The 72089-nt window shown below is 38.7% G+C and overlaps 1 protein-coding gene across 7 annotated transcripts; it reads right to left on the bottom strand.

Moving 5' to 3' along the window:
* Positions 1–36237: 36237 nt before the first annotated feature.
* LOC127074066 (subtilisin-like protease SBT5.3) lies at positions 36238–47635 on the bottom strand. 7 transcript variants are annotated; one of them, XM_051015340.1, is made up of 11 exons: positions 47440–47625; positions 47239–47348; positions 47050–47147; positions 46781–46942; positions 46578–46692; positions 45977–46499; positions 45835–45890; positions 45512–45757; positions 45307–45421; positions 44995–45208; positions 36238–36881 (listed from the first exon to the last, which is right to left on the bottom strand). In XM_051015340.1, exons 1-11 carry the CDS (start codon positions 47527–47529, stop codon positions 36331–36333), a joined length of 2280 nt encoding a protein of 759 aa, XP_050871297.1. In that variant the 5' UTR covers positions 47530–47625; the 3' UTR covers positions 36238–36330. The 7 variants fall into 7 exon arrangements, with proteins under 7 accessions (XP_050871297.1, XP_050871296.1, XP_050871295.1 ...); XM_051015339.1 differs by lacking the exons at positions 44995–45208; positions 45307–45421; positions 45512–45757; positions 45835–45890 and adding exons at positions 36957–37170; positions 37269–37383; positions 37461–37706; positions 37786–37883 and having other exon boundaries at positions 47440–47610; XM_051015338.1 differs by lacking the exons at positions 44995–45208; positions 45307–45421; positions 45512–45757; positions 45835–45890; positions 45977–46499 and adding exons at positions 36957–37170; positions 37269–37383; positions 37461–37706; positions 37786–37883; positions 37970–38495 and having other exon boundaries at positions 47440–47604.
* Between the last annotated feature and the right edge of the window lie 24454 nt (positions 47636–72089).

The following is a 72089-nucleotide window of genomic DNA, read 5'->3' as shown; positions in this document are numbered from 1 at the left end:
ATAAATAACGCGCAGTGGCGGCTCTGTGTTGTGTTTTTATTTGAGCTTCGCCGTTGTTTTTTTCGCGGATGCGACACAGCTCCGGTCGTCTTCTCCGGCGAGACGCGCGGTGGCGCCGCCGTGAGTTTTTCCAGAAATACAAAATACCTACACCAATCGAATCGTCTTCCAACGAGGAATCCAAATATGATATTGATTCAACCTAATTCCTTCTAGATTTTTCAGATCGAAGAGAAACATTTTTGAGATCCAAACTTATATTCATCATATCATGCTCAATACTCAACCAAATTCAATTCTAAACACATACTCGTGCTCTACACATCAAGACCTACAGTTCTATATCATGAAATCAGCAAAAGGAGAGATCGAATTTTGAGTCACCTTGAAGTGCAACTCTCTGAAATCGTGTTCTCAAGCGCTCATAAGCTCTAGATCACTTCCTCTACACTTCCTTTGAATCTTTGAGCAAAAATGAATGGTTGAAACTTCTTGAATCCACCTCAATTTCCAAATCCGATCCACTTGATAATGCTCTTGCACTGCTCGAATTCTTGATGAATTGCTCCAAACAGATGATGATTCTTGATCAGAGAAGGATGAGGATCAAGAATATCCAATAATATTTGAGGCTTGTGTGAAGAAAAATGCAAATCGAAGAGAGAGAATTTTTGGAGAGTTTCTTGAATTTTTGATCTCAAAAGTTAGTTATGGCAGTTAGGATTAGGGTTTGGCTATTTATATCCCTTGCTAATGACAATGCTAATCCTCTTTTCCATTGGTTAATCATGATTAGTGACTTATGAAGCAAATTGCAAAAATGCACATTAAGCTCATGTGGCCATAATACACGTGCTCCTCTCCAAGCAATGGTCTCAATCCACTTAAGAACATCCAATGGTCATGATTTGAGTATTTGTTTGCTTGCATCTTAAGCCAAAAATGAAGGTTGAATATTTTCTTCATTTTGCACATGTGTGAAATAATGAGTATACATACTTTTCCCATGCATGGCAATGGCTTATTTCCACTCAAATATGGTCCATGAAGCATGCTGAATTAAAGCCTTGCCTTGGTTCTTTGTGAATATTGACTTGTAGCATGATATCACCCTTAAAACAAATGTGAAATAATGTGACTTTTGGCCATGATTCCTTGAAGCTTAGCTTGCACAATTGAGCCAAATGATGTCAATTTGAGATGCCTTGAACATGAGAAGCCTTTTGCAAAAGGAATGAACCAATTTGGAGCATTATATCAAAAGTTATGCCATTTTGAATTTCCATGCACACCTTGTGATCAAATGACCATAACTCCTCAACCATTCATCATATGGACATGAATTAGGACTTTTTAGAAAAGGGAGACAAGGATATACCACTTTCATGTTCACCAAAAATCCATTTGAACCTTCTTTGATATTGCAAAGTCAAGTTGAAAGTAGACCAAAAACTTGCCAAATTTGGAAACTTTGAATTACAGGTCACTTTCCATTTTTAGTAACTTTGTCATGACCTTTGAATCTTCAATATGGATGTTTAGGATGAAGAATATACCCCATTTGAACATGATAGAGGTGTCTCAACTCATTTCCCCACCTCATAGCCCTTAGTTGACTGCACAGTTGACTTTTGGTCCTCAGATGACCCTGAAATGTCTTGATGAAGATAAAACCATGATGATGGTGATATATCCTTGCAGATGAGATGATGCTTAAAACCTTTGAGGAATCAATAAACCCTAATTGAATCCCATACCCTCAGATGGTTGATGATCAATTCATAGAGCCCCTCAGGCTTGAATCTCTTAACTTCTTCATCTTCTAAAAAGACTCTGGAGGATGACTTCCTCAATTCACATGAGATGCAAAATGCAATGCCTAATGTCCTAAAACATGAAATGCAATGTCCCCAGCTAGTCTCAAGAAGAGGGGCAAATTTTGAGGTGTTACAGCTGCCCCTATTCAATCCACTGTGAACCTGTCGATATGAACAGCCTCGGCTTTCAGATGATCAGGGTGAAGGGTGGTTGAATACCAAGAACAGACGAACAATTTGCGCTCCGCTGGGAATTATTATTTTTTTTTTGCTTTTCTTGAACCCCAAAACTTCTTTGATTTTTTCTTTTCTTGAACCCCAAAACAAATATTTTTCTTTCGCGCGGATGATCCCTGATCACCGCATTTGAACCCCGACAACTCCATGCCACTCTTGTTGCCAAACAATGAACCCCGTTCTCCATTCGAACCTCAGTCGCCTGACGATAACTCTCGATCGCCATTGTGAACCCCATTCTCCAGAAGGCACCCTGTGTCTCATTTTCTCCACTTGAATTCCGTTCTCCATTCTCACTGAAGTGAAGTGAAGTAACAATGCCTGTCAGAATCGGCAAAGAGGTGGTCTTGAAAGAAGAATTTGTCTGGTACGGTGATAGTCGGTCTGAATACCGAAAAGAACGTTAACCTGGATACCAAAATAAATGGTAACATAAAAATAACCATGGCCTGAATGCCGCTCATCAGTCTGAATTTTGGAAAACTGGCCTAAACGCCACAAGTTGCATCGACCTAAATGTCGGAAACTTCTTCGATCCGAACATCGGAAAATTGGCCTGAATGCCACTTCGGTCTGAATACCGGAAACTTGGCCTGAATGCCACTTCGGTCTGAATACCGGAAACTTTTCATGCCTGTCAGTATCGACAGAAATAGAGAAAATGATAATTGAGGCGGCCCGTGGGCCAACGACCTATGCCGGGGATAATAAGTCATGAACAACCTTCAGTCTGAGTACTGGAGACAAGCTTCTGGTTTATCACTTGGAATACCGAGAAGGTTTTATGCTTTACATGCGTATGTTTGAATTTTCGATGGCGTAATGCTCCATGAAAATGGAAATGCTACGCGATTAGTTATGCAATATGCTATGCTTCTCTAAATGATGAATGCATAAAAGTATCCCCCTCAAGGGACGGCACGAGCAACTCTGTTGAGGAACTCGATATCACTCCAATCTCCAACCCTGCTCGGGATAACACTGCTGCTGGGGAAAGGATAATTCTCACTGGGGACGACCTCAACTGAACTCGATCCGCTTGGGGACTTCGCTGGGGAAAAACTTCCAACACACACCCCTGCCAGGGGAACAACAACCTTCAGGCCTGGCTGCTGAGGAAACACCGACCTCGAACCTGCTGGGGAAATAACAATCTCAACCTTACTGGGGAAATACGGGATCTTTCGACATGGAACACCCGTCGACTCGTCGAACATTGGTATTCACCATCTAACCACAGTGTCAACTTTCCACTTTTGAGAGCTCCCAGACTCATCCGATCTTTTCTGATTCATCACCTTGTAATCCCGACTTCTCCATACTCCAAGAATATCGACCTCCTCAGGTTTATGCCAACTCTCCAGTCCTCAGATTTTGAAGAGTCTTCTTGATTAACCCCCTAGGATCGTCGCAATTCTTTCGCCGTCTTTACACAATTCCTCAACTCCTTGTCCCTGATTGAACCTCAAAGGAATCTTTTGTCAAAAAGAAACGCTTCGCACCTCCATCTGCAAGTGAGTGAAAATAACCAACAGCACCTGCAAAAGAGATCGTTAGATAAAACGTGCCCCAGACGTGCCAAAATTTCAACACCCAGGTCACTCAACCTTCCAAATAAGATTTCAAGTTTTCAATCCTATAAACATGCATTGGAGAATTTCTTGAATTTTTTATCTCAAAAGTTAGTTATGGCAGTTAGGATTAGGGTTTGGCTATTTATATCCCTTGCTAATGACAATGCTAATCCTCTTTTCCATTGGTTAATCATGATTAGTGACTTATGAAGCAAATTGCAAAAATGCACATTAAGCTCATGTGGCCATAATACACGTGCTCCTCTCCATGCAATGGTCTCAATCCACTTAAGAACATCCAATGGTCATGATTTGAGTATTTGTTTGCTTGCATCTTAAGCCAAAAATGAATGTTGAATATTTTCTTCATTTTGCACATGTGTGAAATAATGAGTATACATACTTTTCCCATGCATGGCAATGGCTTATTTCCACTCAAATATGGTCCATGAAGCATGCTGAATTAAAGCCTTGCCTAGGTTCTTTGTGAATATTGACTTGTAGCATGATATCACCCTTAGAACAAATGTGAAATAATGTGACTTTTGGCCATGATTCCTTGAATCTTAGCTTGCACAATTGAGCCAAATGATGTCAATTTGAGATGCCTTGAACATGAGAAGCCTTTTGCAAAAGGAATGAACCAATTTGGAGCATTATATCAAAAGTTATGCCATTTTGAATTTCCATGCACACCTTGTGATCAAATGACCATAACTCCTCAACCATTCATCATATGGACATGAATTACGACTTTTTAGAAAGGAGAGACAAGGATCTACCACTTTCATGTTCACCAAAAATCCATTTGAACCTTCTTTGATATTGCAAAGTCAAGTTGAAAGTAGACCAAAAACTTGCCAAATTTGGAAACTTTGAATTACAAGTCACTTTCCATTTTTAGTAACTTTGTCATGACCTTTGAATCTTCAATATGGATGTTTAGGATGAAGAATAGACCCCATTTGAACATGATTGCGGAGTCTCAACTCATTTCCCCACCTCATAGCCCTCAGTTGACTGCACAGTTGACTTTTGGTCCTCAGATGACCCTGAAATGTCTTGATGAAGATAGAACCATGATGATGGTGATATATCCTTGCAGATGATATGATGCTCAAAACCTTTGAGGAATCAAGAAACCCTAATTGAAGCCCATACCCTCAGATGGTTGATGATCAATTCATAGAGCCCCTCAGGCTTGAATCTCCTAACTTCTTCATCTTCTGAAAAGACTCTGGAGGATGACTTCCTCAATTCACATGAGATGCAAAATGCAATGCCTAATGTCCTAAAACATGAAATGCAATGTCCCCAGCTAGTCTCAAGAAGAGGAGGGCAAATTTTGAGGTGTTACATGGGGCAATTTAGGCAAAAATTAGGGATTTGGCAAGTAACTGCACCTTGGCAAGACTTTGTTCTACAACTGTCATCCGTCAGAGATTCTTGCTCATTCGTCATCAACCAAAGCTTCAAATACATCGGATTCAGAATTGGTGGAGAAATGGTCATTATGTTCAATCTAGCCCTTTTCCAATATATATCACCAATTTCCAATTTGTAAAGATCTATGGAGTCTTGCCATTCGCAAACTACCATCCCATCAAATAAATTTGAGCCTTTATCCAATTATTTGCACTCTTATTTATTTCAATCCAACAAAGGTTTTGCATGTTTTCATTGAAAAAAGTATCATTGTTTTAAATAATCGATTTTTTCATAAATTTGTTTTTAAACAAAATGAACATTCACAATGACATAAGGATACTTAAGAGATCTTTAGTGCTCTCCCAAGGATGGTATGATCCCCAACAGGGTAAGACTTTTGTCCATGTTCCTGGCATGTTTGTATCCCTTTCCTACCGGGTCCTTTTGTGGTTTTTCTACCAAGCAGAGTGTGTGGTAAGACATTCATCCTTCTTTCCTCCTCATCAGATGTGACCTTTGGTAGTACGGTATTTGGCGGTGACCGTGGAAGATTCCTATTTGGTGGCTGTTCCCCACAGATTCCCCCACCTCCTCGGATTGGTTCCCCAATAGAGTTGCTTATGCGGCGAATTTTATCTGTGCAATAACTCCTGCCCCCAACCAGAGATTCTGATGTTCATTCCCCTGCAGAGATCTTTGCTTCCTGGTATCACTTGCCCTCATCAGATTGGATACTCTCCAGTGAACCTGGCTTTCTCTCTTGAGATGTAGTACCAGATGTTTGTGTACTTATCCTTTGGAGCTTTTTGTGTTAGAAATGTCTGCTTGTTAGCATTCATCATACATAAACCATGCATGCGTGCATATAGTTTTCAAAAAGTCGGATATTCATGATTGCATTCTTTGCCATATATCTTTGTTTATTATCCCCTGCTAGTGGGTAATACATTTCCCAAGCAGATGTCGGTGTTTGATCTCCCCATGTAGAGTCAGCCCCTTAAGCAGAAAGTGTTTATCTTTCCTTCCATATTCCCCACCGAATTATATCCTTATGGATGATGGTTGTTTCTGTTCCTTCCCAACATATATTGGGATGGGTTTCCCTATTGAGTTATATCCTCACTGGGACGAGTTTTGATTCAGCTTGCCTCTTTAGTTTGATCCTAGATTGGCCTTTTGTGACTATTTCCTGCGCTTCACTGTGGTATAAATGAATAATTGCTCAGTAATTAGTAATCATTCATCTTATCCCCGACGGAGTCTGTGGTTTTCTACCTTTATACCGGTAGTTGTAAACCCTATTTCATCCCCTTGCAGAGTTAACCTTTTGTTCATCCTAAACGATGACGGTTACTCTTCCGTGGTTTTCTACCCAGTATCCGGTAGATGTAATCCCCTCATTGACGGTTATCATTATCCAATATTCGGTGTTGATATTCCCTCATTCTTTTGGATAATTGCTCTAATTAGGCAGTTTATCCCCAGCAAGTCATCTTTCATATACCGATTGCCGGTAATGTTTGTTGCTCCCCTTGAATGGTCATCATTATATACCTAGTTTCGGTATCCCGATGCCTTTCTCTCTCGGTCGATTTACCCTTTATTAACCCAGTAGCCGGTTGTGGATAATCTTCCATGCGAGTATATTATCTACGTTATGACGGTAATAGATAATATATCTCATGCACTCTTTGGTCGAAGCCTTTTGTTCTTTCCCAGTTGAGTAAGATTTGTATCCCTTCTTGGGAATCGAATGTCCATCCCATAATCGAGTTTGCTTTTAGCCCTCTTTTGGATGATGAGTGTCTTGGGAATATTCCCCAATTCACGTTTTGGTTGGTCACCTATTATATGCCTAGTAACCGGCATCCCTGGTGTTCCCTCCTTCTGCTCCCTATTATGACTTTTTGTCCCCTGTGGAGTCAGAATCCCTGAGTTGAAATATACCTTTTAGGTCTTCCTCAGACATTTTGGATGTTTGATATCTCTCACCCTTATACCGGTCTTAGATATTCATTCTCTCGGAGCATGTTTTTCCCCCACCCTGATGCTGGTGGGATCACATGGTCTCTTTTTGAGCTTATTACCCAGTAACCGGTAATACCTCATTTGTTTTTTCCTCAATTGAGTCCTTAGTGGACATCCCCACCTGAGTCCAGATTTTTATCTGAGGTATCCGTTACGGATAACTTTGCTGTATTGGCATATTCCCCAATACGTGCATCTTCGAGTCAGCTTGAGTCCTTCCATTGATTTATTTCATGGATTCTCTCCGTGTCTCTCAGCAAGTTTCAAGTCGTGACCTGCTCACGCATTTTTATCCCTTTACTCCCCGGTAGAGTCTCTGCCCCATGGAGTGGGTTACTCATACGGATTGCCAAGTTTCCTCCTAATCTTTGCCTTTGTGGACGCATATCCCCACAGAGTATTACCGTTTGCATACATACATTCACATCATGAGGTCTCTTAGGGACCAAAATTCGTCTCTTTGTTATTATTTAAGCCCATTCTACCTCGTCGAAACGAAGATTTTAACCTTCACTCCTCCGGCTAGAATGACCTTAAATAGGGGCATCTGTAAGACCCCAATTTTGACCCTAAGATCCCTCATGGCATCATAATATTGCATTTGCAAAGCCTCAAGGATCATAAGCATCTTGGTTCCCTTTACCTTTGGGTAGGACCTCTTGTGAGTGGTTTGAGATCACCAAGCATGCTTGAATTGTATATTATTGCTTTTCTTATTTTGTTTACTAACCAAAAGCACAAAAAATATGTCACTAACATCTTTTGTTTGTAGCTTGAGCAATCACAAGGTCAAAAGCTTCAAGGAGATCATTGGTACAAAGATATGGTCAAAAGAAGAGGAAAGCAAGCATGGTAATAGTTCCCAAAGCTCCCCTCCATCAAATGTACTTCCCTAGCATCTGAATTCATCATTTTGATCAAAGCAAGTCAAAGGGTTTGAGGTTTGTTCCCCAAAGAAACCCTAATTCATCTATGCACCACAATGCCTTGCTCTTGAAGCAACCTCAGCTCATGATCAAATACAATCAAGGTAAGTTCTTTAACTCATCATTTCATGAATATTTGAACTTATTTGAGTGTCCTCAATCATCAATTCATCAAGATATGAGTCATGGACTTGAGAAGTTGATCAGTTAATTCATCTGATTATTTTGAAATGCACTGAGACCTAACCTTTTCCGTGTTGGTCAAATGGAGATGATCCCAAAAGCAAAAATGTTCTTAAGGACAATATGAACAATTTTCATGTTCATCAAAAATTGATTTGAAGTTTGGAAGGTCATCTCCCATTCCAAGACATTATAGGTCATTTTGACTAAAACCCTAATTTTGAGTCAACTTCCCAAGGACATAACTCATTAATTTTTTATGATTTTGAGGTGGGATCAAATGAATTAGAAAGCTTAAGGTGTCTACTTCAAATTTTATGTTGAACAAAATTTCAAAATCTCAAAGGAAATACATGTGATAATGCAAAACATTATAGGTCACTTTGGACCAAATGCATTGAAAGGCAAAAATGTCCAACTTCAAGTGCCCATACCTCTTTCATCAAAAATCCAAATGATGCAAAATTTAAGTCCATTTTGATTGTCTTGAAAATATCTACAACTTTGATGATGGAGGTTTTTTCATTTGAACTTTGCATCATCAAAACAGAGGGGCTTGAACATTGGCCAAATTTAGAAACTTTGCCTTTACATGTTTTGCACCTTGCACTTTAAACTCCAATTTCACCAATTTCCACACTTCAAATGGATTTTTCCCAACATAACAATTGTTCCTTACATCAAAACCTTTCCAACCATTACTCACATGCTCATGTTTGGATTTGGCAAATGGAATTTTCGAAGAGGAGAAGTTTTAGGCATGATTATGCATAACATGTTGAAACTCATTATACAAGCTTGTGCATTGCCAATTCCACGACCATTTCAGCTCAGTTATGCTTCAGAGTGCATTTGGCACTGAATTTGGGCCTTTGAATGATCATGCAAGCCCATGCAATGAATATCCAATTCCATGCAAACGGCTTTGATCACACTTACCTTGCCTTTCCATCTATAAATAAGAGCCTCACTCCATTCAAATTTCATCCATGAATCAACCTGAAATGTGTTGAGAAGTATATCTTCGGCAAATATTTTTGTATCATATCCACAGAGATTGGTTGATATTACCGCCGTTCTATAATCCGAATGTTATAAGTTTAGAAAGTAACAGGGTTGTTTTGTTTGGAAAAATATCTTGTGAGTAAATGTTAACAAAAACTATGAAATGGTTTTAGTCAAATATAAAAGCTTGGCAAGATTGGATTTCACTATTTCAAATGTTTATGATTCCTTATGATAAATACATAGATTCAAGAATATTGATGATGTTCAAATATCCTCTCAAAGTCATTTATGTCTAAATGATATCGTGATAATCACTATATTGATCCTTAAACGATCTCTCCACCTAACTATCAATATAGCAATCTTTAATGTTTAATATTAAAGAAGAGTAATGAATAAATCTATCTCTACAACTTATCCACTACTTGAAAATCTGTTTTATGTCTAAACTCAAGTAATCTCTCTCGACAACTACTCAAATCTGGTTTTCAACTTAGAGCAAAAACAGTATTCAATACATCAACAATCTTTATCATATATATAAATCAAAATGAATACATAAACAAATGAGAATAGCTACTACCTCCAATCTTGACAAAAGGGAGTTTAGCTCCTCATCATCATTGTTACAAAGCAGAAAATTAAAGAAGAAAAACTCTCTTTTTCTACCTTACAAAAATCTCTCAATGTCAATGTGTGAATGATAGTGAATGTGTATGAATGCCCTAGAATAATGTATTTTTCTTTACAAAAAGGGTTGACATTTCCCTAATTGGTCATTCTCATCCAAAGCAGAAAAGCTATTCCAAGGCAAACACCAAAATGGAAAAACCAGCTGGCCTTCAAAACAGCACTTTTGACCCAAAAATCAGTTTGCTGGATTCGCAGGGTTCGCGGGGCGAACTTTGTTCGCGGGGCGAACTGATGCTGTCTCATTCAGTTCGCGGGGCGAACTTTGTTCGCGGGGCGAACTGAAGCTGCCTCAGTTTCCTTGCTTTGCAAGCTTCATCCAAAATCTTCCAAATTATGATGCTGCAATCCAAAGCTTTCTCATCCAAAAATTCTACAAAACTAATAGAAATGTGAAATAACTATTCAAAACAAAATAAATTAAACGTAATTGCATTTATACGAATTAATAAGAATAAAAAGTGTGTAATTACATCAAAACTTGGTAAAAGGGACCAATAAAATGATATAAAAAGTAGTATTAATTGGTCCCTAACAACTCTCCCCAACTTAGCATTTTGTTTGTCCCTAAACAAAAGTTTCCACCCTCACAACCAAAGCAGTGACACAAAAGATCGAAGCAAGGATTTACCAAGGACCTTCAAATGGTTCAAAAGTGTTTGGCACTTTCTCAATCCACCTATCTCAATTCTCGACAAAACATGAATAAGAGAAATGGTTGAGTGCAAAAATCATTCCAAGGAATTCAAAGCCAAATATGTCAAAATTGAATCAAACTTACACACACATCATAATAATGATGAATAACATGAAGGGTTACTTTCACTCATCCAAGCAATTAAATCAACAACAACTCAAATCATGCGGTTATCACAACAAATACCAAATCATGTGAAAAATGAGAATCAAGAGGTCTTTCAAAGGTTGTAATGTGGCTTAGGTTACAAGAAAGGATATGATTAAGAGAATTCAACAAAGTTGCCTATCCTAGGGGAGCATTCCCAAAAATTCAACTCTACACAATTTCCCTTTCTTTGATCCCTATTTTCTTTTTCTTTTTCTTATTACATCCACATAACCATGAGCATTTTCTTTGATTTTTTTTTCTTTGCTCTATGGCTTCAAGGGTATTTTCTTTTTCTTGTTTCTTTTCAAATTTTCACCCTTTCATAAAAACTCACTTTTCCAAGTTTCTAATCAACTTTTCACTTTACTCTCCCCAACTTTAGATTCCAAAACCAAATTTATTCAATAATGCTCCCTACTTAGACATAAGCAAAAGGCAAAAGGCAAACAACTCGGTTTGAGGTTTCAACTGATACGAAAGAAATTAGGATTCATTTATTCCACAATTTTCAATTGATTTTACAATGATCAATCAAATGAATCCTAAAATAAGCTCAAAGGGGTTTAACTAAGGATTATTCCTCACAAGGTTAGTTGATTCAAACTTTTTGGTCAAGTGGTTTTTCTCACAAACAATGCCTCTATCATTTTCAAAATTTCACACAAAAATAGATTGATGCATGATTTAGCATGATAAGAATGAGTTAAAATAATGCTCGGTTTCCCGCTTTTTAGTGTACAATGGAAAGCCTCCTCACAATTGGTTAAGTCCTATTTTGATTCAAAAATGACATATACTTCAATGAATTTATGACATGGGATTTGCACACACCATCAAACTACTCATGTTAAGTCTAGAAAGCGATAAAGTGTACCTTGAAATGCCGACACAAATTCTTATCATCACCACTCGAAGTGTCTTATGCTTCTTTCTTTGTGATCATTTCTCGGTTGCTTAAAGCTTGACTTAAGAATAAGAACAATTAAACAAAAATGTTGGTAAACCAATTTGATTGTAACACACTTAAATTTCAAAAAGTATTCATGCAATTATCAAGACAAACTCTAAAGTTCAACAAACTCCTCAATCTTCCTTCAACTCATCGCCATGGGTTACACCACCTCCTGCACCCCCCAAAAAAAATTGGCTTGCCCTCAAGCCACTTAGCATAATCAACAAAATCCTCTTAGGAAGGGAATGGAGAGGGGAAGTTTTGAAATTTGAAGGTTTGGACATGGAGTAGCGAGGTTGTTGAAAGAATCTCCTAAGTTCGTGAAAATATGAATGAAACAAAAATGACATAAAACAAAAGTTTTTTTTTTTTCAGTTCGCGGGGCGAACTGAAGGAAATTTCAAAAAAATTGGTTCTGCCATTCACTGTTCGCGGGGCGAACCTTGTTCGCGGCGCGAACTGAAGCTGTGAATTCAGTTCGCGGGGCGAACGGTAAAAAGCAGAACCCAATTTTTTCAAAATTTAACACAGCAGAAAAAAATTAAAATATAGACTTACAACGTTGGGTTGCCTCCTAACAAGCGCTTTGTTTAACGTTGTTTAGAGCTCGACGGTTCAACGGTCTTCACGATCCGGCTTTGTTACGCAACTTCCTCAAGGGCTTGGTTGTCTTCAAGAGGTTCTTGATGAACCTTCGATAAAATCTGATACCACCCGTTTTCGGAACTACTTGCACAACACTCACCCATTCACCATCGGAGATAGAACAAATCATCCCGGCCTCCAATAGTTTGACAACCTCCTTCTTTTTCAGCACTTGAATCAATTTGTCTTCCTCTTTTGTGGACAATGTATTACTAACGACCACCGGTTTAGTACAGTCATCACCCAAGAACAAATACTTCAAATTTGGCTCTAGTTTTGGCTCTTCCACTTCCTTTGTCATATCCAAGCCTTCGTTTGTCTCTTCATGATAAACAAGTTCTCCGCGAGGTTCTAGTTCATGCAACATTGCTTCCATCTCTTCTCCTTCATTTTGGGTCGAAACTTTGTAGACTCCGATAAGAGATTTCTCTGATGGGTTAGAAACATGAGCCTGGTTTGCGATCTCCACTGGTTCCTCCTTGGTGGCATCGATTCGGAAAGACTCACACTTACCATTGAAATGCCTTTTGGCTTCAAAAAGATTGAAGGCTACCTCTTCATCTTGCACCCTCACTTTCATTAGCCCATCATCTATGTCAATCATCATCCGAGCAGTTTTCATAAAAGGTCTTCCAAGAATTAGGGGTACATCACGGTCCTCATCCATCTCTACTATTACAAAATCCACCGGAAACAAAAATTTGTCAACTTTCACAAGCATGTCTTGAGCGATTCCGTATGGTGAGGTGGTAGACTTGTCGGCTAGTTGTAGAGTCATTCTCGTCGATTTAATCTCAACATTCCCCAATCTTTTTACAATGGAGAGGGGGATTAAATTTATACTAGAGCCCAAGTCAATCAAACCATTTCCAACTTATGTGCTTCCAATGGTTACTGGTAGAACAACCCGGCCCGGATCAGACTCCTTCCTTGGGAGAGTCTTTTGGATGATGGCGCTACACCGTGCATCAAGCAATATGGTCTCATCTTCCACGTGTCGCCTTTTCTTGGTAAGAATGTCCTTCATGAATTTAGCATACCGCGGCATTTGTTCTAATGCATCAGCAAATGGAATGTTGATTTGGAGTTGCTTGAAGATGTCCATGAACCGTGCATAATGCCTAGCATTATCCTTTTTTGATGGTGCGTGCGGATATGGTAAATGTTGAACTGGACTGACCTTCACTCCTTTCTCTCCTTTCTTCTTCTTCCTTGGTTCGATTTCCTTATTCATTTCCGCTTCACACTGCTGCTCTTCCATCAATTGCTGGTTCTGCTGTTTTCGCGGCGCGAAGGTAGATCGCGGCGCGAACTGAGCAGTTTCTGCCACTTTCTTCTTTCCACAAGCCACATACTCATTTTCCAGCATAGCATCCATATCATTATCTATTGTAATTTCCTCACTTTTTTCACCTGTCAACTCTCTACCACTTCTAGTAAATATTGCTTTACAGTGCTCCTTTGGATTGGGTTGAGTGTTAGCGGAGAAAGAAGATCCTGCGTTTTGTTCCGACAGTTGCTTTGCAAGTTGGCCTATTTGAGTTTCCAGATTTTTAATTGCTGCTTCGTTACTCTTCTGATTTGCCATGGAAGCTTGCATGAATTGTTGAAGAGTATCCTCTAGCTTGGAACTTCCTCCTTGCGACTGCTGTCCTTGAGAGTTTGGATGTTGGTAAGGATTTTGCTGCTGAAAATTCTGATTGTTGAACCTTGACGGTTGATAGCCTTGATTGTTTCGTGGTTGGTAGCCTTGATTGTTAGGCTGTTGTTTTTGATAGCCCTGATTTTGATTGTTCACATAACTCACTTCTTCTTGGGGTGGAGGACAAAAACCAGTAGGGTGATCCCCTTGACATAATTCGCAACATGCTACTTGATGCTGAACTTGAAACCCTTGAATCTCTTTTATTTGTTGTGGAAGCTTGGCCATTTGTTGAGTGAGAAGCTCCACTTGTTGAGAGAGTAGCTTGTTTTGAGCAAGGATGGCATCATTGGTATTTAACTCAAGAACTCCGGGCTTACGTTGTGAAGGGCTACGATCATGTTGACCTTGATGATCATTGAGGGCCATCCGTTCAATAATGACTTTAGCTTCTTCCGCAGTTTTTGACATAAGCGACCACCCCGCGGTGGCGTCTAGAAGTGTCTTATGAGTTGATTGGAGCCCATTTAAGAAAATATGGATTTGAGTGAGCTCATCAAACCCATGTCCCTTGCATTTCCTCAACATTGCCTTGAATCTTTCCCAGGCTTCATTTAGAGATTCGTTGCCTCCTTGAGTGAATACCGCAATAGCCGTCTTGGCTTCCATGAATCGGGATTGAGGGAAGTATCTTTCTAAGAACTTTTCCTCTAATAAATTCCAATCCATCATCACTCTTGGTGCTTGATCAAGGTACCACTCTTTTTCCTTTCCCACTAAGGAGTGTGGGAACATCCTCTTGAATAGTGCCTCTTCACCCGTTTCATCTATTCCCGTCGAACCCGCAATCTCATAAAATTTAATGAGATGGGTGTACGGATCTTCATGATCCATTCCGGTGAATGGATTTGCATAGAGAAGTTGGAGGATTCCGGTCTTCATCTCCGTATTTCTTCCTCCACGGGCAAATTGAGCATTCCTTCTTGGACTATTAGCGGACATTTCGGTACGATTATCCTCCGCCATGTTTCCTTCACAAGCCTCTACAACCACTTCTTCGATTGGAACAAGTGCGGAAGTAGATGCTTCTTCTCTCCGGTTCCTCTCTTCGGCTAGTTTCCTTCTTCTTCGTGTTTTGCTATTGAGCTTCCGAAGTGTTCTTTCAATTTCAGGATCGAATTGAAGTTGCTCCTCGGTTGCTTTTCCTCGCATGCACTAGAATCTACAAAACTAACAAACCAAGTGAAACAAAAGAGGGATAGTAATAAACGTAACACAACTTAAAACAAAGAATTATTGCAATGCTTGTAATATCGACACCAATCCCCGGCAACGGCGCCAATTTGTTGAGAAGTATATCTTCGGCAAATATTTTTGTATCGTATCCACAGAGATTGGTTGATATTACCGCCGTTCTATAATCCGAATGTTATAAGTTTAGAAAGTAACAGGATTGTTTTGTTTGGAAAAATATCTTGTGAGTAAATGTTAACAAAAACTATGAAATGGTTTTAGTCAAATATAAAAGCTTGGCAAGATTGGATTTCACTATTTCAAATGTTTATGATTCCTTATGATAAATACATAGATTCAAGATTATTGATGATGTTCAAATATCCTCTCAAAGTCATTTATGTCTAAATGATATCGTAATAATCACTATATTGATCCTTAGACGATCTCTCCACCTAACTATCAATATAACAATCTTTAATGTTTAATATTAAAGAAGAGTAATGAATAAATCTATCTCTACAACTTATCCACTACTTGAAAATCTGTTTTATGTCTAAACTCAAGTAATCTCTCTCGACAACTACTCAAATCTGGTTTTCAACTTAGAGCAAAAACAGTATTCAATACATCAACAATCTTTATCATATATATAAATCAAAATGAATACATAAACAAATGAGAATAGCTACTACCTCCAATCTTGACAAAAGGGAGTTTAGCTCCTCATCATCATTGTTACAAAGCAGAAAATTAAAGAAGAAAAACTCTCTTTTTCTACCTTACAAAAATCTCTCAATGTCAATGTGTGAATGATAGTGAATGTGTATGAATGCCCTAGAATAATGTATTTTTCTTTACAAAAAGGGTTGACATTTCCCTAATTGGTCATTCTCATCCAAAGCAGAAAAGCTATTCCAAGGCAAACACCAAAATGGCAAAACCAGCTGGCCTTCAAAACATCACTTTTGACCCAAAAATCAGTTTGCTGGATTCGCAGGGTTCGCGGGGCGAACTGATGCTGTCTCATTCAGTTCGCGGGGCGAACTGAAGCTGCCTCAGTTTCCTTGCTTTGCAAGCTTCATCCAAAATCTTCCAAATTATGATGCTGCAATCCAAAGCTTTCTCATCCAAAAATTCTACAAAACTAATAGAAATGTGAAATAACTATTCAAAACAAAATAAATTAAACGTAATTGCATTTATACGAATTAATAAGAATAAAAAGTGTGTAATTACATCAAAACTTGGTAAAAGGGACCAATAAAATGATATAAAAAGTAGTACTAATTGGTCCCTAACAAAATGCTGCTGAACTGAAAACCGAGCCACACCTAAAGGAACTATTCCAATTTTCTTCAATTTCTCAGATCTGAAATTCAACTAAATCAGGTTGAATTTCTAGATCTAAAGTTCCTAGACCTCTCTCTCACACTCCATTGATCTTCTGTTTGGCCAAAGGAAGCAAGGAAGCAAGCTCAAATCTCCAGAATTCAAGGTTGTTCTTCAACTGGTTTTCTCTTCGAAACTCACCATTTATTGATCTATTCACTTGGATATTGTGTTGGCTGAAGTCCTCTTCATAGAGGCAATTGTTTTGAGTACTTAATTGTTGAAATCCATGAAGTTCACATGAACACCACAAAATTTCCATCTCTGATTTCTCTCAATATAGAGATCTAGAGTGGAATTGAGTGGTACAGGGATGATGTACATCATCCTAGCTTTCCAATGATGTATGGATCGTGTATTTTGGTTAAGCTTTCCAATGATGTACATCATCCTAGCTTTCCACCGTCCACCTTTCCAGTTTGAATCTAGGCCGTTGATGATGATTTCCAGATTGAATCATGGCCTTCCATTGTTATGACTTGTTTTAATGTTGTGTGTGGTGCTGTTGACTTGGACTCATGGTGAGCGCGCGCCTCTGGACCATTAGATGCGCCACGTCAATTAATGAAACCACATCCAACCCTTCCTGATTTTTCTTATTTCCTATTTTCTGATTTTAATTTCTTTTATTTCCACTATTTTCCAAAATTCATATCTTCTTCATTTTAAATCCAAAAAATATGGGACCAATTGCATTCTTCTCCAAATAAATTCTAGTTTCTAAAATTGATTTTTAATATTTTTTATTTTGTCATTTGATATTTTTTGTGAATTTTCTCTTTTCAGGTCATTTTTAATTCATTTTAAATAGTTTTTGACATTCAAAAAATACAAAAATATTTTCCTAACCTATTTGAATGATGATAAATCTATGAAAAATATTCTCATCAATTTTTTAATTGATTTGAGATTTATTTAAGATTTTAGTTCAATTAGGTTATTTTTATTCATTTTTAATTGATTAAAAATAGTTTCTGACTTTTAAAAATGCTGAAATTTTTTGTCAAACTTTGTTTGACCTTATTGAACTTAGGATAAATCACCTGGACCTTTCAAGGTTGATTTGAGGTGATTTTGAAGTTTGACCTTTCTTTTATTTTTAATTCAAGTTTATTTTAATATTAAAAATGCCAAAAATATTTTGCTTATTGTTTGACCTCCAATCTTCATCTCATTTCTGATTTCTCATTGTTTGACTTTGACTTCCAATGTCATTTGGTCAACACACATGGATTGGTACATTTTATTTCACCTTATGCACTTTATTCTTTCTTTTTTCCTTTTCCATTATTCATCTCTTTCTTCTTCTTCTTCTTTTTCTTTTTTTGATCAATGAGTTGAAGGTTGATAAGTTAGCATTGATTAGGGAGACTTAACCTTCCTTGATTCAAATCTAATTCATCTTGATCAATTGATCAAGTGAATGGCTTTGCATTAAGGATATGTTGTTTCCTAAATTATGCAAAAGACTTAAACCAATACAAGATCAATTCTCTTCTTCTTTTTGGCATGGCAAGTTGTTGGAACTTGGTTCACTAATCAAGAATTCTAACTTGTGTTGTTGCCTACATTATTATTGACCGGCCTCAGATAGTTGTGACTTCTACATAAGTCCAATTACGATTGCTTAACATAGCGCTAAATTTGCCTTATGGCACACTAACTACTAACTCTAACCATTAACAATTAACATTTACTTTTTGCTCTTTACTTTTAATGCAATTTACTATTCTTGCACATATTATCCATCTTCTTTTCTCTTTGCTCACTTGAGCACATATTTATGTTAATGTCATTTGCCTTTTGCTCATTTGAGCACATAATTGTGTATATACTATTGTGCTTGTGTTTTGTTTTGATTGTTGTGAACCAAATGCAAAGAAATGGATGTAACACCCCAAAATTTGCCCTCCTCATTCATGCATTCATTTTTTAGGTCATTTAGCATTTCATACCACATTGCATCATGTCAATCAGAATTAGCTCCGAAGCTTGAGCATCATCCAGGACACTTTGTGGGTTTATTCAAATGATCAGTCAACACAAGGAAGAGACTTGAGGTACTACCAATAGGACCAAATGGGGCCTATTCACCGTACAAATCGCCAAGCTGGAAGAAGCAAGAATCTGCTGCTGAGCTGTCATGCTCGCTAGGCGAGCAGATGCTTCGCCTAGCGAAGAGCACTGTCATGCTCGCTAGGCGAGCAGATCCTTCGCTAGGCGAAGGGCGCGTATTGCAGAAAATATCAGAAAGATTTTGGGCTTGAGTTGTCCTCATTCAAAGCCCACAAGCTGCGAAATTTGGCCTATAAATACCAGAGTGGTCAATGAAATAAACCCTGAACACTACTGAACACTGGCTGAACAGAAAAGACCAGAGACTGGAGAAAGAGACCTAGGAACTACTCTGCAGCAACCTTCCGGCAGCTCTGAGAAGTGCACTCCGCCTCACACAAACCCTAGTATTACTTTGCAGATCCAGCCGTACCATTCAATCTTAATCAGTCTCCTTCATCAGGTATGCCTTTGTTCCTCTTACTTTATGCCTTGAATTTGAATACTATGAATGTATGAGGCAACATCAGGTTTTGCCCACGGGTTTATATTTGTGTATGAATATGTGAATATTACCTTGATTGTTTTAATCATTTTCGTTTCTGAGATGAATGTCGTAGGGCCTGAAATCCTTAACATCGGACTGTTATCAATGAGAAACCCGAAACCCGCAGGCGCTCGCTAGCCGCTTCGCTAGGCGAGCATGCAGCGAAGCTTCGCTAAGCTTTCGCTAGGCGATGCAGGCGCGAATATGACAGCATTCTCTCTTTTTGTTTTGTTTTGTTCTAACCTATTTTGTGTTACCATGGCATTATTTTCCCCTAGATTTCATCTTGTTTGTCTAACCTTTTTGTCGAGTTTTTTTGTGAGGATTCACGCACTCTTGAAGGGATACCATTCGGAGGTTTATTCTGATTACTCGTATTGACTGATTTTCTTTGATGGTCTAGCTGGAGAGATCTCAGGGTTGCTAATCCTTTAATTGCTGCAACTTCGGATCTTTATCCGTGTGGTAATTTTTTCCCTTTCTCGTACTTTATCGCTTTCTTAGCTGGAAGACCTCGATAGGAGGCAATGTTTGAGCCCCTTGGTGGCATTTTACTTTAAGATACATGTTTTGTGTGGTGTGATCGTTTCCCCATAGGATGCGAGGCTTCGGATAGTCTCCCGTCTGCATGCCAATTAAGGTAGCACGGTTCCTTCGCCTAGGACTTCCTTTTCGCATGCGCGTTCCTACAACGCAAACAAACCCTAAAACCCAAAGCAACACGTTTACTCCTTCTACTACAGGCGAGTAAGTCTCCAAAGGTCGAGCATCCGGTAGATTGCGTAGTAACGTTGTTCGTCCAAAACCCAATCCATAACCCCGTAGTTAGCCGAACTACGGCTTGCTCTGATTCTCATTCCAGATGAGATACGTAGGCATAAGACGCGATGTCTTAGCGAGCACACATCCCCCCAACCCATAGGTCAGCCGAGCTACGAAGACTCTGATTCTCATATTCATATGAGATACGTATGCAGTGGATGCGACATCCGCGCGAGTCATTTCCATCTAACATTTCTTTTAGTAAATAGTACATTAGTTAAACCCACACCCTTTAGACAAGAGTCACAAAAGTGGATCCCGTAGAGTACTACGGATGCGTAGGGGTGCTAATACCTTCCCTTCGCATAACCGACTCTCGAACCCAAGATTTGGTTGCAAGACCCCGTCTTGTCCTTTCCTTTTTCAGGTTTTCTTCGAGCGTTTCCTTTCCCTCCTTCGGGATGAAAAACGCACGGTGGCGACTCTTCTGTCATTTTCTTTCGCCGGTTGTTTTTTCGCGCACTATATTTTTCAGGTTGCGACAGCTGGCGACTCTGCTGGGGAAATATAGAAGTTGACCTCTTGCTGGTCCATCTTCCCTAAGCGAGTCCCTCCTAGCTTTTGTGGTTTCTTGTTTATGGGGTGTTCATGCTTTTGTACATTTATTTACTTACTTGCTTGCATTCATCTGCTGTATCTGTTGGAGCTGTTGTTTGTTTGTTGGGATGGGATGTTCTACGAGAGATAAACCCATTACCCAGGCTTGAGTGTACACACAGGTTTTAGAGTGGATGATCATGAGGCTTGCGTGGCATGTTGCTACGTTAAGTCGTTCGTGAAGAACCACACCCAGACGAGGTTTCTCTTGGATATATTATGTCCTACGGATGTTCCGTAACGACATGATGTTCCTTTAGAAATCGTCGACTCTGGTGACCATTTCCCGAGAACTCAATCGAGGCCTCTCCTCCGAGACGTGATTATGTTAGCTCTGGTGGGCGCATTCTCGCTGATCAATCCGAGGACCCCGAGACTGGGAACTTGCTATTAGGATGTCCTGTTGAGGGGGGTCAGTGAAGGTCTTTTATCCCGTAATAATGCCAAACCTTCAGTGGTAAACGTATTATTCGCGACTGAAGGGCTGAAGCTGACGAACTTCTGTTCTTAGAACCTACCAGTGAGGGGCAGGCTAAATTCAGGAAACCTTAACCTCCAACCAACCCGGTTTTCTAGAGCAGAGCTTTGATCTTGTATTATATTCCTCAGTGAATTTCTCTCCAGGCAGTGCAACCTGACAGATGTTCAAGCGGATCCATCAATTCTGATTGACATGCCTTTGCATTGCATAACATCATCTGCATATTTGCATCCAACATCTCATGCTTATTCATTTGCAGGATATTCCCTTTCAAAACGGGGGTGCCTTAAAACTGAACAAGCAGTGCATCGCATACCATGCATATTAACCCTTGTCTGTTTTGCAGGTGTCACCGCAGTGTCTAATGTTTGTTCCCTGTATCAGGCAGTTATTGGTCCCAAGCGAGTCCACAGGTACCCGACAAAGGAAAATCGTCCACAGCTAGCGATGGACCAAGTACAGAAAGAGTTGGCTGATATGCGTGAAAGGATGGATCAGTTCATGACATTGATGACTGGTATGGCAGAAGGCCAGGAAAAGCTGAGGGAATTGGTTGAGCAACCGAGACCCGATCCGGAGGTGGAGATACCAAATACTGAGGGAAACGCTGATAACCCTGTGAACACTGGTAACGCGGGTAACACAAATGCGGATGGAAACCCGGGTAATGTTGGCAACACAGGGAATGTTGGAAATGGTATTAACGGAAGGTACAATGTGAATCAAGGAATTCGGATTAACGGGCGCCCCGTTACTGAAGATTATCAGTATGATCAATTTTCTTTGCACGACGAGACCCTCGAGACCACTCGCCGTATGGATGAGCTTGCTGAGAAACTCAAATCTTTGGAGTCTCAAAATTCCTTAGGCTTTGATGTCACAAATCTTGGTCTGGTTCAGGGAGTAAGGATTCCTCACAAGTTCAAACCCCCTACTTTTGAGAAATACAACGGGGCTTCTTGCCCACGCACTCATCTCCAATCTTATTTGGGAAGGTTGGGAGCTCACACGGAAGATGAAAAGCTGTGGATGTACTATTTTGAAGACAGTCTAACTGGAGCTTCTCGTGAATGGTATTCTCATTTGTCTCGTACTACCATCAAGAGCTGGAAAGACTTGGCAGAGGCTTTTGTCAAGCAATATCAATACAACTTGGACATGGCTCCAAATCGGACCTTGTTGCAAGGTATGTCTCAGACTGCCAAGGAAACCTTTAGAGAGTATGCTCAGCGTTGGAGACAGATTGCTGCGTCCGTCCAACCCCCTATGTCTGAAAGGGAGATGGCAGACATGTTCATGAACACTCTTCAAGGCAATTATATTGAGAGATTGGCTGCTTGCCCGTCAATCAACTTTGCAGAGATAGTAATTGTTGGAGAAAGAATCGAGAGTCTGTTGAAGATGGGCCGAATTCAAGACAATAGCGCTTCCAACTCATCAGGTCCCAAGAGACCGTTTGCTAGTAACGGTCAGCGAAGAAAAGAAGGCGAGGAAAGCGTTGTGTATGCCGGCAAAGGCAGGGGTAGAGGACGCCCTAATTATTATCAAGATCAAGTGGCCGCAGTCACTATTCCAACACCTGTTCCTCAACCGCAATATCATCCGCAACAACAACCCAGGTACAACAATCAACAACAAGGAGGTAATCCGGGTCAGCAGAGACACTATCAACAACGTCCAAGGCAGACGGACCGGGTCATCAAGCCAATCCCAATGCCTTATTCAGTATTACTTCCCAAGCTGATTGACATGAATCTGGTTACATTGAGAACTCTGGCCCCACCGATCGATCCCAATAATTTGCCTAGGGGTTACGATGTCAACGCCCGATGTGCTTTTCACTCCAACGCACCTGGCCATACTACAGATAACTGCAAGGCTCTCCAGTTAAAGGTACAAGATTTGAGAGATGCCCAGGCTATCAATTTTGCTCCGGTGCCTAATGTTATCCAGAACCCGATGCCGGCTCACGGCGGGCAGAGGATTAATGCTGTTGATAGTGGGGAAACTTTGAATTTGGTTTCTGATGTGACTAAGGTGAAGACTTCGCTATCAGTGGTCAAAGACCGACTTCTGAAAGGACAGATTTTCCCGGGCTGTGGGGAAGAAGGCAGAAATTGTCAAGCTGCCGAAAACGGATGTGACAGTTTGAGAAGGGGTATTCAGCAACTGATAGATGAAGGTTGTCTTCAGTTCGATCAGGCCCGTCCAGTGAAGAATGATGTATCGACGGTGACGTCTTATTTCACTCCTGAAGAAATATATGTTCCCGAGAGACTCGCTCCGACAACAATATATTTCCCAGAAAGTACAGAACCAGCAGCAGTGAACATCGAAAGTCCGGCACCAGTTGCAATTTACTCTGACAACCCTCAACCGACTTTGGTTGGTCCGATCACCATCACAATACCAGGACCCGTTCCGTATGAGAAAGACAGTGCTATCCCGTGACACTATGGGGCTGATATCTACTGCCAGGGGCAGAAAGTTAACGAAGAAGACATTATTGGCAGCTCCGCTGTAGACAATGCTGGAGGGGTTGGTGGCTTCACTCGCAGTGGACGCCTATTTGCACCATCAACATTACGCGCGAATACTGAAGCTGAGGCAGCTGCCAAGGCTAAGGGGAAACAGATGGCCGCCGAAGAGGTTACTACTGAGGAAAATCCTCTTAAGACCGCATTCGAGAAGGAAGTGGATGAGTTTATGAGGATTATCAAGAAAAGTGACTACAAGGTAGTCGACCAGCTAAATCAGACACCCTCAAAGATCTCCATTCTCTCACTATTGTTGTACTCTGAGGCACACAGAGCAGCCTTGTTGAAAGTACTGAATATGGCCTATGTTCCACCAGAGATAACTGTTAACCAGTTGGAGTCGGTAGTTTCCAATGTAAACGCTAGCCGGGGGCTAGGTTTCACCGATAATGACCTGACATCTGAGGGCAGGAATCACAACAAAGCCTTGCATATCACAATGGAGTGCAAAGGGGTGGTGCTTTCCCATGTTTTGGTTGATACAGGCTCTTCTCTGAATGTTCTTCCAAAGAAAGTCTTAACGAAGTTGGATTGCGATGACACCATCCTGAGGCCAAGTAACTTAGTTGTGAGGGCTTTTGATGGCTCTAAGCGAGCTGTTTGTGGCGAAGTTGAGTTGCCAGTTAAGATTGGACCGCAGGTATTCAAGAGTACCTTTTATGTGATGGATATCCAGCCTGCGTATAGCTGTCTGCTAGGTCGGCCTTGGATTCATGCTGCCGGTGTTGTTACTTCTACCCTCCACCAGAAGCTCAAATATGAACTAGAAGGTCAGGTCGTCACTGTCTGCGGTGAAGAGGATATTTTTGTTAGCCATCTGTCTACACTTAAGTATGTAGAGATGGACGGCGAGATGCACGAGATGCTGTGTCAGGGCTTCGAAGCCATAAACATCAATGAGGTCGCGCCCAAAGCTGTCTTTTCACCTGAGTTTGAGAAGGTCGGGACTTCTATCTCTTCATACAAGCAAGCTGTCGAAGTGGTTAAAGCTGGTAATGCCCAAGGCTGGGGCAAATTTGTGGAGCCAGTCATCAAAGAAGACAAGTTTGGATTGGGGTATGCTCCGGGATCTCAGAAGAATGAAACCGGTGCTCTCTCCAACGGGGGTTTGGTTTCTCCTCACATCGTCAATGCTGCAGATGAAGACAAGGCTGACAGCGACTGTGACTTAGATAGCTGGATTCGCCCGTGTGTCCCGGGAGAAAAGCTCGACAACTGGTTGTCTGAAAAAACCGTCCGGGTTACTCTACTGAAAGAGTGATTTTTATTGTTTTCCTTTATTACATGCATAATAAAGTCTTACACTTTGCCCAAGGTGTAACGGCTCATTTGTAGGGTCATCCATTTAGTTACATTTCGCAATTATTTTTATCATCAATAAAGGACGGCTTTTGCAAACAATTTTGTGTTCTCTTTCTTTCAGTTTTTTTACTTTTACAAAAAAAAAATGGCAATGTTTCTTTTTTGTTTTCCTTTCCAAAAAACACCTCGTAAAACTGATCACCCGGGTCTCACTGCTAACGACACTGTTATGGCCAAGTATGACTTCGACAATCCTATCTATTAAGCCGAAGAAGGGGTTGAGGAAGATTGTGAACTGCCTGAAGGGTTAGCCAGATTGTTGAAACAGGCGGACCGAGCTATTACACCTTATCAGGAGGTGATTGAGACCGTCAACATCGGTACCGCAGACGACAAGAAAGAGATCAAGATCGGGGCAAGACTACAGGCCGAGAGGAAAGACCGTTGATCATGTACTTGACTGTGTTAGAAAGGTCAATGGGTTGTGTGCTCGGTCAGCATGACGAGTCAGGTCGAAAAGAGCATGCAATATACTACCTTAGCAAAAGTTTACCGACTGTGAACAAAGATACTCATTGCTCGAGAAAACTTGCCGCGCTTTGGCATGGGCTGCTCGCCGACTAAGACAGTATATGTTGACTCACACGACTCTATTGATATCAAAAAGGGATCCAGTCAAGTATATTTTTGAAAAGCCAGCACTTACCGGAAAGGTTACTAGGTGACAAATGATACTGACAGAGTATGACATCCAATACACCTCACAAAAAAGCCATCAAAGGAAGTGTCTTGTCAGACTATCTTGTTGAGGAAGCCGTCAATATACAGATTAAAACCCTGGATGTATACGGGGATTCAGCTTGGGTTATCAATCAAACCAACGGGAAATGGTGCTATGCTGGAACTACGTACCCAGAATTGACGTATCTCGGTCAGAGACGAATGAAGAAAGCATTTGGTCAGAAAGTGCGCCCTCGGGGGTATCAAGTTGGTGAATTGGTACTCAAAAGATTTCTTCCTCCCAACACAGATCACAGGGGCAAATGGACACCGAACAACGAGGGTCCGTACGTGGTTGAAAGGATTTTCTATGGCGGAGCTTTGATGCTAACAACCATGGATAGCGAAGGATTCCCGTCCCCTATTAACTCAGACGCAGTTAAAAAAAAATACTTCGCATAAAATAGACCCGCTGGACGATAAAAAGAATAGTTCAGGCAAAAAAAGGGCATCCCGACGAACCAAAAAAAAAAGAATAAAGAGGTTCGGGAAAAAATTAGGGATATAAAAAAAGAGTACACCCGGTGAGTCGAAAACCCAAAAGGGCGGCTCAGGCAAAAATGGGTATCCCGGTGGATTGAAAACCCGAAAAAGGGGCGATCCAGGCAAAAGTTAGGGAATAAGTGAATGACTGCAACCTGAGTTCACCTGTGTTATATCACCGTTTCATTCAATCCGGCAATCTTCGAAGGTTAAAGATCGACTAATCATCCACTTCGGAAAGCAAGATGAGCAGAGCGTCTTGAGGACATACGAGCCATAGCAGAGTCGAAACTCGGTGGGACCCCGTATCCCCATTGCCATTAGGATAGTTCTCTTTTTATAGCGATCACCTCTTTTTAGGGATCAGCTTCCTGATACCCTCGCCTATTCCTGGCACAAATTTTCTCCCCAGTAAGAGTCGAATAATTCAGTTAAAGAGCCTCTTTATTTTTCATTTATCAGTTTGTTTGCAAAAATGTCCGGATTTTTGATAAAACATATTGCATATGAACATAATGGTGGCTTTTGCAGATGATTTGCATAGGAAAACATTTAAAATTGCTTTGAATGTGCTTAATCCCGGACGGTGAATTCAAACCGAGTAATTCCCCCGAAGCATACGTGTATTTTTGGTTGCAGGTCATAGGAACCGGATGCCAAGTCATGAATCCTCATCCCCAGGCGGTTGACAAAGTCTCTCCTCAGCAGAGCATGTTCCTCAGCAGAGCATGTTCCTCAGCAGAGCATGTTCCCCAACAGAGTTGACAGTATCCAGACTGTCTATCCCCAGTAGAGTTGATAGTATCCAGACTATATATCCCCAGCGGAGTTGACAGTGTCAGACTGTATCTTCCTAGCAACAGCGGAGCGGTTGCATAACCAACAGATGAGAGGGTGGTGTTCCCAGTGTTCATCTCATTCCCCAGCAGATTATTTTTAACAGATTTGTTAATCCCCAGCTTGAGGGCGATTAGCAAGTTCATATCCCCAGCAAAGGTCGTTTCCTACGACATTTCCCCAGGAAGTGTTTTCCTCACAGACTCTCCTCACAGAGCCTCGCCGAACAAAGTTTCCATAGTTGATACTCCCCCCGCAAGGTCAACTTTTCAAGCAGCCAATTTATTTTTGGTGGCTCATTGATCCCGGCAGACGGATCATTCCCCACAGAGCATTCAAGGATTGATACAGCAATCTGTTCCCTACCGGAGTTTGCTTCCCCAAGCAGATTTCTTTTTACACCATGCATAACATTTGCATTTGCATGCATATCATATCAAGCATACACATAAGCTGATAAACAGGTTCTTCCAAGCAGACTGAAGAATTACTTTACAACCAAGGTCATGAGATCCAGCCAGAGGATCAAGCGTGAGTGATCCAGCCTGAGGGTCATTTTGAAGATTCAGCCTGAGAATCGTGTTCCAGTGATCCAGCCTGAGGGTCATTTCGAAGATTCAGCCTGAGAATCGTTTTCCAGTGATCCAGCCTGAGGGTCATTTCGAAGATTCAGCCTGAGAATCGCTTTCCAGTGATCCAGCCTGAGGGTCATTTCGAAGATTCAGCCTGAGAATCGCTTTCCAGTGATCCAGCCTGAGGGTCATTTCGAAGATTCAGCCTGAGAATCGTGCTCCAATGATCCAGCCTGAGGGTCATTTCAAAGATTCAGCCTGAGAATCGTGTTCCAGTAAGCCAGCCTAAGGCTCAATTTGAAGATTCCCCAGTAAAGTCGCCTACAAGCTTTATTTCCCCAGCAAGCCCAAGTCTAATTGAGGAGTCGTTACAACATGTTCTAGCCTGAAGAATATGTACGAAGCCCAAAAGTGGAATATTCTCGAAGCTGCATATCTAATATGAAGGTTGGGTGTAGATTTCAAAAGAGGGTCAACCAGCGCATGCCTCAGATGCGGGATCCTAATGATGGGAATTTATCATCAAAACAATCCAGATCTAGCCAGAAGATCGAAGTAGATTCAGCCAGAGAATCGAAACAAAGAAGATCTAGCCAGAAGATCGAAGAAGATCTAGCCAGAAGATCGAAGAAGATCTAGCCAGAAGATCAAAATCGTATCCAGCCCGAGGATCAAAATTAATATCCAACCAGAGGACTAAATTGAGTATAGGTTCGGCCAGAGGATCGAAACTCCAGATTAAGCTAGAAGACTGATTCAGATTCAGCCAGAGGATCGGAAGAAACAACGCAGTGTATTTCCGCGTTTTTGTGGTGTTCTCGGAGCGCAAATTTTCGGTCTGTCTTTGGTATTCAATCACAGCTCACCCCGTTTGTCTGATAAGCTGTTCGCTTTCATCCTACTCGAGTTAGCTGATGATTGAATAGGGGCAGCTGTAACACCCCAAAATTTGCCCTCCTCATTCATGCATTCATTTTTTAGGTCATTTAGCATTTCATACCACATTGCATCATGTCAATCAGAATTAGCTCCGAAGCTTGAGCATCATCCAGGACACTTTGTGGGTTTATTCAAATGATCAGTCAACACAAGGAAGAAACTTGAGGTACTACCAACAGGACCAAATGGGGCCTATTCACCGTACAAATCGCCAAGCTGGAAGAAGCAAGAATCTGCTGCTGAGCTGTCATGCTCGCTAGGCGAGCAGATGCTTCTCCTAGCGAAGAGCACTGTCATGCTCGCTAGGCGAGCAGATCCTTCGCTAGGCGAAGGGCGCGTATTGCAGAAAATATCAGAAAGATTTTGGGCTTGAGTTGTCCTCATTCAAAGCCCACAAGCTGCGAAATTTGGCCTATAAATACCAGAGTGGTCAATGAAATAAACCCTGAACACTACTGAACACTGGCTGAACAGAAAAGACCAGAGACTGGAGAAAGAGACCTAGGAACTACTCTGCAGCAACCTTCCGGCAGCTCTGAGAAGTGCACTCCGCCTCACACAAACCCTAGTATTACTTTGCAGATCCAGCCATACCATTCAATCTTAATCAGTCTCTCTCATCAGGTATGCCTTTGTTCCTCTTACTTTATGCCTTGAATTTGAATACTATGAATGTATGAGGCAATATCAGGTTTTGCCCACGGGTTTATATTTGTGTATGAATATGTGAATAATACCTTGATTGTTTTAATCATTTTTCGTTTCTGAGATGATTGCCGTAGGGCCTGAAATCCTTAACATCAGACTGTTATCAATGAGAAACCCGAAACCCACAGGCGCTCGCTAGCCGCTTCGCTAGGCGAGCACGCAGCGAAGCTTCGCTAAGCTTTCGCTAGGCGATGCAGGCGCGAATATGACAGCATTCGCTCTTTTTGTTCTGTTTTGTTCTAACCTGTTTTGTGTTGCCATGGCATTGTTTTCCCCTAGATTTCATCTTGTTTGTCTAACCTTTTTGTCGAGTTTTTTTGTGAGGATTCACGCACTCTTGCAGGGATACCATTCGGAGGTTTATTCTGATTACTCGTATTGACTGATTTTCTTTGATGGTCTAGCTGGTGAGATCTCAGGGTTGCTAATCCTTTAATTGCTGCAACTTCGGATCTTTATCCGTGTGGTAATTTTTTCCCTTTCTCGTACTTTATCGCTTTCTTAGCTGGAAGACCTCGATAGGAGGCAATGTTTGAGCCCCTTGGTGGCATTTTACTTTAAGATACATGTTTTGTGTGGTGTGATCGTTTCCCCATAGGATGCGAGGCTTCGGATAGTCTCCCGTCTGCATGCCAATTAAGGTAGCACGGTTCCTTCGCCTAGGACTTCCTTTTCGCATGCGCGTTCCTACAACGCAAACAAACCCTAAAACCCAAAGCAACACGTTTACTCCTTCTACTACAGGCGAGTAAGTCTCCAAAGGTCGAGCATCCGGTAGATTGCGTAGTAACGTTGTTCGTCCAAAACCCAATCCATAACCCCGTAGTTAGTCGAACTACGGGTTGCTCTGATTCTCATTCTAGATGAGATACGTAGGCATAAGACGCGATGTCTTAGCGAGCACACATTCCCCCAACCCATAGGTCAGTCGAGCTACGAAGACTCTGATTCTCATATTCAGATGAGATACGTATGCAGTGGATGCGACATCCGCGCGAGTCATTTCCATCTAACATTTCTTTTAGTAAATAGTACATTAGTTAAACCCACACCCTTTAGACAAGAGTCACAAAAGTGGATCCCGTAGAGTACTACGGATGCGTAGGGGTGCTAATACCTTCCCTTCGCATAACCGACTCCCGAACCCAAGATTTGGTTGCAAGACCCCGTCTTGTCCTTTCCTTTTTCAGGTTTACTTCGAGCGTTTCCTTTCCCTCCTTCGGGATGAAAAACGCACGGTGGCGACTCTTCTGTCATTTTCTTTCGCCGGTTGTTTTTTCGCGCACTGTATTTTTCAGGTTGCGACAATGGACAAATGGACTTAGACTTTAGGATTTTCCCTATGCAAATTTGGAGTCAAAGAGCAACTAGGCATTGGGCCTTTAGAGTGCTATAAAAGTCAAAGAGCAACTAGGCATTGAGCCTTTAGAATTCTATAAATGTTGAAGAGAACATTGAAAGGACCATATTCTAAACTCCCTCTTGTCCATTCTTTGATTGTTAATAGAACCTTTTGATGTGTGTGTTTCTTTGTGCTAGGGATTCCCACTTGAGCCAAATTGAGGAACCATTACCATGAGCTCCTAAGAGAGAGAAATTCACGATACATTGAGGAACCTTCCAAGAGTTCATTTGACTGTTGATTGCTTGAGTTTATGCTTATGTGATTGCTTATTCCAAAGGATGGGAGCTACTTGGATCATCAATATGATCTCAAGAGAGGAACTCCATTGTGGTTTTGTTTCTTATTCCTTACCTCTTGCATGCTTAGGACTTTAGCCCTTCTTCTTCTTCTCTCCACTCTAACCCAAGCCAAAACTTTTGTGCAAACATCTAACACTTGTTTTCAACATTAGAAACCTAAGCCTTATGCTTTTGATTTTCAAACTTTCTTTTCATAATACTTATTTTGAATTGAATCTTTAAGTCAACTTTGACCATTTTGTATATACTTCTAATTGGTAAATATAACCCATTCAAATGTCTTTTTATGGTTTCAATGGCCACTTTCTAATTAAAACTTTTTCATACCCTTTAGCTATTAGGTTTTAGTTATCTTTGTGGTAGATGTAATACTCACCTATATCCTTAGTGATGGACAATGAGTCTTCCATGCTTATTATAGGGTTAACCCCTCACTAGCATGTTGAAGCTATCCTCACATGGTGGATTTGTGGTTTTAGGTTGAGTTTTCTCCCTTTGATAACAAAAGACCTTGAGGCTTTTGGATCAATCAATTCACCCACTCATTTTTTTGAGATTTTTACTCCGAACTACGAGGTTTTGATCCTAATCTTTTTTAAGATGGTACGTAGGCAATGGGTTTATCCATCCAAACACAAAAATGTAAATAACTTGTATATTCTCTTCTCATCTCTTCAATCATGTTTGCACAAACAAATTTTCACAAAACAACAACCTTACCACAAGTATGAAAAGGGCTCCCTAGGAGTACCTAGGATGTTTTGGGTGCCTAACATCTTCCCATTGCATAACCAACCCCCTTACCCAGATCTCTGACTCTCTTTTACTAGTTTTTGATTCGATAAAACTATTAGATTTTTGTTCGCTTTCTAACCATTCCTTTGGATAAATAGAAGTGCGGCGGCGATCGACTTGTATGATTTACCTTGGATTTAGTCAATATCTCTAATGGTAACGAATACCCCGCTACACTTCTCAATAGATTCTAGCTCCTCTTTCATTGCACATATCCACTTAGGATCACTTAAGGCTTCTTCCTCATTTACCGGTTCGGGTTCGGCCATAAGCGCGAAATGAACAAAGTCACCATCGTTATTCACTTCGTTATCTTGGAATCTTTTGTAATCTCAGAGTCTATGAGGCAAGGCTCTTTGCCTCACTGGTCTACCATTATTAACAACATCATTTTGCGCTACTGTAGGTGCTGGTACAACTATGTCATTAGCCTCAGGGTCAGAGAATTCAAAAACCTGCTGCTGCTGCAAATCTTCATTGTGTAACCGGTTACTGCAATTTGGGTAACCGGTTACCGCTGCATTTTCTGTGAGTAACGGGTTACTGCTATTTGGGTAACCGGTTACTGCAGCATTTTCTGCATTTTTTACTTCATCAAAAGTCACATCGCGGGTTATGACGACCTTCCGATTTCTTCCATCGAACAACTTGTACCCTCTAGTAGAATGATATCCTACAAATATCAGTTTCTCACCCTTATCATCCAATTTCTTCCGAAGTTGATCCGGTACATGACGATATGCAATCGATCCAAAAACGCGCAAATGATTCAAATTTGGTTTGAAGCCACTCCAAGCCTCTTCCGGTGTGAGTTTCTCCAGCTTCTTAGTGGGGCACCTATTCAACAAGTAGGTGGCTGTAGACACGACCTCACCCCACAATTCCTTAGGCAAATTCTTCCCACAAAGCATACTACGCACCATGTTTATTATTGTACGATTTTTCCTCTCGGCAGCCCCGTTTTGTTGAGGCGTATACGGACGCACCACCTCACGCATAATTCCCTCAAGATCACAAAACTTCCCAAACTCACTATATGCATACTCACCTCCACCATCCGTTTTGAGAATTTTGAGCTTCCGACCGCTTTGGCACTCCACCATGGATTTGAAATTCTTGAAAACTCCAAATACCTCATCTTTTCTCTTGATAAGATATGTCTAAAGCTTCCTACTAAAATCGTCAATGGACGTAACAAAATATCGATTGCCACCATAAGTCTCTACTTGCATCGGTCCACAAACGTCGGAATATACCACCTCAAGTAAGCATTTGGTTCTTCGACTCGCATCTTTGCTAAACACATTCTTGTGATGTTTAGCCTTCACACATTCCTCACACAATTCAGTTGGAATACTAATGTGTGGCAGCCCCGTTACCATTTCACTTTGTTGCAACTTTCTTAGATCCCTAAAATTAAGGTGACCAAGACGGTAATGCCATAACCACTCTTCTCTACTTGCCGCGGTAGCTAGACAAAGATGCTCCATAACCTTTAACTCAACCTTAAAAGTTCTGTTGGCAGCCATCGGCGCTTTTAGAATCAACACACCATTTGAATCCAAAACGCGCAAAATCTTGTCCTCCAACCGAATTTTGTATCCTCTTTCAAGTAATTGGCCAATACTTAAAAGATTACACTTAATTCCCGGTATATACAAGACATCTTTGATCCTCGAATGTCCATCATTCCTCTTTCCGATCAAAACATCTCCTACCCCTTCGGCGCTTAAAGTGGTGTCGTCGGCAAATTTGACTTTACTTTTTGCCGCTTGATTGATTTGCACAAACCAATCTTTTTGACCCGTCATATGTGTTGAACAACCGGAATCCAAGTACCACTCATCTCTCCCTTGGACTCCATCACGAACGGTAACCAACGCATTTCGATCCGAATGCATTTTCTCGCTATTTTCCGGAACAGTACAGCTGTTGTCCCGCAAACTTTCACTGCTGTAGCTGCTGCCCGGAACATCCGTAATGCCATAACTCCCTTCCGTGATCATTACTAGAAGTGTGTCCTCATCATCTACCTCTTCCCTAGCAACATTGGCTTCATTATTGTGATTCTCGTTCGATTTACCACGACACGAATTTGCAAAGTGTCCAAACTTTCTGCACTTGTAGCATTGAACCTTACTCACATCACGCTTCTTGAAACCATTGCTATGACCACTATCCTTGGAGCTACATTCACCATTTTCACTCGTCGAATGCTTTGAATTTTGTGAATCATTTGAACCAAAATTCTGAAAATTTGATTTACCTCTCGCCGCAAATTTTCCTTTCGACCTCTTATTCTTCTCATTGAAACGCGCTTGCAAAGCAATCTCCGCTTTGGCTTTGTCGGCGCCTCTCTCATTCATCCTTTGTTCATGTGCCTCTAACGAACTTTACAATTCATCCTTGCTCAAAGTTGTTAGATCCTTTGATTTTCAATAGCCACAACTATGTTGTCGAAACGCGGCGTTAACGAACGCAATACTTTCGATACAACATTCTGCTCAAGAATCGTTTTCCCACAAGATTTGATTTGATTAACTAACCGGGTAATGCGCGTAATGTAATCGTTGATCGTTTCTTTATCTTTCATTTGTGTTAACTCGAATTGTCGCTTGTAAGTTTGTAACCTTACCACCTTCGCTTTGACGGCACCGACATATGCTTTCTCCAAGATTTCTCATGCTTGCTTCGCCGATTCACAATCGCCAACCTTTTCGAAATTGTCGTTATCAACACAAGAATGAATCAAGAATAGGGCTTTGTAATCCTTCTTCTTCACTTCTTTGTGTGTAGCTCTTTGAATGTCGGTAGCCTCTGCCCCTAATTGTGTAACTCCATTGATGACGATCTCAAGCACCTCTTGATAACCAAACAAAACCCTCATTTGTTTTGCCCATTTATCATAGTTCTTCGAATCAAGAATCGGGAGATTGGTGGGAATTCGATCATTAGAAACGGTTGCCATTGTTGCAGCGGATTAGGATCGATAACCAGACTCTTGATGCTAAATGTTGGAACATAAAACTCAAAACTAAAAATTGAAGGTTCAACAATGGTGGAAGAAAAGAAGATTGGGGAAGATGAAGTTGAGAGAGAAAAAATAGAGAGAATAGAGTAATATTTTTGGATGAGTATATTTTTGCATTAACCATGAATTGGGATGATACAAATGTATTTATACAATTGAAATATAAGCTACAACTAAAGTGATTAAAATAAAAGTAAAATTTTATTTTTCAATTAACATATTTAAGGCTATAAATTATCTCTATTTATTAAGAAATCTATGCCAATTGATGAAGAAAAGCAACCATTGAATTCCTGGATATTTGAACCAATCTTAAGATTGTAATGATTCATAAAATCAATTTAATCATTATTATTTTTCAATTAAATATTTTAAAATTCTCTAATTAATTATGCTAAATTATTGATATAAATTGATCTCTTAAGATGTAGAGGAAATTGTGGATTCTTGTGAAAAATGATGCAACCGCGTTGGAGACAAGGACTTTTAGGACCTGAGATAATTAAAGAAACTACAGAGAAGGTCAAAATGATGCTAGATTTGTGTAAGAAAAGTAAACAATATCTATAGTACAAACTAAGAAGAAAGAAAAAAAACAGAGGCTAAAAAACAATTTATTTTGATAACTTTCCATTTATTTTAAATAAATAGGCTTTTAAATTGCGGTTGCGGATGTTGCGATTGCAGTAAATGCGTTTATTGCGATGTACATTGCAATTGTGAATTTTTATAGGTAGGTGTTTGAAATACAATATTGAAAAATACTTAATATTAAGGGTCTGTTTGATATGGTTTTGAAAAACTGTTTTTTAGTTTTTAAAAATTAAAAATTATAAAATTTGTTTGGTAGTCTAATTTTATAAAACTATTTCTCAAAACTATTTTCTATTTGTGAGTTTTTAAAACTAAAAATCTAAAATAGGTTTTAGAGGTTTTGATTTTTTGGTTTTTAGTTTTGGAAATTAGGAAGAGGACAAAATAATAAAAAATGGTACTATATTCATCAATAGCAAATTTGTAACGATATTCAACTTTAAAACAATTTTTAAAAATTAGATTATCAAACATGTTTTTTTCTCAAAACTTTTTTTTAAAACTTAATTTCCAAAATAGTTTTTAAAAACTAAAAACTAAAACTCATTCAAACGGGCCCTAAGTTTTTTTTATTACATATGAAATAAATTGAGTTTTACAATTCTAATATTTCAAATTTTGATGAAAATACTTGAAAAATCATGATTGAAACGGTTTGATATGATTTCTAATATAGTCGGAGGTGTAATTTTAAAAACACACCGCAATTGCGGTTCAATGCGATTGCGGAGACAACCGCATCCGCAATATTGCGGGTGCAATTGCGGTTGCTTACCGCAATTTAACCATGAATATAGTATTTTCATGCAAAGTGGACAGAACAAAGGTGAATGGCTCAAATAAAGATAACATTAAAACAACATTGATAATTTGATATATTATTGGAAGCGGGAGAAAAAGAAAGTTACAAGGCTAGCAAAATGCATGAAACATGAACCTAAACATCACAAATCAGTGTACTTTATTGTAATAGGAGTCCCAACGTGATGCTTTCCATCGGTCCAAATCAGCTTCCCAAATTCAAAATCAGTAACATATTTACTATTTGGCTTCATAGTGATTGTAACCTTGAACTCTTTTTTCTCTCCCTTATGTGTAAATCTTAAAATCTCAGGCTGAACTGTGACTTGAAATTGTGGAGGTTGCTGGATCTCCACTCTATACTCACTTGGGGGCCCGACATTGGTAACGGTACGAGTAACATTCAAAGATTTCCAAACGTCAAGTTCATAAATTGAGATGGATGGATAATTGAAATCTGCTAAACTGAATGATTTTGGACAAGTGTAGGGTTTTCCGTAGAACACTTTAAGTTGGTCACTGGTGTATTCACGACCACATAAGTAGTTCAAATAATCAGTAACATTAAGGTCATATACAAGTCCAGGATCCACTGCAAGATTAGGTTGAACATGCCCGGCACCATATGCAAAAGGAGTTGCCTTTTCTAGTGATGAATCCAATATTTCCACTCCATTGTTGTTTTTTGTTGTTGCTGTAAAAATTGCAAATTTTATAAATAAAACAGCATATGAAAGTGAACTCAAGGAATTTATATAAATTTGATTACCTGTGGTCATGATTGCTGACTTGATAGCAGCCGGACTCCAATCAGGATGAACAGATTTAACTAGTCCAACAATTCCGGCAACATGAGGACATGACATTGAAGTGCCTGACATTGTAACAAAAGGAGTTCTACGCTTATCAGATGGTTGTTCCGATGGAGAGTTAGCTTGAGTATACGCTGCAATTATGCTGACGCCTGGTGCAGTGATGTCTGGCTGAAATACAAAATAAAAATATAGCATTACACTCAGAGTTTGTTTAAGATAATCTAAATAATAATAGAAGAATAATTGTCACTCAAGTTTTAATATACCTTAAGGAGTTTACCATCAAGGTCATTTGGGCCTCTTGACGAAAATGAAGCTATAGTTGGAGTGTTCTTTACGCCCACTTCTGTTTTAACTTTAGAAATGTAAGCCACTGGAGACCTACACAATATACGTATGAAATTTAAGATTCTATCTGCGAGGATAATCAAATAACACGGCATGATGAGAACAATTACTTTGTGCGATTGATGTAATTAAAAATGGCACTGCCATCTGCAAAGCCAACATTTGTAGCGGGAAGCACATGAGGATCTGCTATAACTCCATTCCCTGAATCCTCGTCGTTAACCAATATCATTCCAATAGCACCTACACGAGAAGCTTGCACGCCCTTGTCAGCTCTAGCACTCTCACCTCGAAGACATACCAATATTTTTCCTTTAACCTTTTTGGGGTCAAGAGATCCTTCTTTGCAAATAGAGCTACACAAATTAAATAGATTAGAAGATATCATTATTTGAAAAGGTTCATTTAAAAAAAAGAGAAAAAGAGAATTCTTACGCAAATGCGGGAGGTACATTATCAAATTTGGCATCTACAGCACTTATCAATGGATATGATTTGTTAGGTGGTAATTCCAACTCTGAAAGACTAGCTCCCTAACAATAAACATCGGAAACAATTGATTAAGCATATGCTATTAGAAATTAAATGCACAACATGTGATAGCCCAATATATATATACCTTGTATATTTTTTTGTTACCAAGAATAACATAACTTGTGAAGTCTCTATCAATTGTGCTAGCAGCAACTGTGATAGTCCATGGTTCGACATTGACTATAGATGAGATTTGAGGTCCCGAATTTCCTCCAGAAGCCACAACAACGATGTTGTTGGCAATTGCATGGAAGGAACCTATGGAAATACCACTTTCCGAAAACTCTCGTGGAGATCTTCCACCCAAAGACACAGAAAGTACATCAACACCGTCGCTTATGGCAGCTTCAAAACCAGCCAAAATATCAGCATCATAACATCCATTCCAACAGACTTTATAAGCTGCAACTCTTGCTTTTGGAGATCCACCACTTGCTGTTCCATTTCCAAACCCAAACACATTGGCTCCAGCAACAAAATTACCTCCAGCAGTTGATAAAGTATGTGTTCCATGGCCTGCGGTATCACGTGCACTATCAAAGTTTACATTTTCCGCTTCACCGAGATGTGCCTGAAAGCCTTTACTAAAATATTTTGCTCCAATGAGTTTCCTACGAATGTAACAAATCATGTATCAACAGTTAAGTTATATGAAATGCAATAAAATGATAGTAGAAGAAATTATTAAGAATAAAAGACCTGTTGCAATAAAATTTATCTGGATTCCCTTTGGCAACTTGACAAATTCCTTTCCATTTCTTTGGAATTGGCCCAAACCCTTCATCACTAAAACTCTTTGATTCCGGCCAAACACCTATCATAAGTAACAATATCAATAAAAATATTTTGAGGCATAGCACACAAAAAAACAATTCAAAATGCAATTAATTCATATCGGATTACCAGTGTCCAAATTTCCAATAATGATGTCTTCACCCAATGATTTTTTCCATACTGAATCGTTAGCAAATCCATGGTCCGTCTCTAACCCAAGGAAATTCCATGATCGGGTCGTATGTAGTTCATATCTTTTATTTAAAAACATTGATACAACATTTGGATGTTCTGTATCACCAAAAAATAATAATATATAACATCAATTAGAAAATTAAAATGAAACAGTATTTTGTAATAAGGAAGATAAATCCACGAATTAACATAACTACATACTTGCAATCTCTTTTGCTTCATCTTCATCAAGTATTGCAGCAAAGCCATTAATATATTTATTGTAAGAGTAAAATATCGCTTCTTTGGCCTTCTCAGTACTGTGTATGAAAATAATAAATTAACTATCACCATTTCATAATTAACCACACCAAATAATTCACTTAATTTAAGGTTTGTGCAGTTACATACCTTCCAAGGTAAGATCCAAGTAAATCATAGTGAGAGTTTGTGACAGATTCAGAATCAAGTAATGAAGGATTTGAACCGAAAGAATGTGATCCTAAATACACAATGTAGGACTGTGATAAAAAACATGAATTATCGAACATTAGACCATACTGTTAAACACTCGAATATGAAAATCAGATTGTTTAAAAATGAAAAATTGAGAAAAATCATGCCTGTTTAATTGCAAGGGTATGTTGCAGAGAAACAATAAGAAGAAATGATATTAACATGTGACAAATGGATGATGACATTGTTTCTCTCATGAATATTGTTTGTTTTGAAAAATAAATATCAGTGATATGTAAATGCCTGATTTCCTTACTTTTATAACTTAGTTCAGTGAATGTTTTCAACTCAATCTCCTTTAAAAAAAAGCTATGAGTTGTAATAAAGTCAGCTATTGTGGTCAAATTCATTGACATTTTTTTAATGCACATTTATGTAAAATAAATAAATTTAGATTTTTTAGGTAAAAAGTATATGCTAAATTTAAAATTTTAGCCTTTTTATATGATAAATAATTATTAAAAAATGACTTTCAGACATATTTCCTAAAAAAAATCATGCATAAAAAATAAATAAAAGACTTTGGAGGAATTGCTTCCTAAATTAAGTTCTCAATATTAAATTTAAATATTAAAATTAACATTTCAAACTTCAAAGTTAAGAAAATAAACATTAATTTTAAATGTAAAAAATAAATAAAAAAGGATAAAATTTTAAAATATTTTCAAAGAAAAATTTAATTTAAAACGTGTTTTTTATAAAATAAGAAATTTTATTTCTAGAATATTAGTCTAAGAAAAAGTTTTTAAAAATAAAAGAAAGTTCAATGTATTAAATAGTTGGATATTGATTTCTATTAAGCTTGGTTAGTGGGTTAGCCATACAAGATGAAGATATATAAATATGAAATTACATTTTAGTTGTGTTCTTATTTTAATACATTATAGCCTAATTAGTTTTGATTTTTAAAATTATGAACTATCCTAATTTAGCTAGATATTATTCTGGCGGTATCGCAGCCGTATAGTTGGGAAACATAAACTCAAGACCCTTATTTGCTACAGTTTAGTTTTGGTTTGCCTAGGAAAGATTAATTATTAGTATTAATTTTGCTAGGAATTATTGGACTGGATAATTAGCCACCCAATCGCTACGAAATAAAGTAGTTAATCTGGAGCTAATCTCCAACTAACTCTGTTTGCTACAACTTCGCTACTAATTCGCTATGGTTATTGTCGTAGCCAATCACTTATCCTTTGCAACTGCAAGTCATGTATCATTGAGGTACCATGGATTTTACTAATTTTTCTTTTTATAATTATAGAGATTTTTCTTAATTAGAAATATATGTTTCTGTTCTATCTTGCTTTAGGATTTGTCAATGAAGTATCGAGTGTCAAATTAAAACTTTTTGACATGAGTATATCAATTCCCTTTTAACATGAACTATGTTTTTTACTAAATTAATTTATAGGGCAACTTATTGTATATATTTGTGAATAATTTCTTGAATTGTAATTCTACGTGTCGAATCAGGTTTTTTGACAGAAGAAAAGAACTGTCGAACTGTGTAAATGTCGAAACGTCGAAGTAGTGTACCTCGACAGGAATTTCGACTTAGGTCTAATTTTATAGTGTTAGCAGAATTAAGTATTTTGGGTTTTGCTTAAGGAGCAAGTAAGCCCAAAATCTATAAATAGGGAGTAACCCTTATTGATTTTAACACACAATACATGACTTGTAGTTGCAAAGGATAAATCTCAGTTTGAGAGTAGAGAGTTACTCTGCATAAACTCTTCTTCTTCTTCCCCTATTTTGATAAAACCTTAATTCTCTTTCTTCCTAATTTTCATCTTTTATTTCTTCCTCCATTAACAATTGTGCAACGATATAATCTTGCAACCCAGTGTGGTTGATTCACTCGAGTGAAGAGTGAAGAACAAGAGGGAATTCGATTGGTGTGATTGAATTCTTGTTCATAAAAATTGCAGTGGGATTCTCCATAGATTTTGGTGAATTTTCAACATCTGGTATCTAGAGGACTAGCATAGTGATTCTTGGAAGCATAACATGATGAATCATCTGAGCGAGAATTTTTTGGCGAGTCTCCCAATTTTGAAGAATCTGAATTACGGAAATTTGTGCAAGCAGGTAAAGGTTATCTTTTGCTATCAAGATCTTGTGAATCTTATGAAGGAGGGAGTGACACCGCTTGTAGCAAACGCGACGGATGAAGAAAAGGCCGCACACAAAGAATTAAAAAAGAAATGTTATAAATCTCTCTTTATGATCCATCTATGTGTCGCTGCAAACAATTTCGAAAATGTTAGTGATGTTCAATTAGCGAAAGAAGCATGGGAAACTCTAGAAAAATAATTAGGAGTCGCAGAAAAGGTGAAAGAAATGAGGTTATAAACTCAAAAAAGAACGTATGAACTGCTTCAGATGGAAAACAATGAAAGCATAACTGCTTTCTTCACTAGGGTTACAAAACTGGTGAATCAAGTCAAGGTATGTGGAGAGACATTGACATCAAGATCGGTTGTCACAAAGATCTTGAGGTCATTGGCTCCAAAGTTCGACCACGTGGTAGTAGCCATAGAAGATTCAAAAGATTTCTCATTATTGACAAAGGAAGAGCTTGAAGGGACGCTTGAATCTCATGAACAAAGAATGACTGAAAGAGTTGCAAGCAAGTCAAAGATTAATGTAACTTTGCAAGCGTAATCAACAAGAGAAAAGAAATGTAAAGGGAAGTGGCTCGATAACAAAGGTAGAGGAGGCTATAACAATTTGATTGGTCAAAAACAACAAGAGGGAGGTTGATCGAATCAGAGAAAGTCCTCATACCAAAGCCACCAAAGAGGTGGTACTGCAGGTAGAGGAATAATCGATGGTCGAAAACCTGACAAAAGTCACATTTAGTGTTTCATTTGTTAGAAGTATGGTCACTACTCTCGTGATTGCCCTGAAAAATAGATGAATCAGAAAAATGATGCAAAGTTTGCAAAGCATGGAGAAGAAGAGATGTTGTTGATGGTCACAACAAGAGATGAAGAAAGATTCCATGACCAATGGTACTTGGACTCAGAATGCTCATCACACATGACTGATAAGAAAGATTGGTTTGTCAACATGAAACCCTCAATGAAAAATATGGTAAAATTTTCAAATGACAATACTCTAGAAGTTAAAGGTATTGGCGATGTTCTATTTATGAAGAAAGATGGAAAAGGTCAGTAATTTCCAATGTGTTGTTCATACCAGACATGAAAAGCAATATGCTAATTATACGGAAGTTGGTCAAAAAGTGCTACAAAGTGTCGATCGAAGACAAGATGATGAGATTTCTCTACTCAGGTGGAAGGTTAATCTTGAAGGCACATATGTCTTAGAATAGAAACTTCTTGAACTTAATATGATGGAGCACAAGTGCCTTGCAACTGCAACTAGCATGGATGAATGGATATGGCACTATAGACTTGTCCATCTAAATTTCAACGAAATCAGAGATCTGAAGAGAAGAAATAAGATTTCAGGGTTTCTAGAAATCGACATCCCAAACAAAGTTTGTGAGGAACGTGTGTAGGAGAAGCAACACAAGAACAACTTCAGAAAGAATGTAGAAAATAGTAAAAGGAAGGAAATTCTTGAAATCATATACTCTGATGTATGTGATCTTATCTAGTTGGATTCAATTGGAGGTAACATATACTTTGTCATATTTATAGATGATTTTAGTTGAAAACTATGGACTAACCTGATCAAGAAGAAAAGTGAATTTATCGAGGTATTTTCAAATTTTAAATCTATGTCGAAAGACAAAGTCGTCGAAAGCTCAAGATTCTGAGGACTGATGATGGTGGAGAGTATCTGTTGAAAGAGTTCGACAAGTTACGTGAGAAATAAGAGATTATACTTGAGGAGGTGCCATCCTATACTCCACAGAAGAATGGAAATGCCGAAAGGAAGAATAGAACTATCATGAGTATGGTGAGAAGTATGTTGAAAGGAAAGCATCTACCCAAATAATAATGGGGAGAAGCTGTGTCGACTGCAACATACATCCTGAACAGATGTCCGACGAAGAAGCTAGAAGGAATCAAGCCAGAAGAATGTTGTTTTGGTGTCAAGCCTAGCCTGAGTCATCTGAAGTTATTTGAATCTATAACACATAAACATGTGCCGGATCAGTTGAGAAGAAAACTTGATGACAAGTCAAGTCATATGATCCTAATAGGATATCATTTGACTAGAGGTTACAAGTTGTTCGAACCAGTGAACAAACAAGTAGTGATCAGCAGGGACGTGATCATAAATGAGATTAAGGAATGAGACTGGATTGAAAATGTAAAGACGGATTCAGTAAGAATCTTATGTGAAGAACCAGTAATTGAAGTCGAAAGAGAAACTTGACAAGAAGAACTCAGAGGACAAGCAAGCAGAAGTAGACCTCAAAGAACAAGACACATGCTTGCAAGGTTACAAGAATGTATAATTACATCAGATGATGTGGTCGATGATGAAGGTGAGCTGTTACACTATGCTTTCTATGCAGATGTCGAACCGATCAATGCAGCCGAGGTATTAAAGGATACTAAGTGGGTGAAAACAATGAATGAGAAATTATAGTCCATCGAAGTCAACAACACTTGGTCACTTGTCGAATTGTCTAAAGGCAAGAAGACAATCAATGTGAAATGGGTATAAAGTGTGAAGTTGAATCCCAAAAGAGAAGTAACTCGACACAAGGTAAGACTTACGTCGAGAGGATTTCTTCAAAATATTCAATTACTAATAATATCAATAAAAGTATTTTGAGGCATAGCACACACAAAAAAAAATTGAGAATTGAAATATTTAATATTGATTATTTTATAAATTTGATATAAATGCAAAAAGTTGATGCATTTATATAAAATTTGTGTAAAAAATAAACAATATCTAGTACAAACTAAAAAGAAAGGAAAAAGGCAACATAGTATTTCATGCAAAGTGGAGAAAAGAAAGGTGAATTGCCTAAATCAAAGATAACATTTAAACAACATTGATATATTATTGAAAGCGGGAGAAAAAGAAAGTTACACAATATTGTAATTGGAGTCCCAACATGATGCTTTCCATCACTCCAAGTCAACTTCCCGAATTCAAATTCACTAATAACATAACTACGCTGCTTCAAAGTGAATAAAACCTTGAACTCTTTTTTCTCACCCTTATGTTTAAATCTTAATATCTCAGGCTCAACTGTGACATGAAATAGTAGAGGTTCGTCGATCTTTGCTCTATACTCACTTGGGGGCCCGACATTGGTAACCGTACGAGTAACACTAAAAGACTTGTATACATAAACGTTAGCTGCATAAATTGAGATGGATGGATAATTGAAATCTTCTACACTGAATGATTTTGGACAAGTGTAAGGCTTTCCGTAAAACGCTTTAAAGTCGTCACTAAGGAATTTACCACCACATAAGTAGTTCAAATAATCAGTAATATTAAGGTCATATACAAGTCCAGGATCCACTGCAAGATTAGGTTGAATGTGCCCAGCACCATAATCAAAAGGATTTGCCTTTTCTAGTGAATACGAATCCAATATCTGCACTCCATTGTTGGTGTTTGTTGTTGCTGTAAAAGTTATAGATTTTATAAATAAAATAGCATATGAAAATAAACTCAACTGTATTTTATAAATTTGATTACCTGTGGTCATGATTGCTGACTTGATAGCAGCTGGACTCCAATCAGGATGAACAGATTTAACTAGTCCAACTACTCCGGCAACATGTGGACAAGACATTGAAGTGCCTGACATTGTAACAAAAGGAATTCTACGCTTATCAGATGGTTGTTCCGTTGGAGAGTTAGCTAGAGTATACGCTGCAATTATGTTGACGCCTGGTGCAGTGATGTCTGGCTGAAATACAAAATTAAAATATACCATTACATTCAGAGTTTGTTTAAGATAATCTAAATAATAATTTAATGATAATTTTCGCGCAAGTTTTATTATACCTTAAGGATTGTAGGAGAAAATTTATTTGGGCCTCTGGACGAAAATGAACTTATGGTTGGATTGTTCTTTACGCCCAATTCTGTTTTAACTTTAGTAATGTAAGCCACAGGAGAGCTACACAATATATGTATTTATGAAATTTAAAACTCTATCTGCGTGAATAATAAAAAAAAGTGTAATATCAGAGGCAATGAGAACAATTACTTTCTGTGATCGATGTAATTAAAAATGGCATTGCCATCTGCAAAGCCAACATTTGTAGCGGGAAGCACATGAGGATCTGCTATAACTCCATCCCCTGAATCCCTGTCGTTAGCCAATATCAATCCAATAGCACCTGCAAGAGAAGCTTGCACACCCATGTCAACTCTAGCACTCCCACCTCGACGACATACCACTATTTTTCCTTTAACGTTTTGTTTAGCAAGAGTTCCTTCTTTGCAATCAGAGCTACACAAATGAAATTGATCAGGAGATATCATTATTTGAAAAGGTTAATTTGAAAAAAAGAAAAACATAATTCTTACGCAATCAATGGATATGATTTGTTAGGTGGTAATTCCAACTCTGAAAGACTAGCTCCCTAACAATAAACATCGGAAACAATTTATACAGAATATGCTATTAGAAATTAAATGCAGAACACGTGATAGCTCAATATATATATACCTTGTATATTTTTTTGTTACCAAGAATAACATAACTTGTGAAGTCTCTATCAATTGTGCTAGCAGCAACGGTGATAGTCCATGGTTCGATATTGACTACTGATGAGGTTGAAGGTCCTGAATTTCCTGCAGAAGCCACAACAATGACGTTGTTGGCAATTGCATGGAAGGAACCAACAGAAATAGCATTGCCTGAACCAAATTGTGGAAAAATTCCACCCAAGGACACAGAAAGTACATCAACACCGTCACTTATGGCAGCTTCAAAACCAGCCAAAATATCAGCTTCATCACATCCATCCCAACAGACTTTATAGCTTGCAACTCTTGCTTTTGGTGATCCGCCACTTGCTGTTCCATTTCCAAACCCTACAACATTGGCTCCAGCAACAAAATTACCCCCAGCAGTTGATAAAGTATGTGTGCCATGACCATCGAAGTCGCGTGCGCTATTAAAGGTTACATTCGCCGGTCCGGGATGTTCCTGATAGCCTTTATAAAAATATTTTGCTCCAATGAGTTTCCTACATATGTAACAAATCATGTATCAGCAGTTAAGTTATATGAAATGATAGTAGAAGAAATTATTAAGAATAAAAGACCTGTTGCAATAAAATTTATCTGGATTTCCTTTGCCAACTTGACAAATTCCTTTCCATTTCTTTGGAATTGGCCCAAACCCTTCATCACTAAAACTCTTTGATTCCGGCCAAACACCTATCATAGGTAACAATATCAATAAAAATATTTTGAGGCATAGCACAAAAAAAACAATTCAAAATGCAATTAATTCATATTGGATTACCAGTGTCCAAATTTCCAATAATGATGTCTTCACCCAATGATTTTTTCCATACTGAAACGTTAGCAAATCCACGGTCCGTCTCTAACCCAAGGAAATTCCACGATCGGGTCGTATGTAGTTCATATCTTTTACTTAAAAACATTGATACAACATTTGGATGTTCTGTATCCACCAAAAAAATAATAATATATAACATCAATTAGAAAATTAAAATGAAACAGTATTTTGTAATAAGGAAGATAAATCCACGAATTAACATAACTACATACTTGCAATCTCTTTTGCTTCATCTTCATCAAGTATTGCAGCAAAGCCATTAATATATTTATTGTAAGAGTAAAATATTGCTTCTTTGGCCTTCTCAGTACTGTGTATGAAAATAATAAATTAACTATCACCATTTCATAATTAAACACACCAAATAATTCACTTAATTTAAGGTTTGTGCAGTTACATACCTTCCAAGGTAAGATCCAAGTAAATCATAATGAGAGTTTGTGACAGATTCAGAATCAAGTAATGAAGGATTTGAACCGAAAGAATGTGATCCTAAATATACAATATAGGACTGTGATAAAAAATAAAAACATGAATTATCGTTAAACACTCGAATATGAAAATCAGATTAATTAATAATGTAACATTGAGAAAAACCATGCCTGTTTAATTGCAAGGGTATGTTGCAGAGAAACAAAAAGAAGAAGTGATATTAACATGTGACAAATGGATGATGACATTGTTTCTCTCATGAATATTGTTTGTTTTGAAAAATAAATATCAGTGATATGCAAATGCCTGATTTCCTTACTTTTATAACTTAGTTCAGTGAATGTTTTCAACTCAATCTCATTTGAAAAAAAGCTATGAGTTTATAATAGAGTCAACTATTGTGGTCAAATTCATTGAATTAAGTAACAAGTATGTAGAATAAATAAATTTAGATTCTTTTAGGTAAAAAGTATGTAGAATTAATTTGAAACAATGTACTACTTCTGTTTTTATAATAAATAATTCCTAAAAAATGACTTTCAAGTATATTTCCAATAAAATACATTATGCATCAAAATAATTTAAAAAGAGTCTTTCCAGGAATTTGTTGCAAAATTTAGTTCTCAAAATTAAATTTTAACATTAAAATTAAAATTTCAAACTTCAAATAAAGAAACATCAATTAAAAATATTAAATTAAAAAAAAGTCAAAATTTTAAAATATTTTTCAAACAAAAAATTTATTTTAAATAATATTTTTTATAAAATAAGAAAAAAATTGGTATAATACTAGTCCAAGAAAATTCAGACTAGAAATAATTCCCAATTAATTATAATCTTTATAATTTAATACGAGCATCGTCGATACGACATACCTAACATTTCAAATTCGACAGAATTAGTCTGACATGCTTTATACGTAAGAGTTAGTGTAAATATTATTAAAATTTAGGTCTAACATCCTAATAGTAATAATATAAAATATGCACATGCAAATAAGAAAGTAATGCAAAAGCAGTAAAGCGGAACAAATGGAACATGTAAATCGAACATGAATATATTAAATACTGCTTTAAACTGGTACAGAGCAAAACTTGGAATTTTTTTTTTAAATATCCAAAATTTTAAAAAAAATTTCAAAATTAACCATTTTTTCAAAAAAATTACACAAATGGGCAAAATTTGCCCTAATTGTGTACATAGGCGCCACCCTAGTTGGCGCCTACCCTTAATGGGTAGGGCAAGTCGCCACTAGGGGTGGCGCCTATGCCCAATCCTTTTTTTTTTTTTTTTTTTTTTTTTTTTTTTTTTTAAATGTTTTATTAATTTTTTTTTAAATTTTTTTTTTTTAAATATTAGATATTTGATAAATATATTTTTTTGATAAATATATTAATTTATATTAACACTTATATATAAATAAAATTATTACAAGATATATATATATTAATTATATATATATTAATTTATATATAAATATATATATATATATTAATTTAATTTATAAACAATTAATATTATACACATTTAATTAATATATATAAATATTTATTTACAAGATATATATATATATATATATATATATATATATATATATATATATATATTAATTTATATATATATTAATTTAATTTATAAGTAAATAATATTATTTATAAATTTTTGGGAGAATTAGGGTTAGGTAGACTGGTGTACAACCCAGATCTTTTCCTATAAATAAAGTGTTATTTCCTTGCATTTTCTTCACCACTGTTTCCTACCACCTTCTGTATCAAGTTGAGTTCATGGCATCCTCAAGACCGTCGTCATGGCAGCGAACATCATCAAGGCGCCCGGATCCTGAACCAGTAATCTTAAAAAGGGATGGGCATGTTATTTTCTCGCCTTTGAAACCCCCAATGGAGATGAAATTTTGGAACATCCGTTCGTTGGACCAACTAAAAAGGTCCTTGATGTCTTGGTTAGAGGGAGATTACCAACCTGGTGAAGTCATCAGAAGGATTCAGAGGCTTAGAACAAGGTTCTCATTTGAAACTGGAGAAACGATACGCTGGTGGGTTGAAGTTGAAAGCGACATTGATTGCATCCAAATGATGCATGGATCAGACGACATAGTGTTAACTGTTGTAATTTCTTAGATTTTAATGGTTGTTTGTCATGTTGTTGTTGTATTTGTTATTGTTCTAGTACTTGTTCTTGTTTTAGTACTTGTTTTGTTCCAGTATTTGTTTTTGTTTTAGTAATTGGTGTTGTAATGTTAGATGTTTGTGTTTGTTGTTCAAGTGTCATCTTCTATTTGGAATAAAAGGTAAACTTTAATTTAAAATGATTTTGGTACACAGATTTATGAAATTGAAAACTAAGTTGTGGAACTAGATCCACGATATGGACATTTGTTCTTATTATGCCCTAGTTGTCTACATATGCTACACTTCCTCTGCATTTTCTCTGCGACGTCCATTTCAGTTCTAATGCGCCTGCTATTTGGGCGACCACTTTTATTCCGCCGCATCGATTCGTTGTGCCAAACAATTTCCCCGTCATACTCTGGCCAATACGCCTCCAATGCTACCACCGGAAAGGGATTGTCGTATACATTGAGCAATGTTGCAACTTTGTAGATTGGAGACACTAGCGATAATGCATCGAAGTGGCTGTGTGAACACGCTGCAATGACATGGGAACAAGGCATACGATACGCCTGAAATTGACCACAGTCGCACCAACGGTCTGGTATTAGGACCCTATACTCTTGTCTGGGCAGCCCTTGGTTGTGGTCAATTGTTTCCTTGACACTGAAAGTGTGGCCATGGCGGTCGAATTCCGTAACCCGATGGCTGCTGGCTTTGGCAGATTCCTGCCTCATAAACTTCATGCAGGCATCACTATATACCTGACTCGTCTGCAACACTTCATTCCAGCGCCTGCCTCTTGTTACGAACAACGTTGCCATCCGAAAATACGTCGCACTCACCAATGCGGTTACCGGGAGGTTACGTATGCCCTTAAACACGCCGTTCATTGATTCCACAAGATTTGTTGTCATGTGGCCCCACCTCACCCCATTGTCATATGATCTAGTCCACTTCGCTCGGTCGATATTATCGATCCACCTCCCTGCATCAGAATTTGCCAACACTATTTCCCGGCGATAGTATTGGAATCCAGGTTGGTTTAAGGCATACCCCGCGTTTATCAAATGTTGCTTCAAGAAGTTATCCTTGAACTCCCGCATAAAATTTTGGGCAATATGCCTGATGCAGTAAACATGGGTAGACGGGGGGTAATGCCAGCCATTTGCTGGATTATTGTATGCACTATCTATTGAGGCGTGCCTGTCAGAAATAACGCAGATGCCAGCTTGTGGAGTCACGTGCGTTCGAAGATTCTTAAGGAAGAAACTCCATGCAGCAGCCGTTTCTCCTTCCACCAATGCAAAGGCTATTGGGAAAATATTTGAATTGCCATCTTGTGCGACCGCCATCAGTAACGATCCTTTGTATTTCCCATACAGCCAAGTTCCATCGACTTGGACAAGTGGTTTGCAGAATGTGAACCCGATGATGCATGGACGGAATGCCCAGAAAAGTCTGTGGAAAATTCCATTACCTTCTAGACGAGTTCCGTCAGGGGATTGTGCAGGCAAGGTCTCCATTATAGTAACCGTCCCAGGTGAATACAATCGTAGTGCAGCCAGGTAGCGTGGTAGTTGTTTGTATGATTCCTCCCAGTTACCGTACACCAGTTCAATTGCCTTGGTTTTCGCTAACCAAGCCTTTCTGTATGACGGTGTATATTTGAAAACAGCCACACAATGGGAGATAATTGTTTTGACCTTCAGTGACGGGTCAGCCTCAACTAGAGGTAATATGGAATGGCAGATCATGTCATGGCTAAGTTTGCGATGATCCTGTGCCATGTTGGTGTTGACGCAAATGTGAGCTTGAGATATGGACCCTATCACCCACGCATTATGCTTCTTCTTGTACGATGCCATCAACCTATATCCACACTCCGGATTTTTGCATACAATAACGTATCTTTCCGGATTTGATTTGATAACATCGAAGTCAACACAATTTTTCAAGTGCCAGTTCTTTATTGCTAACAGACACTCTTCCTTGGTCCGAAATTGGTCACCCTTCTTTCAAGTGACCGTGTCAAGCTTCAATTCGGAATGCATCAAGACATCCCAGGCCCCCCAATGTCCATGGAACCTTGGCATCTAAAAAAAGTCAGCCACCAGTGGTATGCCCAAAATTGGAAGGAATTTGCTAAGGACTTTCGAAAAATGTGGAAAGACCGTGCCCACTATGTTCTACAATTTCCGGTGGCGCCCAACGAAATGAAGCCGACAAGGGAATATGTGGAATGGTATAGAGCAAATACCAATCCAGAAATGATTGTGTCTGACCCGTTCTATTTGGACGATCCCCGGATGCAACAGCCATATTTCCAACAACAACAACCACCACAGTATTCCCAACAACAACAACCACCACCTTATTACCAACAACAACCACCACAACCATTTTACCAACAACAACCACCACCTCCTTATTACCAACAACAACCACCACCACCATATTACCAACAACAACAACCACAACACATGTCCACCCCCCAACCAAATCAACAATACATACCACAAACTCAATCCCAATACCATGAAGACTACCAACAACAAACTCAACATTCCCACCACCATCAACAGTCCCAACACCTACCACAATATCAATCCCCATACTTCCACCAATCCCAACACTTCCAACACGACAATTTCCCAAGCTCTTCCAGTCCTCCACCTAGCCCCGACACGGGTATACAAGAGGACTACCAACAGGACTACTACACACCACAACAAACATTGCACTTTGGCCAACCCGATTCAACCCTAAACTACCAAAGACCACAATTCGAGGGCGCACCCAGCAGTAGTCAGTTTGTCCCACCGAGACAAAGCTTCGAGGGCGCAGAGGGGACCCGTCTTTCCTACAGCACTGAAGGGACTTCCACCGAACCACAACGGCAAGCGGCAAGGGGGCGCGTTAGGGCAAGGGGTGGTAATAGGGAAGCACCACCACCACGTGAACCGTCTAGGCGAGTAACTAGACCTCCCCCGTGCGGATCGTACAAGGGACCGCATCATATGTGATTAATCATATCTTTGTAATATTTGCCTTGTCTATTATTTAAATAAAAATATTTTCTGTTTATTATCTTTATATCTTTATCTTTATCTTAAAAATATTGTCTATCATATCTTTATACATATATAAATTAATTTTTTTTCCAAAAATTTTCAAATAATATTAATTACTTATAAATTATATTAATATATATATATAAAAATTAATATATATATAAATTAATATATATATATATATATATATATATATATATATATATATATATATATATATATATATATATAAATAAAAAAATTTATTTATATATATGTGTGAACATAAATTAATATACTTAATAAAAAACATAAATTTATAAATAAAAAAAAATTAAAAAAAAAAAAAAAAACATTAAAAAAAAAAAAAAAAAAAAAAAAAAATTGGATTGGGCATAGGCGCCACCCCTAGTGGCGACTTGCCCTACCCATTAAGGGTAGGCGCCAACTAGGGTGGCGCCTATGTGTAAAAAATGGCCAATTTTGGCCATTTGTGTAATTATTTTGAAAAATTGGATATTTTTGAAATTTTTTTGAAATTTCTGGATATTTAAAAAAAAAATTCCAAAACTTGAATAAAAATCCGGGAAAACTATGCCGGGCAAGATTGCAATGTAAAAGATCCAAATACTGATAAATAATCTTCAAATTCTTATTAAAGCTTGCAGTAGTTCTTCGATGTGAGAAAGTTACTGCTTTTATAAAAGTTATTTTTCTGTCTAAAAGTAATACTAAAAACTTGGATTGTAATTCTAACACTGAAAAGTCCTATTTATAATGTTTAAATTCATGTTGGGGTGCCTTAAAACGTATAAAAATGGAGATAATGGTGGAAATGCCCCTTGCCCAATTCTGATACGTGGGCGAAAAATCTGTGCATTAAGACCATGACGAGCATCATCCAAATAACGACACATTCGTCATGAGTTAGGGGAGATGACGAGCGACATCCAGATGATGACCTATTCGTCATCCAGTTGGGGCATGTCCTCTTATATGTTTTGTATTCTTGTTGTGACAGGTTACCGTTTGACACGTCATGACGACTGCCATGCTGGCAGCGAGCCCATCATGACAGTTCAAAATGTGCATTTTGCTCCCGTTTTTGCCTTTTCACACAGTTTTCTCTCACAGAGGCCCCTATTTGTAAAACACTTGAAATAGACATTGAATATCAACATAATACTATAAAATGAAATAGAATATGACACAAAATTGCATGTGAATCGAGTTAGAAGTATGATATGTTTTCGAGTTATCAAACTCCCATACACTTGAACCCTTGCTTGCCCTCAAACAAGCGAGGTAGCATGTAAAACAATGAAATGCAACAGTGAAAATATAAAGACTTAAAGAAAACGAATCAGTCAAATACTCATGCGTGGCTATAAAAATCGGTTCGGCTAAAATTGGTTTGATAGGTACTAGTGTCTACACCAAGGATATTGTGACAACACAAATCACATTTTGTAGTCACAAGTCTCCCTCATATGCACAACGGTTCAAATCATGCCATTGAATCAAATTCTAATTAGTTTACTTGTTTCATCCTCTTTAATTTGGGACAGTCACATTAAGGCCTTTTATCTTTCACACACATGGTAAGGAAGTCGGTTAGTGATTATGATCAACACATCTTGTTTGATTTACATAAAAAAATCTTTTTCAAAAGATGTATTTTGTTTTTGAAGGTTCAACCACCGTTAGGCTAAATGACCGGATGAGGGTCACCTAACTTAGTAGATACGGTATTCCCATTTTATTCTTTTTTTAGCAACAACTCATTCACTTATAGTCATCGATCGACCTACTTAGGTTGCAAATATAGGTGATGTCTAACTTGATAAAGAAACTAATCGAGGATTATTACCAAATAGAAGTTCAAGACTAAGGCTCAATGGGAATTTGAACTAACATGCATATTTGGGAGGCTTTAGGTATTTGAACAATACCAATTTTGTCTAATTTTCCCAAGTCTCCTCAACCTAGCCTTTCTTCCTTCTATAACATACTTTCAAATAATGCTAAGGATCCTAAGAATTTTTCAAAAAAAAAATCGTTGGGCTTAAGAATTATTGGAAGATAAAAAAACAACGGAAAATCACGCATAAAGGACTTGACAACACATGCAATGATTCGATACACTAAGCTACAAAATAAAAATCAACATAAAATAAATCTAAACTAACAAAGAAAATAAATCAAATTATTAAAATAAAGAAAGCGGAAAAAACTAACAAAGCGATACAAACTCCTCCCCTACACTTAAATCCTACATTGTCCTTAATGTAAGGATAAAAGAGCAAGAGATGAGGGTAGAATCTGGTAAGATGGGCTCAATGTTGGCGACGCCTATGGTCAGGAGGTGGCATGTCATGTCCCTGCAAGTAATATAGCATATCCCTTAGCATCTCATCATGCACGTGATCTCGCTGAGGTTTCTGGGAGTGTCATGCCCAAATTTTGTCTGGGCATTATAAACTTTCATGCATCCAAATTTTATTTGTCTAGAATAAAATTTTGATTTTACAAACAGATTGGTTTAATCGATTTCTTAACTGTGCGGGAAATCAGTGAATATTTTTTTCAGATTTGGGTAAGCAAATGTCTATTTTATTGATATACATCACACATAGTTTAATCCGGTATGGTCAGATTATTTTTTCAAACTTCGCGCGGTCGAATTTTGATCTGTCTCAACATTTTCATCAGAGTATTTTTCCTGCGGGATTTAACCTGAAACTGTCTATTTTATTGAAATTTATTTTACATAGATTATTTCACGTGTTCATTTTAATTTTTATGTTATGTGCCCGATTTTTATTTATTTTAATTCATTTTTTTTGTTTTTTTATCATAGTATAAAAAAACAAATAGAACTAAATAAGTAATCAGTTGAATTTTATTTTCTTTATTAAAAAACATTTGAAATTTATTTCACTATTTTTATTTGTTCATTTTGATCACTAAAATACCTAAGAGGATAATGTTAGTATTTTGAATAAATTAGCAAACCCTAATATCCACTATATATAGAAACTTACATGGCCAGGGAATAAACGGTAGCAGTAGCGCCACGCCTACGTCCAATTACCATCCCTATCTCTCGTTTTCAAAATGAAAACTAAAAATAGAAAAAAGAAAAAATTGAATAGTGAAAAGCTTCCTTCACTCACCCTCTTGAATTTTCTCGTGATACTCCCTGCAATACATAAACGTGACCCACTCACCTTCCTTTCTTCTCCATCCATTTTCCTTGCTATTGTGCATGCATCATGCTCCTTTGAGTGCATATTCTCTTAGAGGTTTTTGATTGATGTCAAAACTAGGAAATTAGTATTTGTACATTGGATCTTATCTCTCTATATCTAGGTTACATTTCATATAGGTTGCATTTTCATCTTAGGACACTTTTAGATCAAGTCAAAAGCATTTTGACAAGTTAAAAATGTAAAAAATATGCATATTTATGAAAAACCATGTTTGGAGTCAACTCACTCGTGCTAGGGGTCAACTCCCTCTGAAGCATACTAAAAATAAAACTCTATGTCAAAAAGGAGTTGATACATATGGGTTTTGTAGTCGACAAACATCACTAGGGAGTCTACTCCCTCGAGCTATGGGTCGACTTCCACCGAAAGTTATTTTTGAATATTCAATCCCTGTCCAGGATGGGTCGACTCCTAGGCAGTATGGATCGATTCCCTTGCTCTTAGAAGTCGACTCCCACCTCGAATGGGTCGACTCCCACTATTCAAAATGTCCAATTTTGTAATTTTGCAATCTATTCTTGTTTTGTTTTCTACTTTACACACACGTACCTATATATAGTCATTTATGCATCATTTCATGATATGAGATAAGAAACCTAAAAGAGTCAAAGAGTTTTTCATCATCTCCGCCCTCTCTCATTGCATTCATACAACAACTACACATAATAATTTTTCTTGTGTGATAAAGATATAGTTTGATAAGGTCCAGTTAGGATTTGGTTGTAATCAATTGGGTTGTGTAGCGGGGTATTCGTTACCATTAGAGATATTGACTAAATCCAAGGTAAACCATACAACTCGAGTCGCCACCGTCTTCTATTTATCCAAAGGAATGGTTAGAAAGCGAACAAAAACCTAAAAGTTTTATCGAATAAAAAACTAGTAAAAATGTCAGAGATCGGGGTAAGGGGGTTGGTTATGCAATGGGAAGGTTTTAAGCACCCAAAACATCCTAGGTACTCCTAGGGAGCCCTTTTCACATTTCTTGTAAGGTTGGTATTTTTGTGAAAATTTGTTTGTGCAAACATGATTGAAGAGATGAGAAGAGAATATACAAGTTATTTACATTTTGTGTTTGGATGGATAAACCCATTGCCTACGTACCATCTTAAAAAAGATTAGGATCAAAACCTCGTAGTTCAGGGTAAAAATCTCAAAAATGAGTTGGTGAATTAATTGGTCCAAAAGCCTTAAGGTCTTTTGTTATCCAAGGGAGAAAACTCAACCTAAAACCACAAATCCACCATGTGAGGATAGCTTCAACATGCTAGTGAGGGGTTAACCCTATAATAAGCATGGAAGACTCATTGTCCATCACTAAGGATGTAGGTGAGTATTATATCTACCTCAAGGATAACTCAAACCTAATAGCTAAAGGTTATGCAAAAATTGATTAAGAGAGTGGCCATTGAAACCACAAAAAGAACATTTGAGTGGGTTATATTTACTAATGAAAAGTATGTACAAAATATGGTCAAAGTTGACTTAGAAGTTCAATTCAAAATAAGTGTTATGAAAAGAAAGTTTGAAAATCAAAAGCATAAGGCTTAGGTTTCTAATGTTTGAAAACAAATGTTAAATGTTTGCACAAAAGTTTTGGCTTAGGTTAGAGTGGAGGGAAGAAGAAGAATGGCTAAAGTCCTAATCATACAAGAGATAAGGGATAAGAAACAAGACCATAAATGGAGTTCCTCTCTTGAGATCATATTGATGATCCAAGTAGCTCCCATCCTTTGGAATAAGCAAGCAAAATAATAGTAAGCTCAAGCAATCAACATAATCAAACAAGCTCCTTAGGAGATCCCCAATGTATCTTGTATCTTTCGCTTTGGATGAACAATGGCAATGGTTCTTCAATTTGAGCTCTCGTAGGATCCCCTAGCACAAAAGCACACACATTAAAGAGTTTTATAAAGTAAATCAAGAATGGACAAGAGTGAGTTTAGAGATTTGGTCCTTCTAATCCATCTTCAACATTAGGGTCCTTTTACTCCAATTTGCATAGGGAATATCCTAGAAACTAAGTCCATTTGTCCATTTCTTTGCATTTGGTCCACAACAATCAAAACAAAACACAAGCACAATAATATATACACAATTATGTGCTCAAGTGAGCAAAAGGCAAATTGCATTAACATAAACATGTACTCAAATGAGCAAAGGGGGAAAAGCAAATGAATAATATGTACAAGAATAGTAAATTGCATAAAAGTAAAGTGCTAGAAGTAAATGTTAATGGTTAATGGTTAATGTTAGTAGTTAGTGTGCCATAAGGCAAATTTAGCGCTATGTTAAGCAATCGTAATTGGACTTATGTAGAAGTCACAACTATCTGAGGTCGGTCAATAATAATGTAGGCAACAACACAAGTTAGAGGTCTTGATTAGTGAATCAAACTTCAACAACTTGCCATGCCAAAAAGAAGATGAGAAATGATCTTGTATTGATTTAGGTCCTTTGCATGATTTAGGAAGCAATCTATCCTTAATGCAAAGCCATTCACTTGATCCATGATCAAGATGAATTAGATTTGAATCAAGGAAGATTAAACCTCCCTAATCAATGCTAACCACCAATCTTTAACTCATTGATCAAAAAAGAAAAAGAAGAAGGAGAAGAAGAAAATAAAGAATTAAAATGCATTAAATAAAATGGAATGAGATAATCAACAAGCTATGACCAAAGATAGGGAAGATCAAGGTCAAACAATAGAAAATAGAAGCAAAATGAAGATTAGAAGTCAAGAAGCAAATAAAAATATTTTTGGCATTTTAATATTTAAAATAAAACTTGAATTAAAATAATAAAGAAATGTCAAACTTCAAATTCACTTCAAATCAACTTTGAAAAGTCCAAGTGAATTATCCCAAGTTCAACAAGGTCAAATAAAGTTTGATAAAAAAATTCAGCATTTTTAGAAGTCAGAAACTATTTTAAATCAAGTAAAAATGCATAAAAATAACCTAATTGAACTAAAATCTCAAATAAATCTTAAATCAATTAATAAATTGATGAGAATATTTTTCATAGATCTATCATCATTCAAATAGGTTGAGAAAATATTTTTGTATTTTTTGAATATCAAAAACTATTTAAAATGAATTAAAAATGACCAGAAAAGAGAAAATTACTAAAAAAATAGCAAATGATAAAATAAAAAATATTAAAAATCATTTTTAGAAATTAGAAATTAAAAGAGAAATAATGGAATTGGTCCCATAATATTTGGACCAATAATAAGAGAGATATGGATTTTAGAAATAAAATGGAATTTAGAAAATAAAATGGATTAATTCAGAAATAACAAAAATCCACACGCGTTGGATTGCACTTCATTAAATGACGTGGAGGATCTAATGGCAATGAGCTGCGCGCGTACCATGGTCCAAAGTCAATGAGAAACATAACGAATTAAATAAAGTCATAAAAATGGAGGACTGAGATTAGATATGGACAAAGCAATGAACGGTCCTGATCTGATCTAGAGACCAGACGGTGGCCAGCGCCACCGTCTTCTCCGGCTAGCTCCGGTGAAGGTCACAATTTGCAAAGATTTAAACATCAACTAAAATGCCCGATCCAGGTACCAAACGAAAGGTGGAGTGATGTACATCACTCCTATATCAACCAAATTCACTCTAGATTCCTACTGAGAGAGAAATCAGAGGTTGAATTTTAATGGTGTTTAACTGAACTTGCTTGATTTCAAAAATTCAAAGCCCAATAATGATGCCTCTATGCAGAGGACTTCAGATCACACAAAATCAAGACAAATGGAACAATATATGAGCTGTTTCGAAGCAAAATGCAGTTGAGTAAAACCTTTGAATTATGAAGAATTGAGTCACGATCTTTGAGTTCTTTTGCAAACAGAAAACTCTATGGATCAAGGTGAAGAGGTCTAGGAACTTATAGATCTAGAAAATCAATCAATGCAATTGAAATTCAGATTTGAAATTTTTGAAAGAAAGAGAAAAGTTCCTTTTGTGAGGGTTGAGTTTTGAGTTCAACAACAATTGGGGCGCCTTTAGGTTGAAGAAATGAGAGGCCAATGACTCCTATTTATAGCTGAGCAAGGCTGAATGCATGAGCAAAATCATGTGCATGGGAGAAAAGGGCCTCCGTGCATGGGCCTGTACAGGCGCATGGAGGGCCCAATTCTGATTGGAATTGCAAGCTATACATCACCAAATATGAATTGAACGTGCAGATTGTGTATTAATGGATCATGCATGGCAATTGGAATGATTTTCATAAAATTCACTATTTCCTTGAAGCCTTCGAAAATGCCATGTCCTAAATCAAAATGCAACCTTATGAGTAATGGCTGGAAAGCTTGTTGCATAAGGAACAAATGTCATGTTGATCAAAACTTCATTTGGGCCTTGGAAATTAATGAAATTTGAGCTTGAAGTGTAGGGTGCAAAACATGCCTATGTGAAATTTCCAAATTTGGCCAATGTTCAAGCCCTTCTTTTTCAATTATTCAAGCTCCAAATGATAAAATCTTAAACTTTAAAGTTGTATACCTTTTCAATACAATCAATTTGGACTTAAATTTTGCATCATTTGGATTTTTAATGAAGAAGTTATGGGGATTTGAAGTTGGACTTTTTCACATTTCAATGCATTTGGTCCAAAATGACCTATAATGTTTTGCATTATCACATGTATTTATTTTGAAATTTTGCAATTTTTCTCAACGTAACATTTGAAGTAGACAGATTAAGCTTTCCAATGCATTAAGTCTCACCTCAAAATCTTGAAAAATGAAGGAGTTATGTCCTTGGGAAGTTGACCCAAAATTAGGGTTTCAGTCAAAATGACCTATAATGTCTTGGAATGGATGGCGACCTTCCAAGCTTCAAATAAACTTTTGATAAACATGAAAGTTGTTCATATTGTTCTTAAGAACATTTTTGATCTTGGGATCATCTACATTTGACCAACACATAAAATGTTAGGTCTCAGTGCATTTCAAAATAGCCAGATGAATTGACTGATCAACTTCTCAAGTCCACACCTCATATCTTGATGAATTGATGATTGAGGATATTAAAATAAGTTCAAATATGCATGAAATGATGAATTAAAGAACTTCCCTTGATTGTATTTGACCATGGGCTGAGGTTGCTTCAAGAGCAAGGCACAATTGATGAATAGATGAATTAGGGTTTCCTTGGGAAACAAGCCTCAAACCCCTTGATTTGCTTGATCAAAAATGATGAATTGAGATACTTGGGAGGCATACTTGATGGATGAGAGCTTTGGGAACCATTTCCATGCTTGCTTTCACCTTCTCTTGACCATATCAATGCACATAGGGTCTCCTAGAAGCCTTTAGACCTTGTGACTGCTCAAGCTATAAACAAGAGATGTTAGTGACACATTTTTGTGCATTTGAGTTTAAAAAAAAGAGAAAATCAATGATATACAATTCTAACATGCTTGGTGATCTCATACCACTCACAAGAGATCCCAGCCCAAAGGCAAAGGGAACCAAGATGCTTATGATCCTTGAGGCAATGCAAATGCAATGTTGTGATGCCATGAGGGATCTTAGGGTCAAAATTAGGGTCTTACAGATGCCCCTATTTAAGGTCATTCTAGCCGGAGAAGTGAAGGTTAAAATCTTCATCTCGACGAGGTAGAATGGGCTTGAATAATAACAAAGAGATGAATTTTGGTCCCTAAGAGACCTCATGATGCAGATGTATGTATGCAAAAGGTAATACTCTGTGGGGATATGTGTCCACAAAGAAGAAAAGAAATCTGGAGAAACTAACAATCCATATGAGTAATATGCTCAATGGGACAGAGACTCTGGGGACTCACAGGGATAAGAAAGGGAATAAATTGCGTGAGCAGGTCACGATTTGGAACTTGCTGAGACACGAGAGGGATTCCATGAAAATAAATCAATGGAAGGACTCGAGCTGACTCAAAGATGCATGTATTGGGGAATATGCCAATACAGCGGAACTATCCACACAGGATACTTCGGATGAAAATCCGGACTCAGATGGGGAAAATCCACTAAGGGACTCCACTGAGGAATGTCCAAACATGACTCCTCTGGGGAAACACCAGGATGAGGTGTTACCGGTTACTGGGTAATAAGCTCAGGGAGACATGTGATCAAAACACCGGTATGAGGGTGAAAGAACAACATGCTCGGGGAGAATGAATATCTAAGACCGGTATAAGGGTGAGAGATATCAAACATCCGAAATCATCTGAGGAAAACCTAAAAAGGTATATTTTAACTCAGGAAAATCTGACTCCACAGGGGACAAAAGGTCATAATATGGAACAGAGAGGAAGGAACACCAGGGATACCGGTTACTGGGCATATAATAGGTGACCGACCAAGCGTGAATTGGGGAATATTTCCAAAACACTCATCATCCAAAAGAGGGCTAAAAAGCAGACTCGATTACATGATGGACATTCGATTCCACAAAGGGGATACGAATCTTACTCGACTGGGGAAGAGCAGAAGACTTCGACCAAAGAGTGCATGAGATATATTATCTATTACCGTCAGAACATAGATAACACACTTGCATGGAAGATTATCCACAACCGGTTACTGGGTTAATAAAGGATAAATCGACCGAAAGAAAAGGGGCATCAGGATACCAAAAACTAGGTATAGAATGATGACCAATCACAAGGGAGAAACAATCATTGCTAACAAAAGGCAAATGAAAGATGACTCGTAGGGGATACATGGACAAAGGCAATGATCCGGAAGAGATATATCATCGGTTACTGGGAGATATACTCACAAGTGAAGGAATATCGATACCGAATATTGGATAAAGATAACCGTCAAAGAGGGGATTACATCTACCAGATACTGGGTAGAAAACCACGGAAGAGTAACCGTCATCGGTTAGGATGAACAAAAAGGTTAACTCTACAAGGGGATAAAAATAGGGATTTCAACTACCGGTATGAGGGTAGAGAACCAAAGAAATAGGACTTATAACTACCAGTATGAGGGTAGAAGGCCAATAGACTCCGCCGGGGAAAAGATGGACAATTACTGGTTACTGAGCAATCATTCATCTAAACTACGGGGAAGTGCAAGGAAAAACACCAGAAACCAATCTAGGAACAAACTAGATAGGCACGACGAAACAAGACTCATCCCTATGAGGATATAACTCAGGGGGGGGGGGTGGGTTCCATCCCAGTATATGTGTTGGGAGGAAACAGAAACAACCATCATCCACGAGGGCATAACTCAGTGGGGAATATGGAAGGAAGGATAAACACTTTCTGCTTATGAGGCTGACTCTACATGGGGAGATCAGACACAAACATCTGCTTGGGGAAATATATTACCAACTAGCAGGAGATAACAAACAAAGATATATGGCAAAGAATGCAACATGAATATCTGAAATGTTAAAATTATGCATATATGCGTGGTTTATGCATGATGAATGCTAACGAAACAGACATATTTAACACAAACATGTCCAAGAATCAATGAACAAAAATCTGGTACTACATCTCGAGAGAGAAAGCCAGGCCCAGTGGAGAATATCCAATCTGATGGGGGCAAGAGATACCAGGAAACAAAGATCTCTGCAGGGGAATAAACATCAGTCATTCTAGCTGGGGACACCGCCGTAGAAGCAATTCTACTGGGGAAATTATCAGAGGGGAGGATGAATATCTGTGGGGAGCAACCACCAATCAGAAGCTTCCAAGGTCACCACCATATACTGCACTACCATAGAGATCACATCTGCTGAGGAGGAAAGATTACTACTCTGCTGAAGGTAGATAGACTTCTTCGTCAACCACTCTGCTCGGGAGGAAACCACAAACAGGCTCTGAAGGAAGGGGATACAATCATGCCAGACATATGAACAAATGCCTCACCCTGTTGGGAATCATACCATCCTTGGGAGAGCACTGAAGACATCCCAAGTATCCTTTTATCATTGAAATGTTCACTTTGTTTAAAAACAAGTTATGAAAAATTTATCTTTTTAAAACAATGATATTTCTCAATTAAAACATGCAAAACATTTGTTTAATAGAAACAAGTAAGAGTGCAAATAATTGGATAAAGGCTCAAATTTATTTGATGGGATGGTAGTCTGCAAATGGCAAGACTCCATAGATCTTTACAAATTTGAAATTGGTGATATATATTGGAAAAGGGCTACATTGAACATAATGACCATTTCTCCACCAACTCTGAATCCGATGTATTTGAAGCTTCAGTTGACGATGACTGAACAAGAATCTCTGACAGGTGACAGCTTGTAGAACAAAGTCTTGTCAGGATGCAGTTACTTGCCAAATCCCTAATTTTTGCCTAGATTTCCCCAAGGTGAGGTTCTCAATCTAGCAGGATATATATTCATTTTTATGTCTCTAACTTTTTCCTGGATCGCCCTTTCGGGTTTTCAATCCACCGAGACGCTCATTTTTGCCTAAGCCGCCCTTTTGGGTTTTCAACTTAACGAGATATTCTGTTTTTATTTTTAGGCGAAGTATTTCTTGATTGCATCTGAATTCACAGGACGAGTGAAATCCTCCCCATCCATATTTGTAAGTATCAAAGCACCTCCTGAAAAGGATCTCTTAACAACATATGGACCTTCATAGTTTGGAGTCCACTTGCCCCTGGAATCGGGCGCGAAAGATAAAATTTTCTTGACCACAAGGTCACCCTCTCGGAACACACGAGGTTTGAACTTCTTATCAAAGGCTTTCTTTATCCTCTGCTGATATAACTGACCATGGCACATGGCAGTCAATCTCTTCTCTTCTATCAAATTCAATTGGTCATAATGACTCTGAACCCATTCAGCATCAGTCAACTTGGCTTCCATCAAGACTCTCATTGATGGGATCTCCACCTCTACTGGGAGCACAACCTCCATGTCGTATACAAGAGAGAAAGGGGTTGCCCCTGTTGAAGTGCGGACAGATATACGGTATCCATGCAAGGAAAATGGCAGCATCTCATGCCAATCTTTGTACGTAACAACCATCTTCTGGATAATCTTCTTGATATTCTTATTAGCAGCTTCAACAGCCCCATTCATCTTGGGTCTATAAGGAGAAGAATTATGATGTGCAATCTTGAACTCGCTACACAACTCTTTCATCATCTTGTTGTTCAAGTTAGATCCATTGTCAGTAATGATCTTGTCTGGCACACCATATCGGCATATGAGTTGATTCTTGATAAACTTCACAACCACCTGCCTGGTCACGTTTGCAGATGATGCCGCTTCAACCCACTTGGTGAAGTAATCAATTGCTACGAGAATAAATCTGTGACCATTGGACGCTTTTGGCTCTATCATGCCAATCATGTCAATTTCCCACATGGAGAAGGGCCATGGTGATGAAATCACATTCAGAAGTGTCGGGGGAATATGAATTTTATCTGCATAGATCTGACACTTATGGCGTTTCTTCACATATTTGCAGCAGTCAGACTCCATTGTCAGCCAATAGTAGCCTTCTCTCAACATCTTTCTAGCCATGGCATGTCCATTGGAATGAGTACCAAATGAACCCTCATGGATCTCAGCCATTAACAGGTCTGCTTCATGTCTATCCACGCATCTGAGCAGAACCATGTCAAAGTTTCTTTTATAAAGCACATCTCCATTGAGGTAGAAACTGCCTAACAATCTCCTCAAAGTCCTTCTATCTTTCACAGATGCCCCAGGCGGGTAAATCTGACTCTGAAGGAAGCACTTGATATCATAATACCATGGCTTATCATCTTGCACCTCCTCTACTGCAAATACATGAGCTGGTCTATCCAGGCGCATCACAGTGATATTGGGAACTTCATTCCAAAGTCTAACCACGATCATTGAAGCAAGTGTAGCAAGAGCATCCGCCATCCGATTCTCGTCTCGAGGAATATGATGGAAATCAACCTCAGTAAAGAATGTTAAAATCCTCCTCGCATAATCTCTATATGGGATGAGGCAAGGCTGATTCGTCTCCCATTCACCCTTAATCTGATTAACAACAAGGGTTGAATCACCATAAACATCAAGATGCTTGATCCTATGATCAATACATTCTTCCAATCCCATAATACAGGCCTCATACTCAGCCATATTATTCGTGCATTTGAAAGTTAGCCTTGCTGTAAAAGGAAAATGTGTGCCCTGAGGGATAATAATCACTGCCCCAATACCATTTCCATATTGATTTACAGCGCCATCAAACACAATGCTCCATCTGGAACCAGGTTCTGGCCCTTCATCAAGCGTAGGCTTATCGCAATCTTTCATTTTCAAATACAGAATCTCCTCATCTGGGAAGTCATACTGAATTGACTGATAATCCCCAATTGGTTGATGTGCCAAATGGTCAGCCAAGATACTACCTTTAATCGCTTTCTGAGCTCGATACTCAATATCATACTCAGATAACAACATCTGCCAACAGGCAATCCTCCCAGTTAAAGAAGGCTTCTCAAAAATATACTTAATTGGATCCATTTTGGATATCAACCAAGTCGTATGATTCAACATATACTGGCGTAAGCGCTTAGCAGCCCAAGCCAAAATACAACATGTTTTCTCAAGCATCGAGTATCGAGACTCACATTCAGTGAATTTCTTACTCAGGTAGTACATAGCATACTCTTTCTTTCCCAACGCATCTTGCTGACCAAGAACACAACCCATTGAGTCTTCAAGAACTGTCAGATACATAATCAATGGTCTCCCTTCCACAGGCGGAGACAGAATCGGAGGCTCGGACAAATACTCTTTAATACTATCGAAGGCCTTTTGGCAATCCTCGGTCCAATCATGAGACTGATCTTTCCGGAGGAGCTTGAATATCGGCGCACATGTGGGATATGAATCTGGAAATATAATTCAAGCGGCCAAGAAAACCTCAGACTTGCTTCTCAGTTTTGGGCGCAGGCATCTCTTGTATTGCTTTGACCTTTGCAGGATCAACCTCAATACCTCTTTCGCTGACAATAAAGCCCAATAACTTGCCGGAACGGACTCCAAATGTACACTTGTTAGGATTCAGACGAAGCTTATACTTCCTCAAACGCTGAAAAAGCTTCAACAAGTGCTCTACATGTTCTACTTCCGTTCTCGACTTCGCAATCATATCATTAACATATACCTCGATCTCCTTGTGCATCATATCGTGAAACAAGGTAGTCATAGCTCGTTGATACGTGGCTCCGGCGTTCTTCAAACCGAAGGGCATCACTCGATAACAAAATGTTCCCCAAGGTGTGATGAATGTTGTCTTCTCCATATCCTCGGGTGCCATTTTAATCTGATTATATCCGGAAAATCCGTCCATAAACAAGAAGACATTGAATTTAGTTGTATTATCTACCAACATATCAATATGTGGTAGAGGGAAATCATCTTTCGGACTAGCTTTATTCAAGTCTCTATAGTCCACACACATTCAGACTTTTCCATCTTTCTTAGGCACGGGCACAATATTGGCCACCCATTGAGGATATGTAGAAGTCACCAGAAACCCCACATCAATTTGCTTATGAACTTCCTCTTTGATCTTCACTGCCATATCAGGATGAGTTCTTCTGAGCTTCTGCTCCACAGGCACGCACTCAGGCTTCAAAGGCAGGAAATGTTGCACGATATCTATATCCAGACCAGGCATGTCTTCATATGACCAGGAAAAGACGTCGACGTATTTTCGTAGCAACTCAATCAACCCCTTCTTAACAGATTCTTCCAGGAGTGCCCCAATCTTCACTTCTCGCACACGATCTTCAGACCCCAAGTTGACTGTTTCCAGATTCTCAAGATGTGGCTGAATGATCTTCTCTTCATGCTCAAGTAGATGGGTGATCTCGTCAGGAATCTCTTCAACATCATCTTCTTCCGCCTCAAATACAGGGAATTTTCAAAGTTGGGAGATGGTGTTGGATAATTATGTTCAATGGGTTTGATCAACCCGCATACTGATTTTGGATATAAAAGATTTTAGAATTCAAGCAAGTCAAATCATTATGCAGATGAAAAAATTTATTTTATTTTATTTAGGGTTTTATGTGATCACCAATTTCATGCAGAAAGCGAAAAGGGAAAATAATTGGAAAAACAAACATTTAACATGAATTTATTGAATGATAATATCATTGTATTTATGCGCCAACAATGTCATCACTCCTCCTTTTGGCATGGGAGGAGGGTTTTTAAACACAATGAACATTACTTTGACTTATGGATAACTGTTGGAACATCAACAACGACCCAATTATTACAGACCCCTCCAGGGACGACAAAGTTGTCAGAATCCTCTGCATCTTCTTCCACAATAGCAGCAGCCTTTTCATCTCGACCGGTGTGGATGAATCCGCCACTCTTGAATAGCCCTTACTTGTTGTAGACACCGGAAGAATACCCTATGCCATCCCAAGATTTGTTGTCTTCCAGCTTAATCATCTACCCCAATCCAGCAGTTGCACCACGCTCAATGGCCAACTTAGCATCTTTATAGGAAGCAAATGAAGAAGTTCCCTTCTTAATAGGCTCAGCAATAGATAAAGCTTGGAATGGCGTTGCAACTTCATCCTCAGCATATATTTAAGAGAAGGAAGACAAATGGCTAACCAGGAGAGCCTTTTCTCCCCCTACCACCACCAACTTCTTATTTTTCACAAACTTCAGTTTCTGGTGTAGGGTGGATGTCACGGCGCCTGCCTCGTGAATCCATGGTCTGCCCAAGAGACAGCTATATGATGGGTGAATGTCCATAACCTGGAAGGTAATCTGGAAATCACTTGGTCCAATTTTGACTGGGAGATCAACCTCTCCAATCACAGTTTTACGCGACCCATCGAAAGCTTTCACCACTACTCCACTCTGCCTCATGGGAGGCCCCTGATATGATAACTTTGCAAGAGTGGAATTGGGCAACACATTCAATGATGACCTAGTGTCCACCAGCATATTGTGTATTGCAACTCATGGAGATGTGTAATGCCAGGTTGTGGTCTCTTCCCTCCTCGGGGAGATCAGCATCACAAAAACTTAAATTGTGACAAGCGGTGATGTTTGCAACAATACTGTCGAATTGTTCAATTGTGACGTCGTGAACCACATACGCCATGTCCAACACCTTCTGCAGAGCTTCTCAGTGTGATTCTGAATTCATTAGAAAGGACAGTACAAAGATTTTGGATGGAGTCTGTAGAAGCTGATCTACTATGTTGTATTCACTTCTTTTGATGAGCCTCAGCATCTCATCACAGTCTTCTTTCGCATTGCCACTCGGGCCAACAGAGACAGAAGTTCTCAATGCAGAGGTAGGCTTAGCAACTAGTGCCGGATTCGGCGCATTCACAGCATTCCCAACCAGGCGTTCAACATAATCAGCAGTATCAGTTCTTCGAACATCAACTTGAGGTTTCGGCGGAGCCGAGAAAACACGACCGCTACGGGTCAGGCCGCTGATGTCGGCAATATTAACAACAGATGAAGAGGGAAGGGGAACCTCTTTCCCATCCTCTAATGCCACAACATTGTAGCGATAGGGGACCGCCTTCTCAGAAGAATATGGCACAGGGCCAGCTGGTTTAATGGTCAAAGCAGGAGAAGCCTTTTGCTTGCTACCATCATACTTGATAATAACAGGCTCGGGGATCCGGAATACTGGAGAAATTATGTTGACTTCATCAGCATCTTCGTCAACATTTCTGTTTTGAAGTATCTCAATGACTCCTTCATCCAGCATTTCTTGAACATCTTTGCGCACCTGGCGACATCCTCTTTGATTGACAGAACAAACTCGGCATTTGTCGTGGTCATGCTCATAATGACTATAATCACACAGCAATTTATGCATCTCGACCAGAGATTGTCGAATATGGCTGACATATTTGACTTTGTATTTGCCAGGGCAGCCCTGGACCATGTTGACAGATTTCCCATGCTCGGGCAATGGGTTCTTCTTTACATTAGGACCTACGTCCTCGAAACACAAAATACCACATCTCACAAGGTCTTGAACCTTAGTCTTCAATGGGTAGCAGTTTTCCACGTCATGTACGGGAGCACCAGAATGATAAACACAGTGTAATTAGGGCTTATACCACCACTGGGGGTTGTTAGGTATAGCCGGTGGGTCTCATGGAGTAATCAACTTCCTCTCTATCAAAGAGGGGTATAACTCTGCATATGTCATCGGAATAGGATCGAAGGTGACCCTCTTCCTCTCGTAACTTGTACTGGCTTGATTACTGTTTCGAGGCTGGTAGGCCTACTGTTGAGGGCAGTGCTGTTGTTGTTGATATTACGGATGTTGTTGTTGCTGATTATTGTTTTGATGCTGATACTGTTGATTATCTCTGAAAACAGGTGCTATGTGAGCCACCTGGTGCTGATTACCGGCAGGACTCACGGTCTTCCTTTTTACCGAGGGTCTTCTTGGTTTCAGATGGGAGGTCACAACATGTGCCTCGCCATCCTTCTTCTTTCCAAACGTCCCATACCATTTGGTAGAAGAGCCTTCTTCTCTGGTCAGGCGCCCTTCCCTGACTTCTTCTTCCAAACGCATCCCCATATTCACCATCTCGGTGAAGTCAGAAGGAGCGCTAGCAATCATCCGCTCGTAATAAAAATAACTCAAGGTCTTCAGAAAGATCTTGGTCATCTCTTTCTCTTCCAGCGGGGGCACAATCTGTGCTGCTACCTCTCGCCACCTCTGGGCGTACTCTTTGAAAGTTTCCTTGTCCTTCTGGGACATGGCCCTCAATTGATCCCTATCGGGAGCCATATCCACATTATACTTGTATTGCTTGACGAAGGCCTCGCCAAGGTCGTTGAAGGATCGGATGTTCGCACTACCCAAGCCCATATACCAACGTAGGGCAGCACCGGATAAACTGTCCTGAAAGTAGTGGATGAGCAGTTGGTCGTTGTCGGTCTGAGTCGACACTTTCCTGGCATACATGACCAGGTGGCTGAGAGGACAAGTATTTCCCTTGTACTTTTCAAAGTCAGGGACCTTGAACTTCACAGGGATCTTCACATTAGGAACCAGGTAGAGTTCGACAGCAGACTTGCCAAAAAGGTCTTTTCCTCGAAGAGTTTTCAATTCCTTGCGGAGCTCAAGAAATTGATCATTCATAGCGTCCATCTTTTCATAGACATCTCGGCCCTCAGACGGCTCAGAATGGTAGATGGTGTCGTCTACTCTGGGCATAGTATGCACGACAGGAGGAGGAACAACAAGGATCGGGCTAGATGCCGGCAGAGAAGCAAATGTGACTGCAGGACCCTCAGGCATGAAGTTAGGAGGCATCCCCCACGGAAACCCGGCTAGCATAGCCGTTGGAGCAAAGTGTGCGCTGGCCGCAGGCACAATTGAAGAGACAATCTCAGAGATGACTGTCCTCTGGGGAGGAGTTAAAGGTGTTTGAGATGACTGGCTATGGGCAGCCATGAATGACTCCATCAGGGCAGTCAATCTGGCTACTTCCTCCTTAAGCTCACGGTTCTCTTGTTCCAAATGATCCATCAGTCTTGAAATGTTGGCTCGGGTGTAGTACCGATGAGTCAACTTGTCTTCAAAATAATTGAAGAACACAGAGTTAGACCATAGAACAAGAAGCCTGGAGAAAAACCTGCTTATGCACATGATGCATGCAATGCTTGTGCATATGATTTGTTTTTTATATCAGAGGAACTTTAGAGTCCTATTTGCAAATATTGTAACATTTATCACATAGGGAAATATTATATCAATAACATTTGGAAATATTTTTACATCAAAGAGGTACAGTCTTGGTAACCAAATACAATACAAGAGAGAAGGAAAATGAACATCCTATAGAACCCTACAAGCAATCATCTAAAGCTCTGGACACAGGATGATAAGATGCACGAAGCCTCTTCACCTCCTCCTCATAGGCTGCCTCCATGTCTGCCTTCTCCTTGGCGAGTCGATCGTACTTCCTCTTCCAAAACTTGGAAGACTGAGGAAGTAGAGAAGTCCATGCATCGTCAGGACCATCAATAACCTGGTGCTCGAGGAACTCTATCAAAGCATCCTTCTCCTTGATTTGCTGAAGCAACTCCTCTCATTCACGGATCCAAGCATACGAATGGTCTTCGTCTCTCAACTCCTCTACTCCTTGGTCAGGGAGGATTGAAGGCCCAGCCACAACCAAAGGTGTGGGTCTTGGATACTCGTAAGGCATGAGGTAATCGGAAGCTCTCCTCCTAACCCAAGAAGTGTAAGGCTCCAAAGCGATACAGTTCTTCGGACCTAGCTCCTTCCTTCCTTTCTTATGAATCTTGCGCCAAGCGCGGACCATCCTGCCCTTCAGGCCTTGGGGATCTTTACCCTTCTAAAA

The sequence above is a fragment of the Lathyrus oleraceus genome, chromosome 4, assembly GCF_024323335.1.
Source record: "Lathyrus oleraceus cultivar Zhongwan6 chromosome 4, CAAS_Psat_ZW6_1.0, whole genome shotgun sequence".
Lineage (NCBI taxonomy): Eukaryota > Viridiplantae > Streptophyta > Magnoliopsida > Fabales > Fabaceae > Lathyrus > Lathyrus oleraceus.
This window is presented reverse-complemented; position numbering and strand designations above follow the sequence as displayed.

Bases quoted from the DNA above. Each gene is read 5' to 3' on its own strand.
- LOC127074066 (XM_051015334.1), bottom strand. From the start codon at position 47,529: ATGAGAGAAACAATGTCATCATCCATTTGTCACATGTTAATATCACTT. The intron at 46,693-46,780 runs GTAATCCAATAT...TACCTATGATAG, and splicing joins TATTGGAAATTTGGACACTG to GTGTTTGGCCGGAATCAAAG. The intron at 45,891-45,976 runs GTATATATATAT...GTTTATTGTTAG, and splicing joins GTAACAAAAAAATATACAAG to GGAGCTAGTCTTTCAGAGTT.